The sequence below is a fragment of the Oreochromis aureus genome, linkage group 7 (genome assembly GCF_013358895.1).
Source record: "Oreochromis aureus strain Israel breed Guangdong linkage group 7, ZZ_aureus, whole genome shotgun sequence".
NCBI classification, from domain to species: domain Eukaryota; kingdom Metazoa; phylum Chordata; class Actinopteri; order Cichliformes; family Cichlidae; genus Oreochromis; species Oreochromis aureus.
The window spans coordinates 58,403,829-58,475,917 of record NC_052948.1 but is presented as its reverse complement, the minus strand read 5'-3'; the positions used below and the strand labels follow the sequence as shown (position 1 = coordinate 58,475,917).

Here is a 72,089-nt window from a genome sequence, read left to right as displayed (position 1 = left end):
CTTAGCAGAAATATTAAGCAACCTAACTAATAGGGTTGCAAACTCCCAGCAAAAAAAAATAGGAACCACCCCCACCCTCCACGTCATGATGCTTAATCGATGTAATCAACTTTAATTTGATGCAGGGTGAAAAAAATGCACAGAATTAAATTATTTTTCAAGAATAATTAAATAGATTCAACATCTTTCTTCAACAGAATTGCAGACTGCACAGATGGTATCTTCCCAAAGGAAAAAGTACTATAGCTTACTAGGGTATATTAGACTTAACAGTTACTAAATACAGTAATGGACTTCTATACATTTTACATCAGATTAAAACTTTGGGTGTAAGATTCAGATAATTATTTATTAAAAGCTAGACATTTTAAATGAGAATAAGAAAGAAAAGTATGTCTTTGTGCCCCTTTTCCCTGTTAATGCCCTATCGGCCCCTGGCTACACTTTGCTAGATCCGCCCCTGCACAGTTACCAGCCGTCAGCTACGTAGAAAAGGATCCTGGTGTAGAAAGTAATATTAAATAAATTCTAACAACAGCTTATCAAGGTTAAAGGTGCTGCTGTTGTTCAGCCGCTGGTTTCCTCTTTCTGGTGCAAAGTGGGCCAAAAACAAAGAAGAGAGAGGACTCGCGATCAGCTGATCATTAAGCAGTTTCAAGATTGAAGTAGCCGCAGGAAGGTGAGGGAGAGAGAGGCGAGCGAGGCAGTCGCTCCATATATCGGTTGTTAAGCTTAACATGGGAACGCTTTACAAACATTCAGAGATGAACTTACACACTTGCTTTACTTCTCTCTGGGATAACTTCCTCGGAGATGAAATGCTGGTTTGGTAGCGAGGCTACAAATACACACAGCCGCTCTATCAGGTGATGCACACTGCTCCGACGTGCTACGGTTATGAGCCGAGTTACGCCGTGTCGCAAGTTTTGTGAGGTGTTTTTTTTTTTATATTTAATGTATCGGATTACATTTTTAATTTCTCACCGATATCCGATCCAGTAATTTACGTCAGTATCGGACTGATACCGATACGTAATATCGGATCGGTCCATCTCTAATATGTAGTAGGTGTCATGTGGCAGATTAAGGCTCTATTACAGTCTATCATGTAGTTTACAGTTTACAGAGATCCTTTGTTCCCCTATTTGAGTTCTGTGTGTATAAGTCAGGTGAGGGGCAGCCAATCCAAAGAAAGTGGGCTTTTACAACTAACAGGCTCAACAGCAGAGAAACTAAAGTGCTTTGTTTGGCACAGATAGTGAACTAGTGAGCTACACAATGGTCCAATATGACTTAAATATATTTTTAAAACTGTGAATGATTTATAGCTCTTCTAGTGGAGTTCCAGAATAAAATAAATAAATAAAATAAAACAAAGATTGAGCTGGTAATGAGTGTAACAAGTCCCTTTTTAATCTATAATGACAAATTAATGTAGATGAGTAAAAAGTACAGTATATCAAGATAATCGTACATAATTTAATTGAATTTGTGTGTCATATTCCCCACCCAAGCCACTATTACATCACCGCTTTCTGTCAAACATAAATTTCCTATTAAACTCTTAATTTTCTAAGAAGAGGTTGTATTCTATTTTCCTTTGGTAGAGGGATGATGAATGATTGTTATTCAGTCTTTTTTTTTTTTTATTGAGAATCTTTTTAAATGAAAAACAGCCTCAGGCCACAAAAGCAGAAATACAGGAGGGTACAGGATGTTTACTTGGATTTATTTTACCACAACTTGAGGCACAACAAAACTAACTTCAGCAACTGAACGTTTGAGTAAGTTTGCACATTCAACAGACTGTGTATGTTCATATGTAAATGTGTCTAACCTCCATAGGCAAAGACAGGATTTCCTCCCCAACGCCGTCAACATCTACTACTAGCACCGGCCTGTGTGTTCAAACAGTGTTGGAGCACAGCGTCACCTGTACATACATGATGATGATGATGATGATGAAGCCATTTATTTGTCATTTGCAGGTGCCCCCAGCAAAACTGGACCTCTTCCGACCATACATACAATACACAAACATCACATCGGGTAGGCGGGTCAGAACAGGTAGTGTAAAGAAAAACGCTGAAATGTACAACACAATAGGGAGATGGAGGAGAGAAAAAGAGAACTCTTCTCAGACTGAGCTCCTAGTAGGAGATCAGTATGACAACAGAAAACAAAAAAACCCCTCCACAGCACAAAAAGCACATGAATCTTCACACCATAACACCATGAAAACACATCACAAGCAACAGGGTGGGTATGGGGTGAGAGTTTTCCGGTGTAAACAGCAGCATCTGGCATGCATCATGCATACATAAAATGAGACCAGGAAGACCAGGACAGGGAAATACAGGAAAACCAGTGTGTAAAGTTAAAAGGAAAAAAGTTTACAAAATTTCACCCTTAGTGTTACTCATTATTAACAAAGCATGTTGATAATGATGCTGATGGAACTAACTAGGTCAGCTTTCTTGTGTTAGCATAGCGAGTCTTGCCCAGAGAAGACGCCTGCTTCTGTCTGACTGGTAAAAATGCCTTTCCCTGTGGTTTCTCAATACAAAATCTAGAGATGTATACTTTGTTCATGATGCACTATGAAAATGTTTATAATCTTGGCAATCCATGAGCTAATGTTGGCTACACTGTTGCACTATACCATTATACTAAAACTGGTATGCTAGCTCTAATCTCTGATTAATTGTTGATTCATTGTACCTTAATGGATTTAGATGACACAGTACAGACTGAGCCTGCTGCCGGGCAGATCGTGAATTCCAGAGGCCTCCAGCAGTATGACCTTTGCCATTTTTTCATGACTCATCAGAAACCTGTCTAAATAAGCTAATACTAGGCGAGACCCGACTATTTCCCCAGACATGCAGGATGAAGTTCACGGGCATAAAGGAAGGGTTGAAAAGGATGGAAACAAGTGTTCCTGGGAAACCTATGTAGAGAGAGAGCCAATATGAGAAAATATGAAGATATTAGTGTATGTTATCATGCACTCAAGGATAAAATTCAAGGAAAAATGTAACATACTAAAGGCTACATCCCCAAAGTCGAGCTCTAAAACATCAAAGTGGATTGTAGGACAGATTACACAGACAAAGAAACCTTGACAAGAACAAGATGAAAAATTTGAAAATAAGTACAGAGAGGGTAAAGGATCCATGAGTCAGTTTTTACACGTGCTTTGTTACATGTAAATGTTCTGTCAGAGCAATGGCTCCATTCCTCGCCAGCTTTACCTAAAGGTGAAGGTAAGTGGTTGAGGCTGTCCTGTCACAGCTAGCAGCAAGTCCTCAGAAAATGAACCCAAAATCCAACTGCGAAGGTGACTTCCACAGTCTGGCACTCCCCAGAGGAAACAACACAGCGGAGAGACGGCGGCCAAAATCAGCCCTTTCTTCGACAACTGCAACTGGAGAAGAAAGATTTCCTGCATAAGCCAAACTCAGTCAATAAGAGTTTGCAATATATTATCATAAAACTCAAAATGGAAGTGTGTGTATTAATGTTGAAACAGAAGAGTAAATATCCAACAATGATCATGTAAATGCCAGATGTGTTTTATGGAGTATATCAAAAGATAAAAGATGGTATATGCCCATATGGAAAAGAAATAGTAAAAACTTATAAAAGACTTGCATAAGATGTGGCCTACTTCATATAGTGAATCATATAAGGCTTATATGATTTACTCATGAAAGTGGCCACTTTCTCATTACTTTCATATATTGTTTTAGTAAGTATCCAAAACATACAAGTTTCATTTATATAATTTTTCAAGGGATCTTATATCTGTTTTCACTCTTGTATGCTTTTCATACAAGTTTCACACAAGACAGATACAAACTTTATAAGATTTATATATATCTTTTCCATATGGGTGGTATCAGCTGTGTGCATAAAAAGTGGCAAAAGAAAACCTGCAGATGATTTTATTACACGTTGTTGCTGACTGGCAGAAAAACTGCCTTGCAGTATAATAAACTATAACCACAGAGGCTCTGTCAGCTAACATAACATTGCATCTCCAGCGTTATACATACATACTAGCAATTTTATAAAGGAACATAAGTGTATGCAGCTTATATGTCTTACAAATGCTTATGGTATGATCCATACACGTAAACATAAATGATTTACAAATGCGGGCAGTGATTTGTGTGTAACTTTTGAGGACTCACAAACACGTGCTACAATCCACGCACAAAAACGATGCAGTCTGACCACTAGGGCTGCTCGATTATGGCAAAAATGATAATCACGATTATTTTCACTGAAATTGAGATCTTGATTATTTGACGATATTTATTTAACAATAACAATGTATTGAATAATGGCTTTAAAGATGTCAAAAAATAATATAAAATAGTGTGCAAATACTGATTACAGTGCAAATGTTTGCAATATAAAAAATAAATGAAAAATGTAGTGAACTTCAAAATACTGCACAATATTTGATCCACGTCTGACTCCGCAAACCCATAATGTTTCCACACCACTGAAGTCGTTTTACCTCTCTTTTCAACCAACGGCATTCTTTCTTCAGCAGCCATTATCCTCTCCTCTCCAAATAACTTCTGCTTAGCTTTCCGAGCTTCCCTCGGGTCCTCTTAATTGTTGTGACGCGTGTTCGAAGGAGGTGCTAATAATCGGCTCAGTCATTTTTAATGATCGTTGAAAACCCAGATCGTAATCGAGATTAAAATTCGATTAATTGAGCAGCCCTACTGACCACACATCAAACTATTATACAAATCTGTATACCTAAACCTGAATGAATATTGATAATTTACAGACATTTTATCCCATTCAGCTTTACAAATTGGATCATTTTCTCTTTCAAAACGCTTTCTGTGCATACAAATGCCTAACAATATATTTGACATTACTCTCACTCACTTACAAAACCTTAAATACGTGTGAAGAAATCTCCTGATACACACAGATCACGTTGCATGCCCAAGTGGGGTTTTGAGACAAATTTCATGCTGCCAGCTTCGCACTGATCCACAAATGTAAGCTGTGTTCATGTGCTAGTGTAAAACTGGGACATCTGTGCTTCCTCTGTAGTCCTGCAGGGTTTTTTTTTCCCCAGTTAAACTGGGCTTTTCTTCTTCTAAATAAACAGAACACCCTTCTACTAGAAAACATAGATTTACCAATTACAGACACTACACGGTGGCCTATAAAGGTTAACATATGGCTAAGCTGCTGCTACTTGCTGCTTGAAAGCTGAGTCAGACCTTAGCTGCAGATGGTTGAACACGTTGTACATCACTGTGGATCATACTCTGAAGTGACTAAATGCTAACTAATCTCTGCATAATTTGAATATAGATATAATCCAGGTAATGTGAAATAACACTTTGATGTTAATCTTAGCATTCTCCAATAACAGCAGGCTAACATTAATGTTAGCTTAATGACTAATCCTGAACATCTCAGGATGTAGCAGCAGCTTATTTAAACCATATGTTAACCTTTACAGACTACTATGTGGTGTCTGTAATTGGAAAATCTATGTTTTCTGGGTCCCTATTGCCAGTCTTGGCAGCCGGGGATCGGTCTGCCAGGGCCTCCGCTCCTGGCCGCCGCCCGACACACAATGCACCCGACCCCTATGGCACCTCCTGCGGGTGGTGGGCCTGCGGGAGGATGGGCCCATGTCTCCTCTTCGGGCTGTGCCCGGCCGGGCCCCATGGACTAAGGCCCGCCACCAGACGCCGCTCGGGCACCCTCCCGGGCCTGGCTCCAGGGCGGGCCCCGTAACCCTATCCCGGCAGGGTAAACTGTTCCCTCGATGTTCTTTTCATACGGGTCTTCTGAATCGCTCTTTGTCTGGTCCCTCACCCAGGACCAATTTGCCATGGGAGACCCTACCAGGGGGCAAAAGCCCCCAGACAACATAGCCCCTGGGATCCCTGTGACACACAAACCCCTCCACCATGATAAGGTAGCGATTCACGGAGAGCTGTGGGTAGTGACCGAAAGAACGAGATCGCGGATACAAGCGGCAGAAATGAGCTTCCTCCGAAGGGTGGCTGGCCTCTCCCTTAGAGATAGGGTGAGAAGTTCGGCCATCCGGGAGGGGCTCAGAGTAGAGCCGCTGCTCCTCCACATCGAAAGGAGCCAGTTGAGGTGGTTCGGGCATCTGACAAGGATGCCCCCTGGGCGCCTCCTGGGTGAGGTGTTCCGGGCATGTCCCACCGGGAGGAGGCCCCGGGGCAGACCCAGGACGCGCTGGAGAGATTATATCTCTCGGCTGGCCTGGGAACGCCTTGGTGTTCCCCCGGATGAGCTGGAGGAGGTGGCTGGGGAGAGGGAGGTCTGGGCTTCTCTGCTTAGGCTGCTGCCCCCGCGACCCGATCTCGGATAAAGCGGATGAGGATGGATGGATGGATGGATGTTTTCTGGGTGACGAGTTCCTCTTTTTTGTTTAGAAGGAGAAATGCTCACATTATTTGAAAAACCCACAGGACTAGAAGCAGGACGTTTGTTAGTCCTTAAAAGTTAGCCACAAATCATGGCACACGTTTGCAAATCATAGTCTACACTTATGAAGCATATTGTGTGCATTTGTAACCCTTGAGAAACATATTTCTCCCATTACAAGTGTTCACTTTGGCTTGTTATATATTTTTCTCCTATGAAACATTTTTCTAAGTCAACCCTGTTATAGTTGAGCACAAGTTCAGGTCCCATACCTTTACCCTTGACTGTGAGGGGTAACCGTGATTCACGTCCTAAGGCAGAAAACAGACAACTATGATGAAAGAGTGATAACAAAGCTAGAAAAGACAAAGCAAAAAACATGTTGTAGGGCCAAGAAAAAGGGAAAAGACAACATATCTCATGTAGAGTTTGGTATTATGGTTGGTGTTACATTACGTTAAAGTACTAAATCTAATCAATGCAAAGGCCACAAGAGATCTAGTCTTCTGTTTTGCTTCGTATGTTTCTTAGGCTTTTTGCAAAGTGAGGAAATAAGGCACAGGAGTCTCCTGTCTGTCTGTCCTTGTCCCAGGCTCGTCAGGTCATCACCCACCGCAGAAAACATGAAAATTAATGTAAATCTGACCTCCGGCTCAAACGACACACATGAAGGCCGTATGCAAAACTGTCAACAATCTTTTACTAGCACTTAGATGAGATGACTAAATTTGGGTACAGTGAGTTCATCATCACGAAGGTGGATTTATGAAGAACAATTGTGCTGTTTCCTTTGATTGAGAATATCACACAGTTGAGGAAAAGGGAACATAAAACAGACACACGGGAGAAGAGCTGTCATTCCCTGAAAAAACAAACAAACAGACGACATGGTTTGCTACCCAGACTTGTCTATCTGTAAGTTGTCTGCACTAACCCACAGAGGGAAGGAGATTCTTTTATGAGAAAGCTAAAGCTTTCAGTTTACAGCAGGGTATAGGGTGTGCTTGTAGTTGTCAAAGTAATCAATTGCAAGGTTGAAAGAACACATAAAAGAAGAGTTATATCCAGGGGTGTACGAAGGGTTTGGGATCAGGAAAAAACTGTTGCTGTCAGTTTGCTGTAAATGCACCCAAAATACTTTTGGTTCATTATATTCTCACTTCAAATCCTGCTGTTGTTTATTTGGCTATGTGTGATTGGGTCTTTTGTTTTTATGACTAAACAAGTGGAAAAAAAAATTGGTTTGTACATCTCAAACTCGGCAGCCAAAGTAGAATAACGGAGGAAGTTACTGCATTTTGCACTTCATCACATCTTCATGTTCAGTACAGCAATATTGAGTATCTGGTTAAACTGACACCAAAGGAATATTATCTTTTACTTTTTCTTAAACAATAAGCTTTTACAGTACACTAGTTCAGATGTGCATGTTTCATCCAGAAGCTGTAGGATATCTCAGTCAGCACTGCAAGATACACATACATGCACTGCTGTATGTGTGTGCATGTGAAACCTGAATGATCATAATTTTCTTCTAACTGTGGACTGACCTGTGACATCGCAGTATATACAGGGAATGCAGAATTATTAGGCAAATGAGTATTTTGTCCACATCATCCTCTTCATGCATGTTGTCTTACTCCAAGCTGTATAGGCTCGAAAGCCTACTACCAATTAAGCATATTAGGTGATGTGCATCTCTGTAATGAGAAGGGTGTGGTCTAATGACATCAACACCCTATATCAGGTGTGCATAATTATTAGGCAACTTCCTTTCCTTTGGCAAAATGGGTCAAAAGAAGGACTTGACAAGCTCAGAAAAGTCAAAAATAGTGAGATATCTTGCAGAGGGATGCAGCAGTCTTAAAATTGCAAAGCTTCTGAAGCGTGATCATCGAACAATCAAGCGTTTCATTCAAAATAGTCAACAGGGTCGCAAGAAGCGTGTGGAAAACCAAGGCGCAAAATAACTGCCCATGAACTGAGAAAAGTCAAGCGTGCAGCTGCCAAGATGCCACTTGCCACCAGTTTGGCCATATTTCAGAGCTGCAACATCACTGGAGTGCCCAAAAGCACAAGGTGTGCAATACTCAGAGACATGGCCAAGGTAAGAAAGGCTGAAAGACGACCACCACTGAACAAGACACACAAGCTGAAACGTCAAGACTGGGCCAAGAAATATCTCAAGACTGATTTTTCTAAGGTTTTATGGACTGATGAAATGAGAGTGTCTTGATGGGCCAGATGGATGGGCCCGTGGCTGGATTGGTAAAGGGCAGAGAGCTCCAGTCCGACTCAGACGCCAGCAAGGTGGAGGTGGAGTACTGGTTTGGGCTGGTATCATCAAAGATGAGCTTGTGGGGCCTTTTCGGGTTGAGGATGGAGTCAACTCCCAGTCCTATTGCCAGTTTCTGGAAGACACCTTCTTCAAGCAGTGGTACAGGAAGAAGTCTGCATCCTTCAAGAAAAACATGATTTTCATGCAGGACAATGCTCCATCACACGCGTCCAAGTACTCCACAGCGTGGCTGGCAAGAAAGGGTATAAAAGAAGAAAAACTAATGACATGGCCTCCTTGTTCACCTGATCTGAACCCCATTGAGAACCTGTGGTCCATCATCAAATGTGAGATTTACAAGGAGGGAAAAGTACACCTCTCTGAACAGTGTCTGGGAGGCTGTGGTTGCTGCTGCACGCAATGTTGATGGTGAACAGATCAAAACACTGACAGAATCCATGGATGGCAGGCTTTTGAGTGTCCTTGCAAAGAAAGGTGGCTATATTGGTCGCTGATTTGTTTTTGTTTTGTTTTTGAATATCAGAAATGTATATTTGTGAATGTGGAGATGTTATATTGGTTTCACTGGTAAAAATAAATAATTGAAATGGGTATATATTTGTTTTTGTTAAGTTGCCTAATAATTATGCACAGTAATAGTCACCTGCACACACAGATATCCCCCTAAAATAGCTAAAACTAAAAACAAACTAAAAACTACTTCCAAAAACATTCAGCTTTGATATTAATGAGTTTTTTGGGTTCATTGAGAACATGGTTGTTGTTCAATAATGAAATTATTCCTCAAAAATACAACTTGCCTAATAATTCTGCACTCCCTGTAGTCTGGCCTCCTCAGGCTTGAAAATGATGGTGAAATTTGCTATGTTGTTGGACCATATTTCCCCCTTCTGAACCATGTGAAGACAAGAAGGATTATTTAGTGAAACAAATGCAAAAGTTAGAATAACAAATCCGAAGAAGAATACAATTGATTCATTTGTCAAGCTTAGCTATAAAAACACACACACCGGTGTCTGTCTGTGTGTGTGTGGGTAACTGGATAGGTGTATTCATACATAGACTGCTGACCATTTTTTCTCAAATGTCCTCTCAAACATTGTGTAGTAACTGGTCTACAGACTGTTTTCTCTCTCACCATGACACTTTCATCCTCTCTGCCTCTCCCTCTGTCCAGGGAACTGGGCAGAGTTGAGGAGAGACGACACTAGCAGAGGAAGGTGGGGGTGGTGGTGTCAGAATGGGTCATTCTATCTGAAAGTCCCTGAACAGAAACAGTCCAGTCTGGGACCCTACTGTTACCGAGGAGTCACATTGGATTTACATGCAAAAACCAGGGTTTAATTTTAACTCTTTGTGACAGTTTTAACCTCAGATGTTATTAACCGATTCAACACTCTGTTCTCACAGCCACAATGCAGCTTTGATGCCACAATGCAATACATGTCCTACAGAAAGATCCACAAAGACAATGAAGTGGATATTAAGCAGGGAAATATTTGTGTGATGAAAACATATGATACACATTAAAAACTTTATAGGCTCCACAGTTATGCAGCTATCTGGGAAGGCCAAAAGCTGGTCCTCTGTATTCCTGTAGGTCTCTGGACTGCAGTGCGAGGTAATGGACCCCTGTCCGGTCAGACTCACATGGTAAAAGCAACTGCTCCCGCTCTCCTTCTGCCTCCTGCTCAAGCACTGAGCCCTCCCTAGAGAGAAACACGGAGGGTGAAAAGGTGAAAAGTATAACAAAGAGTGAATGAGGAGGGTCAGAGAGAAAAAGAAGAAAGGAGAAGAACAAGGAGCTGCTGACAGAAAAACGTGATGAGTACCTGAGCTATTTCTGGCAACACATACTGTGATAAAAAAGAAACATAATACTGAAGAGAATTCTACTTGCTACATAGAGACAGAACGATCAAACTTGTCTTGTGACAAACATATTCCTCTGTAGCCTCTCTTAAAACATTTTGCATGTGTCCATAAATACCTCAGTAAGTTTAGGTCCTCCTCTTGCTGGCTGAACCACACAGTCCAGCAGTACTGAAGAGGGATATTGTTCCTGTTGGTGAGGGACACTGTGCATGTACTGGACAGTGAGGTATAAGTCTTATCCAACCAAATATAATCAGGTTCAAGATGAATGTTCAGTTCCTCACAAAACCCATGCAGGCTAATGTACACATCTTCTCCTGAGCACAAGACACTGCAATGTTTATTATGAGACACAGAGTGTCACAGACGTGGTGGCATATAGGCCACAAGAAATTAACTTAACAACTGTGGTGCTCAGTTTGAGTGAATCTATTCACAATATTGCCTTATATATTGTCTTGACCTGAATACGGGTGGAGAATAGTGGAAAACCTTACGATGTCAAAAAACACCAAGTGGAAAATAAATATGAGTAAAATACCAGTACAGCACACATATGTGTGGGTATCGCAAACATGTTTTCAAGTTTTTCAAGAAGCCAGAAGAACCACAGTCTCTTCATTTTGCAGGACACACAGGGTCCCACCATATGTGCACACTGCCAACAGTGCAGCAAAGAGCAACAATAACCAGCAAAAAGTACAATGCAAAACTAGGTTTTGTATAAAGCCACCAAGAATAAGGCCATATGTAAATTGAACATGTGTTTGTTTACATTCAAAGCAGAAGGACGGGCATCTTAGTCTGTACAAACACTCTACTTATTCTTTTCTGTATTTGTATACCAAGGTTAAAGTTTTTTTTCTGAATTCTAATGACTGAACACTGATTTGTGTCTTTTTCTGATGTTTTAACCATACAGCAGTGAAATTAAGAGCGATTTCTTGAAATGAAATGAAAATGGGATTAAAGTGAACTGACAGCCATGGAAACTTGCCATTTATGATTTCTTTGAACTCTCAGTTTTGTACCTCATGCCTTTTGGATTAAACACAAAGAATGCACAATGTATTGCAAAAAAAGAACAAGTTCTCTTAAATTAGGTTTACACAAATAATTATTTGAATGGGATTAGGTTTCTCTGCTGGATGGTGAGCAATTTCTAAATTAGTTAAGGATTAGAAATGTGACTCCTGTCTGATACTGGAAAAACTTTATCTTGACGTTTGGAATGGCATAAGTATGCTCCTGCTAATATTTGAATCCAACAGTGTTTAAAGGAACAAGGATGTAGTTTTGCTAACAAACAGTACCCAAAGTTATGGGGCCATCAATTTAAAAGCTGTAGTTTCACACCGACAACAGATGTTGAGAAACAGTGTACACAGCATGCAGAAAAAATGTCAAATATCATTTACCCATCTGTAAGATCTGAATATTGTGAATCCATTTCTTTTATTTTGTATGCATCATCTTAATTCCAGCTAATATGAGACATAGGTGTTTTAAATTATATAGAAAATTACACAGAAACACCACCTGGGATATTTGTTTTTCTTTTCCTCGTTCAACCTTCAGTTTTTAAGGACAGTTTTATTGGTCAATAACATATGAGTAAATCTATGAACACTCTTTAAAAGAAACAGAACACAACAGATAAGCAAATGTGTTTCATAAGATGAGTGATCCTATTAGGTTTATGCTCACTGCAGACTGGATAGGACAGTTTTAATCCATCTCTGCCCTGGGGTTTAACACAAGTGAGAAGAACTGATTAACTGGCACCTGAAAAGCCTTATTTGTGAGTACCGCAAAAGCTTCACTTGTAGCACAATGCTTCCAATCTGACTTCTTTAGTTTTTAAACCAAGTGATCACAGCCTTTATGACCAGAAACAGAAAAACCAACCAAACCAGACTGTGACGAATGTATGCTGGTAAAATCTATACAATGACTGAGCGTTCCAGACAGTAAAGACACACATTAGAATTCAAGGAGTTCTTGCCTTTGCTTCCACTGGGCCAATTATCACAGAGATCTCCATCATCTACCTAGAGGCAGAGAGAAAGAATAGAAAAGTAGCCTGGCAGAGGTCCTAAGGGAGGCCCATTCTTTTCTTTTACTCTGCTAGAAAGTCTACAAAATGATGTGATATCATCGGACCGAGTAGAAACAAGAAAAGAAAAGAGAACACACAAGACGGAGGATGAGTGATAGAAGGAAATGAGGCAGCGAGAATGACGAACTAGGGGATCCAGAAAGAAAAAGCAATTATCTCCCAGCATCCGGATGCTATGACAGCGGCTGACAGGCAGGGAGAGCTGCAGCTTATTGCAAAGCTTTCATCATTGCGGTCCACCAGCCCTTCTCCCCCTCGTTTGCTTTCTCTTCACATAATTTCTCTATGTACACAGCAGTGGACCTCTCAGCTACCTTTGATTACGACACAAACAGCAGTGTGTGTGTGTGAGCATGCAGCCTTGAGCATGTGTGTGTTGTGCAGTTGCTTCCTGCTTATGTGTGTGTGTGTGCTGGGTTTTTTTTTGTTTGTTTTTTAAAAAAGCTGCTATGCTCAAGTCCCCCTCAGCACTAAAGCTCCGTCAAAGCAGATGCCTCAGTGCTCCCCAAGAGTTGTCCTTCTTTTCATTTAGACCAGCAAGAAGTGACACAGGAGAGGGAGTGCGATGGGTGGATGGGGGTGTACTGGAGCAGATGAGTCTCCACTGACTTTTAAGACAGAACAAGCACTGTCTAACTCACCATAATGAAAAACAACTCAGCTAAGCAAAATATTATCTTTTTAAAGCTGCAGCGGCTTTTAAATGACGGCAGGAACCATTCCAGCGTTAAGCGCTGTCGTGCAATGTACATGCAAATCAACACATACTAACATAAACAGCAACACACAGACTGTGTCAGCTAGCCTATGCTAAAGCTCCATCAGCAGAATAACGACTTCTGCAGCATGCTGATCTGAAACATACATGAGAGTGAGCGAGGCAGGGAAAGGTGCTAAATTAAAAATGATAGTCTCTTGATGGGCTGTAAGTGGTGTTCTGGATCAGGGCTGGCTCTCCAACTATAAAAGCTTAATGCTGCTGAATACTGTTGTCCCTCCTACAACAAACCTGCTGGTTTAAGTAGCCACACAGCACCCTTGCTCCTTTAAGGTCACACAAAAACGGAATATACAAAGATTTTAAAAAACATACAGAGAGCTATGCTATCTACCTAAATCAAGAGTTCCAGGGAACAGTAACACAGTCATAAAATGACAACCACAGTCAGAACAGCTTATCCAGTAATAAACAGACAGTTTTTCATAAGAAGAATACTGTGGACTTTAAGGATTATTACTGATAACTGAACGAGTGTTTACCCACCATGCAGCCAGATTCTCCCTCATATTCACTCAAGCTCAGACACACATAGAGTTAGTACACAAAAAAATATCCACCCAGGTGTTAAATAGCTAATAAGTTTGGAGTTTCTTGCATGCCACAAAGCTCTTCAACTGCATTTGTTAAACACCACTGAATTATTCTCCTCAGACAGCAGGATACTGACAAAATTAGCTTTAAATGAGCTTTTGATGTGGTCGTTTTGGGTCAGGAATAAGTCTGATTTGGTTGTGAGTGAAGCATCTCAGAAATTAATCCACTTAACTATCAGCTAGTCATTTTTTGCTATTGCTATTTTTAGTGTGCAATATTTATGTGGCAGACAAAGTGCTCGATCATCAGAATGAATTATAGTGCATAACTTTATGTGGCTTGCTGTGAGCTGAGCTTCTTATGAAACTACACTGAAACCTTTGTAGCTTACCATTAAATCCTGAGAACCCACCTAGGTTAAAATTGCACTACTATTCTCTAAATTGAAATGAGATATTTAAAATGAGGTGAGCTGAAGATTTTAAAACCACTAAATTCCACTTAAATGATCTCTTGCATTTTCTGCTGAACAGGATAAAAAGCCAGCAACTTTATGCGTTCAAGGTTAATTGATCCCCTTGTGCATGTACCAGAAGAGTCAAAGGCTTCATCTTTTTGCTTTTGATGTTAAAGAGTCTAGATAATTGTGGAGGAAACTAAGATTACCCTTAAATCATGTGACTGCTGTGCATCTAGCTGGAGTCTATAAGTGTGGCTAAAGCCTAGCAAATCAGCCACAAACACATTTAACAAGTTTATCACAAATGAGTAGATTTATCATAACACAAATTTAAAAAAGAATAAAATGATCACACTGTATCAAAACAACCATTTATCCAGCAACAACATTACGTAAACTAAGAAGGGATGAATGATTCATTAGTTTACTGCACTGGGATACAAATGGACTCGTTTATTAAAGGGGACCTATTAAGCTCATTTGGCATAATTTTATTCTAGGACTCAGCTTAGCTTAGCAAGAGTCAGAGTTCTCATTAAATGTAACCCTATACTGAGCCTTTCTGCTACAGCATGCTGCAGACAGATATTTAGCAATGCTACTCCTCTGATGTAACATGTAATAATATGTATTCATCTGTTACATCTTAAGTCAAAATGTCAGGAATCTTAAATGCAAAACCAGTTATTTTCATGTATACACATTTTTTAAACACGCATGTTTAGATCAAGAAGCAAAAAGAAGACAGAAAAAAGACAATGAACAAATACTTTGATTATCCCCAGTAATCTGTCTGCTAGAGACAGGTGTGGGAATAGAAAACATTGCTAAGACTGGAAATGTAACAGAAACACTAAAACACACAGATACACACAAAGAACAGCATAAAACAAGCTGTCTTCATATCTGCCTGCAGGGAATTCCTGCAGATGACATTCATGTGACCATAGTTTTGTGTGTTTGTTTTTGCCATCACTGGTCTCTGCTTCAGCATCACCACAGCTAGAGAAACAGATTCTTATTCAAGTGTTCACTATTGTGATTAAAGGGAAAAATGTATTCTGTTATTCTAACACTGCTGATTACTGACAATCTGTAGTTTGGAGAAATCTTCCATTCATGGCTCTGACAGTTACAAGAATAAACAAGGAGGTGCTTGTTTATATTTTGAAGTTTAACGGAAAGATAACAACAGAATATTATTATTATACTCCATTTACAGTCAACTTTCAATTAGGCTAAACTGAATATATTTTGGGTAACGCACAGTCTTGGAAACAAGTGAAACAAAATCTCAAAAAAAGCAACTTCTATTTAAGCAATTTCCCTCACAGTTTTGTTCTCACCGGTGTCGTAGTGCAGTTGTAGATCCTGCCTATGGTCTCCTCTATTCATTGGGTGGAAAACCACAGTCACCTGCATGCCCTTGCCTACATCAAGAGTCCCAGACTCAGGTGTCACTGAAAAAGGTCTGGAATTATACGTGACTGTTTTAAAAACTGAAATGTTGAAGAGAACTTTTAATTAGCTAACAATAATTACTGCAAAGTCTAATTAGAGGTATACCCAACACTCTGTTATGTAATTCTTGATAAGCTGGTAAGCCAAATGTTTTCTGTTCACTTATCAATTCTGTACAACCTTAAGGATCCATAAATCAGTTTTTCAGTTCAATTTTTACAAACTTAACTTTGAAAATCACCTAATATATAAAACCGACAGACAGCCCTTCTTGTGTTGGCTCCCTATGAAGCCTGAACTCGGCGTTGCTGTTTCCTGTGTTGAAAACAAAGTGAGTTTTCTCACTTGAAGCTTTCACGGGACAGACAGGCAAGTTAATCTTGTCCGGAAAGTCAAGAATGACATGTAGCCCAATGGCGTGGACTGGAATCTCAAACCTTTCCCTCTGTCACACAAATCAGTCTATGGTGGTAGTCCTGTAAAGACACAGTGAACAGATTGATGTAAACGCACAAAATCAATATGCATAATTGATGGAGTTGTTAAATAATTTTGAGATATAGATGACCCTGATTCCTCACAGGCATCTTAAACTAACTATTTTATATCAACCCTGTTGTGACACTGCATTTTGTTGGCTGATTCGATCCTTCTTAGCTTAACTATTGTATTCCCCAGTCAAATGTGAATGTCTCCTATACCTTGTTTTCACATGGACTGAAGAAGAATGTGAAAGTGACATTCCAATCCTGGTGCAGCCTTGACACGTCAATCATTTGGACTGACAACACAGAAATACTCTGAGTCCTGCTGCTCCAGCTTCACTTGCTGTGAAACCTTGGAAAAAAATTATCTAAACTTTAGAAAATTGCAAAACCCCAGCACAGAAGCAAACACAAAGCTTGTGATGATTTATTAATCATTCCTTGGTGGTGTCTTGTACAGATCTCCTGCAATCAAAAATGACCTTTTCCAGTCATTTTCCAATCTGTACACACAACCTGACACTCCTCACATCATTTAACATTTTCTTTTTTCAAATGGCGATGCAATTGTCGCACGAGAGCTGGAATGTACGCTTTTTTGTTTCACTTGTTCGGTTGTCATTAAAATATCAGCTCACCAGCCATGTAGTGTTAAAAATAAGTACTTTTTATCTATCGTATTAATTACTATACCTTGTCATTGTTGAGGAAGCATAGTGGAAACTTGTAGGTCTGTCCAGGAGTGAAATTCTGGATGACCAGTTTAGATGGGTAGGGCTGAAAAATTGGCAGGTCCACATCTACAGAAGAAAACTAGCAGCACACACAGATACAGGTAGGATCCCTCGGATTTTCTGGGTGACGGTACTTTGGGTGCTACCACAGAATTTATCACCAATTTGTTTCTTCACTAGTTTGGAAGCAACTGATGGACAAGATGTTGCACTAGTTAAGAAAATCCCCGCAGACTTTGTAAATACCTACAATGTGCTAGATTCATACTCATTTAATGAATATGAGAGAAAACATAAGCAAACATAATCATTAAGAGGAAATATGGTGTAGCGATTGTTCTATCCCAGGTCAACAGAGTGGCCTGGGGTGGAGTCTAACTCCTGGCCTGACTTATGATTTCAATCCAACTGTGTCCACTGTTCTTCAACCTTAAATGTCAAAGTTGTTTTTGCAGCATAAGGTGGATCTGCACATTGTGCACAGTTAGTTTAGACAAGTCTAAATTGCTTGCCTTTGTCCTCTATCATTGCATCACTGCTGACTGAAAGTAATACTTTCTCGGTTTATTGCTGTCAGGATAATTTAAAAATGACCTGCTGTGTTTTGCTCCCACTTATCACCTGCAGTGGCCTGGACAGGAGGTTAGTCACATTTGCATTTGCATATTTGATGAGTCATCAAAAAATGCATAAAAGGTGAGATGCACAATTGGTCCTCATAAATATGATGAGGGGACATTTATTAATTTCAAAGGCAATTCATGAACTTTTGATGGCATTTCTGCTCCAAGTCTTCTGTTAAATACTGCTTCTAAAAGTACAGCATTAAGTCACATTGGTTGTCCTCTGCCTGTCAATTAGTGCCTGCTGACTAAGGGGAAGCAGCTTTGGTATGGTGCAAATACCCTTATCAGACAGCACATGCTCTGTATTCAGGAGATTAATGATGACATAAGGAGAAATTCAGATGCCTTGTTTGTTTGTTTTTCAGGTCTCATACTACATCATTCTTTGTACTAGGAGGTTATTGAAATAGTGTGATATCAAAACACTAACTAGCATTTACTTTGTGATGTGTAGTGGTGTTCATGTCGAGGCATTCCGGGATGCGAGGTTGGTACGTGTCACCTGAGTTACTCATGCATTCATCTGTGGACTGCAACCTCTCCTTGGTCGAAAACTGATGGAGTCATCAGTGACCACACATTCACACAGACCTATTTACCGTCTCCTAATCAGCACTAATGAGGCACTAACAACTAATGGGTAACAAGTTCAAGAGCTCTAGGCTTTCATTGTAAAGCTTGACAGCCTTTAACTAAGACACCAGGATTGTGAGCATATAGGTGAACACAAAGAATGTTAACAACCCTCCTGCTTGACTGAGGGCCATCAGCAGCATTTTGACATTAGCATGTGGCATCAGCCCACATGAAGCAAAGACACATCAAACTGCACTTAACCTCTTACAAAGTTAGGTCAGTAAATGATTTTTGCTTAAAATCTAAATTAATAATGTAGCAGCAGGACTTATTGTATATGCAATATTAAAGAGCTGCCAGTTAGGTGTGTTTTCAAAATACATTACAATCTTTTATTAAAAGACAACAAAGTTGCCTGAGTAAACAGTATTGTTCAAGAAGGGAAGCTTCTTCCATTCTTGAAATGGTGAAATGGTGACTTTTACACTGTCATCATTTGGTGTAGCCCAAATGATGGACTGTAAGCACGGTGCTAAATATAAAAGCTGTGCTGCTTTATTTAAAAATTTATTTAAATCATTTCTGTAAATCTGGGATATCATTGGAGAGCCAAAAATATCTAAACTTAGGTTTAATATGTTTAGATAATTAGTGCATTTACTTTTTATTTCTTAATCCAGATTAGCAAACGTTTTGTTGTGTAATTAAATATGAGATATGAACAAACAAATGTTGAAACCAGTACAATCTGTCAGGCCTGACAAGGCAGACGTGAGGCATGGAGCGGTTAAGGACCCAAGTGCAGGCACGGGCAAAGGACTTATTGAGAGTTAACTTTATTTACAGAGGGGCAAAAACAAAATACAAACAGGAGCTGAACATAGCAGCGACTACACTGAAAAAACCCAAACTGGGAAAATTAAACTTCACATAGAACTGAGAACAAGAAACTAGAAATCCTGGACCATGGAGAAAACGGGACAACAAGCAGAGTGAAAAGCAGACGGAGCAGCAAAAAGCAGAAAAAACACCTGGCTTAAATACACATGCAGTAACGAGGGAGTGAGAAACAGGAGGGAAACACAGCTGGGACAAATTAGACATAACGAGACCAAGGAGGCAAAGCAGAACACACCGACATGGGACACAGACTGTCAAAGTAAAACAGGAAGCATAACACAGAAACGCCAACATTTACTACAAACAGAAAACCATAATTCACAGAAAAAAGCTTAAACCAAAACACAAAACACTGGGTCGCAGACCCAGGACGGTGACACAATCAGCTATGATTGGAATTCCTGGAGCAGCTGCAGTGGATTTGTTGTTACTGTTCACTACTTCTGCTTAAAAGTTGCAGCTAAAAAAGATGACTAAAAAAGACAAAGGGTGATGGATGACTTAAGATTGTAAAATTGACTAGCTGCAGCAATAAACACCTAAAAGCATTTTGGTTCATGTAGCTTAATGTGGCCTTTTCCTTTCAATATCTGTTATATTTTTGAGGATGCCTATTATGTTCACTAATTAATGACAGGCTTTTATTGTGGAAAACTAACTGGCCTAAAGCATTTTGTTACTTCCAATAGGTATCTGGGAGCTTTCATTTTGAAAACCAGACATTTTAAGACAGTAGCTTCCTATTAAGGCCTTTTATTTTGAAAATGTCACAGAGTTAAATGATGTTTATAAAGTAAAATAACTAAATGGGGAGCTTTATTTCTCAAACGTTACAAGTTCTGAAGCATGCTGGGATGATATATTATGGCTATGGAATAAAAACAGTGGCCTCTGCTGCACAGTAAAGAGAATAAAGGTAAAGAGGAATAGCTTTTCTGCTTGTCTTACTCTGACAGTTAATAACTCCGCTCTGTCTCTGAAAATTCTGGACAATTTTTGTCATAAATTGTGAAATATTTCAGAAAAAATACATGCAAGAAAAGTAATGTTCTAATGTTTTGGTGCTTTAACTACATATATTTCCATGGTGAATGGAGATGGGGTGCTATGTGTGGAAATTCTCAAGAAAAATATGAAATTTTACTTTTTTGATGCAATTTTTTAAAAATCTCAACAAGTAAGCAGATAAGTCCTAAATTTCATGTGGCATTGAAAAACATTGTAAGTAATGCTGGATGGGAAAAAAAAGCAGAGGCACTAAAATTGCTGAGTTGAGGTAAATACAAAAAAACCTCATTGCAGTCAGGTATTGATTTTTCTTCCATAAAAGACGAGAAAGTAATTATTCAGACAATTTGTTATTTGAAACACGATCTTTAAAAGAATGGGACAATGTTCAAAATATAGCTCAGAGGAAAGTGGGCCCCTGTTAATTCATGAGAAAAATCTGTCTCACCAAGTTGCTGTAGTGCCTTCAATTCTATGTCACTTGCACGCGGTGATAGTACCATAACTTTCATAATAGAACTGGTAGACCATATTAGTTCACAGGGGAAAAAAAGCCAAAAAGAACATATTACTCTCACCTTTCTTCATTTGCTCTCCTTCAAATGTTTATCAGGGCAAAGCAAGGACGCCTTTTTCTTTATCTGAATAGCACTCATTTTGAAAAAGTTGTAGTAAACCTGCTAGAAAGGAAAGAGCAGTGAAGTCATGGACAGATAAACTGGACACCCACTTTATGCAGTTTATACTAATGGCTACACTGGAAACAAAGAAAAATCATGATTCAGTTCAAACAGCATCACTCTGTGTTCCCAAAAGGCTAAAACAGTGTAAACATCGCATTCACTTGTGTTTCCTTTTATACTTCCTTATGGTGCAGTGATGTGAAGTTTTATATTCAATTTCAGACTTGGTTCAGAACACAAAAATGCAATGCTTTCTCAGCATGATGATGTTTTCTCATCTCTTGACTGTTTAATGAGATTTTAGCTGGATCATCAAAAAATGGACAAAAACACAGGTGTATTAAAAAAAGTTTGCTCTCTATTATCTGAGGTGCAATATTACTGTGACACCATTAGGATCCAGTTACTACATTTAAAAGAACTCAAAACAGATTCTGTTAAAACCAAAATTATTTAATTACAGTCATGTTTAGAAGTGGGTTGAGAAGTGTCTATACACTCATCATGGACATGAATGTCACTGTAGTTTTGAGCTTTTAAGGATTTCTTTAAACTGATCTTTTTCTGGGGTGGAATGACTGTATAGCACACTATAAAATCTTTTTTTTTTTTTAACAAAACTTAGGTGCACAAGTTTGAATGTACTTTCCTCTAACTTTTCCTTATTTTGATTTTCTCTAATCCACACAGGGTCAAAAGTATACAAATATACATACAGTCCGGCTAATATTTCGTTAAATGTCCCTTACCAATGTGGCACCTTAAACCAGACACTTTTAATACTCATCAGCAAACCTCTGGATATTTGATCAATCTTCTTGGCAGAAGGGTTGATTTAAACTGGTTGTTTCCTGGCACAAACACAGATTTTCAGTGTAATCTGCAAATATTCAATAGAGTTGAAATCAGGACTTCAGCAATTATTGACCAGTTGAAAGACTCAGCTGTGTCCAGGTTTCAAAGGTCTAAGTGGTGATTTAAGGTGAAGCTGAAGAATTAATTCTCTTAGACCCAGCTGTGTTCCATATGTGTTTCTACTTCCCTTGTCACACTCATCTGTATAATAATGTATGAGTTTCCCTTTATGCCTGGTCAGGTTGAACGTATCAGAGAACTTTTACTGTACACAAAGCTTTCCCTCCATCGGGCACAAGCAGGATGGTTGTCTGGTTCATTGCCTGGCAACGTACTCGACAGCGTCCCAATATACTCTTTGCTGATTGGCTCAAAGCTCTAACAGCAGAAAAAGTTGATATAATGCTGAATGGTCTGTTTCAAAATGTTTTTAAAAACGTAAATTTTGATTGTTGATGTGTTTTTGAATAACATCATTTTAATATTTCTTCAAATAAAGACAACTAAAACGTTTTTGCACACGGCCTCGATTTTTTTTACTTCCCTCTTTCATCCAGAAAGAAGAAAAAACAACAACAAATATCACTAAGAAAAATGTGCACAGAAATCACCAAACACTCGTGTTGTGCAAGTACTATACCAAACAGCTATACAGGCCATTCATATATGTAAAAATACAGAACTTTGAGATTTACTATTTAAACTTTAACATGCCATCTGAACTTAAGTTATTTGAAGACTTAAGAAGTGTGTTGAATTTGATCTTGAGTTTAATTAAAGAAGCCTACTTTGCCCTGTTTCACGGAGTATGGCTTGGTTCACTGCGTCTGAAAATTCCCAAGTTTTCAAAGGGGAAAGAAATTATGTATCTTTATAACCCACAGATACAATCAAATAATTCTGATTATATGTCTTATACTGTATATTAAATACATAATCCTGCTCTCTTACACACAGACACACAAGCAGTCACCACCACATCCATTAAAACCAAACATCAGCTGAGCACTGTGTGTTCAAGAGGGTCATTGTACAGGCGTGTGAGACACAAAAGGAATTTGAAAGCCCAGTGAGCACGATTAAAGAGCAGGAAGCTCCAATTAAATCTACAGGTCCACTTTATCCCCTCTGACTGATTACTCATGACGTACAGTACATATCTGAACTGATTTGGTACATGAGACACTTTGATCATCTTCTTGTTTTGTCATGGTAGCAACATTTCTGTTTTTTAGGCTTTTTCTGGCATTGTTTAAGTTTCCAGTTTAAACATTTGCATTTCTAATTTTCTTAGTTATAATCTGCTCAGGTTATAATTATAGTTCTAGTCTTTAGGTTTTTGTTACTGTTCCTCCCCTGTATTCCTCATTTCATGTGTCCTTTGTCTGTCTCCCCAGTCGCAGTGTGAAGCCCACGTCTTAGTGTGTGTGCCTCATGTTTCCTGTTTTATTTTGATAGTCCCGTGTCCTGTGTTTATTGTATTCAGTTTTGCTTCCTCCCTGTCACGTCTGTTTGTATTTAGTCCACTGTCTTCCTCTGCCTGTTGTTGTGTTGTCTCACATTGCTGCGTATTCCCCTGCGGTCCTTGTGTCCCTCTCTTCTCTTAGCTTTCTCCCCAGTTCCTGATCCTGGTTTCTAGTTTTCAGTTCTCAGTTCTCAGTTTCCAATCAATGTTAGGTTTTGTTTACATGTATGGCTTAGGATTTTGGCTGTTCCTTGACTCGGACTAAGGAGGCACTCCAAGCCCGAGAGCTGGCCCAAGTCATTGCGTCCTCCTCTTCCACGCGCTGCAGCTTAATTCCTCCATTACCACATCACCACGGCAAGGAATGGAGTCTTCTACATCGCCGCAGCTGCAGCAGCAGAAGAAATTTTCCATGTCTCTCCTCCTCCAGGTCTCAAGTTTTTTTGAAAAGGCTGATCTGTCCTGAGTCAGTGTTTAGATTCTAAGACTGTTTTTTCTGAGTCCGTTTCCTCCATTTAAAAAATAGTTTTCATCATGCTCCTTCTAAGCCTGGAAGTATTACTACGGAGACTGGTAACTCCAGCTCAGAGAATTTAGAAGACTGTTTTCTTCACACTCCTCCCAAACCTGGAAACTTTATAGCCCCTTTTCTGTTAGTATCTGCGCGCATTGACTTGGCACGTTTAACCACGGTTTTCCATGAGGTCATACTACCTGGTACCAGGTACTTTTTCAGTACCTGCTCAGCCACACCACGCCACGCTAATACCTACGCTGGCCATTGACTTCTCCTTGCTTTCTCATCAGTTCCTAGTTTTTCATTCCTAGTTTCTAGTTTTCAGTTCTGAGTTTCCAATGTTAGGGTTTTTTTCATGTATTTGGTTTAGAGTGTTTTGTTGCAGCAAATAAAAGCTGCCTCTTTCAGTTATCTCTTTTGTGTTCGAGTCTTACGTTTGGGTCCAACTCCAGCCTGCTACACAGCACCACCATGACATGTTTTTGTTTTTCAGTTGTCACATGTGAATAAATGAAAAAGCAGTCAAAGTTGCATTAAATGGGAACTATTCATATTTAAGTTGAAATGTTATACCGAAGTGACCGAAAGAACGAGATCGCGGGTACAAGCGGCAGAAATGAGCTTCCTCCGAAGGGTGGCTGGCCTCTCCCTTAGAGATAGGGTGAGAAGTTCGGCCATCCGGGAGGGGCTCAGAGTAGAGCCGCTGCTCCTCCACATCGAAAGGAGCCAGTTGAGGTGGTTCGGGCATCTGACAAGGATGCCCCTGGGCGCCTCCTGGGTGAGGTGTTCGGGCATGTCCCACCGGGAGGAGGCCCAGGGCAGACCCAGGACGCGCTGGAGAGATTATATCTCGGCTGGCCTGGGAACGCCTTTGTGTTCCCCGGATGAGCTGGAGGAGGTGGCTGGGGAGAGGGAGGTCTGGGCTTCTCTGCTTAGGCTGCTGCCCCCGCGACCCGACTTCGGATAAAGCGGATGAGGATGGATGGATGGATGGATGTTATACTAAACTATTTTTCACTTTATCGGGAATGTTTATGGTTTATGGGTTGTTGGCATTAACCCATAACTAGACCTGTTAATTGTAAACTCGTGACATTCAAGGTAAAATATTAAACAAATAAGCTCCTCTAGCTTTGTATTTACCTTACTTTATCCTGTCTGTGTCATTACATAAAGTACATTGCTCCCCTTTTCTTCTGCCTTGTGTTACTGCTTTGTATTAGGTTTTTGTGTGTTTTCACGTTCATTCTTTTCGACTAATGCCTGAGTCAGCTCTTTGAATTGTTAGTCAGAGCGAGTGACGGGTAGAGAGATTATTTGTACAGCGTGCTTCAGACAAATGCGGAGTTTCCCCGAACTGGTGTTTGATGGAACTCGGTAATCTGAAATGTTTGTTTATATTTGTGGGGTAAAAAACAATAACAAAAAAAATATCCACAACAGTAATGTTGATATTTTATCTTATTGTTATTATTATCATATCCTTCTCTTTCCCTTCTTCTCTGTCGCCCTCTCACTGTTTCTCCCTCTGTTCCCGGTCTTGTCTCGTCCATTGAACGGTTCAGTAAATTGGCCAGTCGGCTAGAAAATTGGATTTTGTATTCTTCAAAGCGACCGGCACTCTGTGTAAGCCCCGCCCCTATCCCCTACGAAATACCGTGACGTCAACGCGCAACACCCCCTCCGCACTCCGTCCACCCAGGCAGAAGAGTCTCAATCGGCGGGTTTAACTGGCGTAGCATCCACGGGAAGCACCTGTGAAAATAAACACTAAACGGGACCTTATCGTCGCCATCGTCGGAAATGGAAGCGGCAAACCCCTCCAGCAGTCAGTGCAGGTAGGAATGACAGGGCTGGATGTTAGTGAAAAGAGCCTAATGATTGTCAAGGCTACTCTTCTGTCTAATTAGAATCTGGATGGGGTTAAAGGGGATGTAAAGAATACATCCTAAGATTTACATAAAGCATCTTGTGCGTTTTGAGAACCGTTTAATGAAGGCAAAAGTGACAAGACGCTTATTTCTGAGGATTAGACCAGCCAATGAGGGTTTTCCTCCCTATGACGTGAGCTTGTGGTAATGTGACAGGTGGAAGCCTTTAGCTACGGCGTAACTAAGTGTAGAATATCCTGCATTGTTAATATTAAAACAAATGCAAATATCATTGCTATCTATTGTGATGATCTAGTCAGACTGGTTGCATGTTTGCCTAACAGGCCTGTCTTGTGTGTCTAATTCAAAGCCTGGGGCTTAGCAACTATCGCGACTAGTCAAGCTGCCTTTTGTGTTTTCGGGACTTTGTGTTCGGAATGCCAGAAATATGTGGCAGGCAGCCTGGACGCTTCAGAGCCTGAATACAAATTCCCCGCAGTACCACGGACAGCTCCACACGAGACTAACCAGCCCACCAGTTCAAGGGAAGGAGAGCCCTTACAAACTCACTTCCTGTTTGCTGTTATATCTTAGAATTCCCTGTTATGTAATTGTAATTGAAGTGAGCTCAAAGACAAACGTAACCTAAATAAACATTGAGCTTAACTTAAAGGCAGGTGGGAGAAAAATCAAAATAAAATTTACTGGCTTTACTTTTTACCCATATATTACTCTGTATGTTGCTAGGTGTAGGTGTAGCTGTGAAAAACTACTTCCACAGGAGTAAAGAGAGTAAGTAACATCCAGGTGTTATTAGCTCTATAAAAGTAGAGGCCTTTATAAAGGTTCTGCTTTTAAGCTTCTGGCCTGTAAAATCAGAAGCTAGTGTAGAGGATCACACAGAAAACAGCTACTTTAACTTATTGCAACTAAATTTGGAGCTACTGAAACATGGGTTGTACTTAGTTTTTCACAGTTTTTTACAAGCTGTCATTTTCACATGACTTTAATATGCCAACACATAGTAGAAGCGGTCAGGTTACTAAGTAATTAAAAAAACATGACAATCTAACAGATTAACACCATCATACAAAAGATGGCTAAACATTAAAGTTCTTATAATTGTTATTTGGTAAGTCTAGTTGGCCACTCGAAAGTAAATTCATCTTGTTTATGGGGAAAGTTTACTTCCCCTTAAATAAAAGGTTACAGCAGAATTACAGGAATGAGAGCTGTCATCATGTTCTTGCTGAATAAGAGATGTTTTTATGGCTGTGCTACATATTATACACCCCTGCTGATGTCTCCATGTTTCCATTGCTTGGGTTTATAAATCACTGATTAAAAAAAACAAAACACGCAATGGTTAAATAACCTGACATGCTGTCATTTATTCTCCACCTTCTAATCCAGCAGACGTTTGTACTGTTATGTGTTAATTTTCCTGACGGGTGTTCTTGTACAAAGCTGCCATTACCACCCGAAGGATTAGTTACAGAGCCACGACTGCAACTGACAGACTGGATAATGATTCAGTTACTTTCAGTTTCTTTCTCATGGATAAAATTTTTGATGCATAGGCCCCTGATATATTTGGCAGCTGGCCCACTTTCTTACTTCATGGAAACTTTGACTTTGACTGAAGTCTCCATCCCAGATGCCAAAAGTTTTACTGTTGCTAAAATAATTCCATGCTAGATTTAAGCAAAGAAACAGGTGGAATATGGAAAAGATAAGCCAGAACATCTAATCCTAGTCAGATATAGCATATATCTTAGATGGGATTTCTGGAGTCTTTAGGCTTTCTCCTGCTTCAGCTTGATTCAGGTAAAGGCCACAGCCTGAAGTGTCATTGTATTTTAATAACAAGGCTTGGCTTGATTCATTGAGGGAACATTAACAAGGTTATAGCTTTACTACCACATTTATAACCAGAATTACAGACTGGTTCAGACTTTATATAATGTAGTACCTTGGGGCATTCCCAATCAAATCAGCACCCCTGAATTATAATTTGGCTGGTGCACTCAAAATGGCAAAGTAAAAGCCCTTCAGTGTGTTGCACCCTGCATCATTATTTAATCATATTTATACAGTGTTCATTTCCGTGTGTTTTTTCTCCCACATTTCCCCTCCAGATGATCTTTTCACTTGTTTTTAACATTGCTGTTGCTGAATAGTGGGTAACTCTACCAGTTCTACCAGTGAGACAAAGAGCATTAACTTTACGTGAGTTGTGGAAACTTTGTCATCACAAAAGGACACAATTTAGCTGGATAGACAGGTCAGGCTAGTTGATCCACACAGAAAAGCCATAACCGAACAAAACTCATTAATCTTTCTATCTTTTTAGAGTTCTGACTTTTAATGATTGCCTATAGAAGTTAAAACAGCTTTCTGTTGAAGCTGTTCTGCTGGTTCTTCTGTTTTCAACAATGTCTTCTTTTTGTATTCTCAGTTAAAACTGCACATGTTGACTTGATATTGTTTATGTTCCTTAACACTTTCATATACAGTTATGAAAACTATAAGAAGACAGCGGACTGGCTGCTCAACCGTACGGAGCAGCGTCCTAAAGTGGCCATCATCTGTGGTTCAGGCTTGGGCGGTCTAGCTGATCTGCTGGAGGAGAAGACAGTGTTCAAATATAAGGATATTCCGGGTTTTCCCACCAGCACCGGTAAGTGGTTTCCTAAAACTCATTATTACTGTCTGGACAGTGTGCATATGCAAGCCAGCAATGGCTAATACTACACATGTGCTGTGCAGTGCAGGGCCATGCAGGGCAGCTGGTGTTTGGCAAGCTGAAGGGCTGCGAGTGTGTCTGTATGCAGGGGAGATTCCATTTCTACGAGGGTTACAACATACAAACGGTAAGCAGCAGTATGTAGAGATAATCTACTGCTTGTAGTACTTTTCATTACCCAGATTAGACCATCTTTTTCTTTTCTGATGTCACATTGGCTACAGCCATCATTTATATAGAGTGCATAGTTATTCCACAATAAAAATAAGTAATAAATTACCAATATTTAAATTGGCATTGTGGGATCACAATTATAAACAGCTGCAGTTCTAAAAAAAATGCTGGTTCCACACAAAGCAAAAGTTAAACTATTTCAGTCTGCAGTAAATACGGAGACATGACTGTTTTTATCCATCTAAATAGCAGTGATGCTAGTATGGCTAAAAACAGTCATATCTCTGATCTGATCTGAGTTTTACATTTGTTACAGCCCTAGCAAGTGTGTGTGTTGTGTGGGTGTGTTTTTCTCATCCAGTAGCTCAGCTTCCACCCATCTCTCCTGAGGAGCCAGTGGACAACTGGCTTTATTCAGCAATCAGCCACCTAGCAGCATATAAGCAAGTGAAGAGCTGGTCAGTCAGTGTGTGGATCAGTCTTGGGTGGGGAACTTTAGTAGCGTATTCCGCTTATGTTAACAAAGCTTGGTGTTTTCTTTGAGCTACTGTGAGTAGCTGATACCTGGTGTTTACTCTTTGGGATGTATCCCATTATTTGTCCACTTCCATGCTCTGCTCTGCTGGGATTATATTTGATCTAATTGCATTTTGAATGGCCTCCATGTGAACATGTGCAAAGATAGAGGGACATTTATTTGTTATTACTTTCCCTCATAAGTAGCTTTCTGTCACAATTTCTATCCCAAATTGCAGAAGAAATCCAGTAACGAAAGAACAAGACAAATAAAAAGCAGTCATCATTCAGAGTTTTCATTAAAAAGGTTATTATATGCATATGGGACTGAGACTCTGGCTCGGCACACAGGCGAAGTTTAGTGTAGTCATTTCAAATTCATATGGTGTAGTCGTTCCCTCAGCAGAACATTCAGGGGCTTCAAGACTGTATCAATCATGTTTCATAGAATAGTTTCATAACTCATGAATCAGCATTATTGTGCTGTGAAAAAACAAGCAACTCTGGAACAAATACAACATTTCCATTACACAACCCAACTCGCTTCTGTGTCTTGAGACCTTGCTGATGCAAACGATGCACTGTACTGTAGAATTCAGCCAGCAGTTTAAATTCTGACATAGTCAATCACACTGAGAAAAACATGCAGTTCAAAGTGCCTTTAAAATGGATTGTTGTTCTTTAAATCGATGAGTCAAAATCAGACTTTCTTTCATAAAGCTCCTAACCTATGAGAGAAAGCTGTTCTCTGAGACAATTAAGACTTTCTCCCAAATAGCCTAGTGGTGACTTTTAATAAACACTTGCATAGGTACAACTTGAGGTAAGAATTTACCAAGTTTGTAGAATGATCAGCTGAAGTGCTGAGGTGACAGTAAGAAAACCAACCAGTGTGTCACATTGGATTGCCCTTTGGCCTGTGGAGACTGTATCCTGGTTTGACTTTTATTACCCGCTTTCACATGCCATATCCACATAAAATTCTCCATATGATCCCCCTGAATCATAAAGTCAAGTTTTTTTTTACAGTAACAGAAGGTCAGATGCTTTATAGCCCTCTTATATCCAGTTAGAACTATAGACAAACAATATTTTAAATGTCTCTAGATGAATCATCTGCATATGCCAGCCCCCACCTATGCCAGCTCAAGTAAAATTTTCTACCACAAATTTGCTTTTCTGGCAGAATGTACTGGACTTTGTCCTGTGTTATGGTCCGTAAGCCCTACTTGGCAACCTGAAAAAAATAAAGCCAAGATCACATTAGATGGGATGTTTTTATTAACCATGTACAGGAACTGCATGGCTCAGTGAATGGCAGTGTCACTCTGTTGGTTGTCCACACATTTTAATTGTTCCAGTACATTGCTTTATGACAGAATAACTGCAAATTAAAGACACGCTTATCACAATCTACTGTCTTTTGGTTAGGACTAATCAGCCATTGTTACCATGGCAATACACTCATCTGAAACATTTAGTATAGTTAGAAATAACACCAGCTATAATAACTGCCTGTAATTGATTACTTTGTCTTATACAATGAATATGTTTTTTAGAAGAAGTATTCCACCAAACATTATATCATTCGTTTGCTTTTAGAGGTTCTGCAGTCCTGTTATTACACACGGCTCTGCTTAAACAAAGTTTGTTGTGGGCTTATAATATGCAAATCCTATATCAAACATACCAATGTTCCACAGTGACAGCACTGACCTTATCAAGATAGCAAGCTACTCAATAACATTTCTGCACTAACTAGCAGAGCACTTTCATAGGCAATTCAATCTCTAGGGGAATGTGAAATAGAAAAAAACAATTTCTAAATGTGACTGCAGTGAAGAGTAGCAACAGTCATTTATGGGCCATCAGTTGCCATATAAAGGTTAGCACAGAACCACGACTGTTCCACACATGCGCAAAAACCTACAGTAATAAAAATCTTACTGACATCAGTGCATAAAGAAGCTGGCACTTTTATAATGTTTGCTTCAGATGATGAATTGGTTCCTTTGCTATTATTCCCAGGTTACCTGTAACTCCCTGCTGTAATATTCTGACAAACACTGAGACCATAAAAGAGTGACAGCTGCTGTCTCTGAAGCATCCAGTTTTTATCTTTCCAGGTGACTTACCCAGTGCGAGTCTTCTATCTGCTGGGTGTGACCACTCTGATTGTGACAAATGCAGCAGGAGGACTCAATGACACCTACAGTGTGGGAGACATCATGCTCATTAAAGATCACATTAACATGCCCGGATTTGCAGGACAGAACCCTCTGTGTGGGCACAATGATGAGAGGTACAGAAACACCCAGGCAGGGCAGTGAAAGAATCTGTATCTTATACATTACTCCTGTGTCTCATTCATGCATTAATTATCCCTGCAGGTTTGGAGTGCGGTTCCCATGCATGTCAGATGCATATGACCGTGACCTGAGAGCCCTGACCAAAAGAACAGCAAAGGAACTGGGCTATGACAGCTTCCTGCAGGAAGGGGTATACTGCATGTTGGCTGGACCAACATATGAAACCATTGCTGAGTGCAAACTCTTGCAGAGGCTGGGGGCTGATGCTGTGGGTTAGTACAGCTCCTTCATCCTCAGTTCAGATAGTGCCCTTTAAAAAGATACCATAAAGGGTTAAAACTTCATAACAGTACATCTACAAGAGCCACCGTACAGACATTAAAAAAAATATGGATAAGGAGAGATGATTTACTTTGAAGATGTACTTACAGCAGTTACATTTCTGCAGTAATATCACCCCAACAGTTGGAACTAGTGGAAGCTAAAAAAGCATCAGTTTTCACCTGATTCACTGGACAGTGCAAAAACAAGCTTATGTGATACTACAGAGTTTTCCTGTCTGGTTCACTTGTCCTTTATGATACAATATTGAACCCCAGACTTAAAGGTACACAAGATATGATGGCTTAACTAAATGAGAGACCTAAAAATGACTTCAAAATCTATGCATGCAAAATGTTGTTTTGTTTAAAGGATACTATTTTTCATTTGGTCCTCCCAGTGATCATGAGTCTGTATTTGTTACTTATTTGTTCAGATCATTGACAGACCAACTTGGCACCTGGCTCTCCTGTTATTATTACATAACCTCCAGTTTTTACAAAGTCATACAGTATGAATGACTTTGCAGTTCTTCACTCTTGAAAACGCTTCTTCTAATTCCCCCCTTTTTCCCCCCACACTTTTTGTTTTGCACATTATGTGGTAGTATACACACAACTATACTACACAATACTTTTGTGTTTTTGAAGGTGACGTTGGTTTGAATACAAGCTCTGTTTTCTTATTTAAATAATTCAGCTGCATGGTTAAAATATTAATTTATACATGCAGAGTCTACAAATCAACAGTAAACGGTCTGGATTCAGGCTATGGCTGGAGCAAATCAGAAAAACTATCTGAGTACTGTTATTTGTCATGTGTTTTTAATGACAATACGGAAAGAGGTTACATGATTGGACTTGCTTATTGTTTGCCTTCATTACAGTTTTATTCACTTGTGCTCTTTAGATCCATCCATGAATAAATTCTAATTCTAAATAATTTGGTGGAGATCAAACTGGGAGCCATAACACTGCCTCCCAGTTTGCTGTGCTACTTCCTCCCAGTTTGTTCCCTCACGACAAGAGATATTACTGAACCGAGAACATAGAATAGAGCTCGTATGATTCATTTCCACCTCTGCACATGGATCGAGTACCCTGACTTTTTTGAGTTACACAGATATTAATGCCATTAAATTTTACTTTCAAATTCAAACTAATAACTCCTTTCCAGCTCTTACTGCTGCGCTTAAGGGGCACAACACAAGATACCTCATCACTAAATCAGTTTCACGTGCACCTTTTTCAGTACCAACTTGAAAAATCAGCTATCATCAGAGATCATTTTTTCATACATAATCTACGTCTTTCATAAACAGACACTACGGACATGCTTGTAACCACTGGTTCACATCATATACATCACATCACACACCCTCTTACTCTTTTCTCACTGTGTAGCAATTGATGTTTTGTTTTTGTGTTATTATGTATCATAATGTGATTTAGACTTTCATGTCCTACAGAACAAGAACCTGATATAAACCAGTTTTAACTAGATCAGATCAGTTACAGTAAATGTGACATGTTTAATGTTAAATATTTTCTGTGTAGTAAAATTGGCAGAAAAAGATGATCAATTTTGAAAGTTGTTATATGGGTTTATTAACTTAATTTGAAATTTTACTATAGATTACGTTTATATAGCTCAGCTTACAGCCAGAGTAGGTGCTAAATTACAGGAAAATATGCCATTTCTGACAGAATAGTCATTATTGTATAGCTAATGAAAACAAATGTCTAAGTTCATGCACTTTCACTGCCATAATCCTTTAAAAAAAAATTCAACAGGACTTCTAATGACTATATTTAAAACTGAAAGATGACTATCACTCGACTCTGCAGTTAACTGTAGTTCACCAAAGCTTTATAGGTTTGTCTGTCTGTCCCATAACTTTACTATTTTGTCTAACAGTAAAACAGGCAGCTAAAAAGCCCCTTCATGCTACAGACCCAGCAACAAATGGCAGACAAGTGAATAAGGATCTTAAATACATCATATAACGATTAAAAAATGACTCCAAATGAATTCTTAATAGGCAACTGTTTGCTAAAACATTGGATATACCGATTTAAACTTTAATAATATTGTCATATTGGCTTCAAACCTTGTTTTGCTGCTCCCAGGAGGGCCACTATCACAATTTTTTTTAGACTGTCTTAGTACTACTTTTACCCTTAAGTTTAAGCCTACTTGTTATTGCATGTTCGTCATGTTCTGTGAGGTGTTAGCCTTATTTGGCTTGGTAACTACACATTTATAAGTGAAAGCCAAGACACGGAGATTAATTAAGCAGGGATGATCTAATAGAAATTGCTGTAAAGTTGCATTTTCTGAAATGAAGGATCCTGTGTGTTTGGAGACTGACCTACACCACAGTGCTGAAGTCAAACCACCTTTTATTTTTAACGTGTCTCTTTCAAGGTTCAGTACTAACTGAGATTTAAAGGAATGTTTTTATGTACTCGATTAAATGTCAACCTCTACCCTCTGTCTAGGTATGAGCACAGTCCCGGAGGTGGTGGTGGCTCGTCACTGTGGCTTGCGTGTCTTGGGCCTGTCCCTCATCACCAACAAGGTTGTGGCAGATTATGAGAGCAATGAAAGAGCAAATCACGCAGAAGTGCTGAAGACTACTGAGCACAGGACTCGGGACCTCCAGAATCTTGTGAGCCACCTCATAGCCAAGCTCCAGTAACATCATCTACAATGGAACATTTTAGCCTTTACAGTCAAATCACTGGTGACAGAATAATCATAGCTTTGAACAAAAGGTAAAAATGGTGCTTTGGGGGATAGATTATTATTTGCTATTGGGTAAAGTGGACATTTAGGAGAAGTTATAAGGTTTAAGATTTTAAGGGATTTAGCACTACCTCAGCAAGAGCTGCACTAATCAACAAATGTGATCTAGGAAACGTAAGCCTGAATCCATGTATCCATTCCAATGTTTCAACTTTCCACAGTCTCAGATATCACAGATATTCCATATCACAGATAAATAACTGTAATAGTAATACTTTTACAACCACTGGTGTGCATTTCTGTCCTAATGTAAGTGCTGCAGGGAGGTTGGGGTTTTCCCTGTACTCCCTATTACGATCACAGTGGCAGCAAATTTAAATCTGGGTCCTTGTTGAAAACCGGACTTGAGTATCTGAGTGAATCCAAACCTTTAAGATTTGATGGTTAGTTTATGCCTTCCTCCCTTTCTCCCACTCTTATTTTTGTTGCATGCATGCATGCTGCAGTTTGTTTTTAGCGAGAGCAATGCAAACATCTATTACCTGTGAATCCATCATTTATCTGTTTCAGGTGCACGTGGAAAACTCTGTTAGCTTATGGACTGGACTTATCAACTGGCATTATTTACTGGTTTCTTGTTGTTAAGGATGCACTTTTAATAATTATTTTACCTGTAAATCAATGCAGGCGTATTTATTATCGACTTTAATCAAGAGTTTTATATTTCTAAGCAGGCAGATTACTTATCTATCCAATGTATTTATCTTATAATACTGGCCTACAAATAAATAGGCCGATCTCTGATATCATTCCTAATATTTAAAAAAGAAATCAATGAGTTTCTTAAAAGTTTGTCAAAAGTGAAGAGCACTTGGTTTTAGTAATCTCTTACTGTAGATCAACAGCTTTTCATATATATATATATATATATATATATATATATATATATATATATATATATATATATATATATATATATATATATATATATGTATATCATACATAGAGAGAAATCTAACTAATCACACAAAAGGACACGGTATAGTCTGAAAGAGATATCAGCAGTCTTATTAAATGGTTGTGATCTATGAGGGTTTTTTTCTTTAGTGGACTGCTTTATTTGCACACTATGAGGCCTTAACACTGTAACATCAGAGAGGGCTGGAATACCTGCAGTTTTCAATCTTTTCTGTGCTCATTTAGAACAAGTTTGCCTGCCAGCTTGTCTTGACCATCTCATTCATTAGAGCTGGAAAGGCCAGAGAAATACAAGATCAGCAATCCAAATTTGGCAGTTTGTTTTAGTCTCCTGTTTTCTGGTCTTTCTTGTGGTTGTACTGTATTGGATGAATTAACCCTTGTGTGTTGTTTGTTAATCTTATTTAAAGTATTGAGGTCTCAGGTTAGAATTGTATTCAGTTATATAACAATGCACTCTAGCAAAGCAATTATTTGCCACGCCAGGTTTTGCTGCTATTAAATAAAAATTTACAGATGACATCTGGGTAATTGCATCTTTTCTTTGCCATGGGTGACTGCACACATTGGTCATTGTTTGTGTGTGTGTGTGTGTGTGTGTGTGTGTGTAAGTAGGCTACCACAGGGGTACAGCCCAAAATCAATCAATATGGAAGTCAGTTTCAAGGAGAAAAGGACTTTCTTCCTCTTTCAACGATAATGAGGTTCAGTGAACAGCGAGATAAAGGCAAACATAGCCCCAAACAAAGCACACACCTCATCAACACATCTACACACTCTCTGTCTGCAGCGCCACACTCTTTCAATCCTTCACTTTAAACACACTTCAAACAGATGAGGTCAGAGTCAGATTGAAATAAAGCGAAAATGGCTGTTCCGTCCACCCCACCCCTCCGCTCTCTTATATAATTCATCTACATACAGCGCGCAGCCGTCTGTGGAGCTGAAATATTAATACAAATGAGCCCAAGAGCCAAACAACACACCACTGAGCTTGATTGTATTTGCACATACTCGTAAGAACGAGTCGCAACTTAACTGCACAGCAAAACACAAGACATCTTCAAAGATATGTAAGATTCAAATAACTCTCTCTCTGCTTTGGGATGAGAGGAAGTGGAAACGGGACACAGAAAAGCATAGATGATGGGAGCGACTAAAAGAGAATAAGAGAGGAGAACAAAGTGCGTTTGACTCTTCAGTCCCTACAGCTGCTGACAGGCTTCATCTGTAATGTAATGTTGATCTATCTATTGTTGCTGTGCCAACTGAGGCTGGGGCCCGTTATTGATTATTATAGGGTGAAAAGAGAAGCTGAGGAAATAGAGCGGGACAGCTCTGCTGAGTTGACACTCTTAAACACTGTCACACATTGTCACACACTCAGTCTTTGTCTCACTCACACACCCTGTGCCCTTATAGACTGTCATGTACCTGTGCTCATATCGGGGCAGCAGTGCCCCTCCTGTCCTGTTACTGAATGTGACTCTTACAAGCCCGAGGAACAGCGTCAGTGAGGGAATGTCTCTGCTGACTTTCACACGCTGCCTCCAAATCGTGTCAGCTGCCAGCAGTGTGTCAGCACTGTACCAGTGTGCAGGGTGGAGCTGGAAAATTACTGCTCCAACTCTGTGGGGATGTGACAGGTCAAACTCAGCGCTGCAGCTAATGGCGTGGTTTATCTCAGTTTATCTGGATTATCTTAATTATTTGCCTGCAGCTTCAACTTGTATACTGGTCTTGATTTATTGCAACAAAATTCAAACAAACAGCACAGACTGCACTGTAATGTGCAAATCGTCCCACAAGGGCAAAACCTTGCAGAGCTCTACTAACAAAGCTGTCGATCAGAGAGTGAGAGAGAGAGTGAGAGAGAGACTATGGGTCTGGAATATGGTTTGAAGCATTTGTGTAAAAGTGAACATGGATCCTTATTCACTGAATTTAATTTTCATAGAAAATAGGTCTACCCAGCCTGTGGACAAAAACACTTCAAAAGTAGCACAAATAATTGCAAACTGAATAACCCTGAAAACAAAACCCTCTAACTTTGCATGGAATCATGTAAATACTTTTAAAAAGGTGAACCTACTAGCTATATATTCAACTACGAACACCTCTAATATTGCCCTTTTACTACAGCGTGGGGTTCATTATATTATATGAAGCTGCTAGGCACCTAAAACCAAATAATAAACAAACATATGCGCTTTCCTTTGCCTACTTATGCCATAAATAATTAAATTAATTAAAAAATGTTATTTAGTGCATTTTAAAGTTATGATTAGGGATTATGTTCATGCTGCTGGATGAAATGACTTTAGACTTTAAAGAAAGACCAGCCATGCACTACGCAGACAAAGTTGTTAGGCTCCAGCACTTCATCTTTGAATTCAGGCGTTTTCTGGCCCATTGCCACAACTGTATCAAAAACCAAGTGCAGTCTGCCTGCACAAACACTTGTGAAAGAACTGAGTGTTGTAAAGAGCTCACTGAAATTCAAGTTTAGGACTGTAATACTATGCCCTTGTTGTAACAAATCAGTATGTGACATTTAATCCCTCTTAGATATGCCATATAAAGAAGGGTCTCCTACTTCCAAACCTGCTCTGACATTAACATCAGCACAAAAACTGTGTGCTCAGTGCTTCATGACATCAGATTCTGTAGCAGAGATGAGGTATGTGATGTAATGCTTTTGTCCATTTATTATAATTCCAGTCTTTTTACTACACTCGACTAATTATTTCAATCACCAGCTCCCTGTCTGAAGCTCATAGCTACAGGACAGCTTCAAGCTTCTCAGCTGACTCTTAAAACAGAGGATTAATAAACTATAATATATCAGTAGCCAGCAAACCTAATGCAGCATTTATGTGCTATGGAGACAAAACTTTCCTTCAGGAATCAGTGGAGACCAATAACTGTAGAAAACAGGGTTTTATCAATGTAAGGGGCATTTACCTTACATTATAAGGCATCGTCAGGTAACTGTTGTTGTGAATTGGCACTATAACAATAACACTGACATGAATTGAACCAAAAAAGAGCAAACAGAAGAGTGAATATGTAACAAAGTATCCAAAGGTTGCACAAAATGGGATGTTAGATGAATACTATTATTGTAATAAGTCTGCTATCTGTTTAAATACTTCAGATACTGATCTTTATAAAATGTTTATATATCAGTTTCCTGTTTGAAAAAGTCCTTAAGTGACCAAAAAAATAAATAATGAAGTTATTTTTTAACTGATATGAAAAAGATCCTCATTGAATCAGTTCTAGTGTTTAAAGAAGTTTTAGCAGGAAAAAGGAAAAGTTCAGTTAATCACTTAACTTGACTGCAGTCTTTTAAATTATTTCTGCCCCATAAGCTTTATTTTGTGCTTGCGTACTGGCATGGCTCACTTGGCAACAAAATGAAAAAGAGACATTGTTGATGCTGTAGTTACATCTATTGACTACTTTACAGTTTAAAAATAATAGCTGTTAAAGTATTGACTGTCATCCGCCAGGAAGGCTCGAAGGACCCATGTCTTACAGGATTTCAAGCACAACTGAGTATGAAAGGGAAATAATCTTTACTTCATGTGTATAAGCTTTCTTCTTACACATTTCATCCAGCAGCATGAAGATGCTTCTGGGGATGCTTGCCCTCCTGCTCATTATGGTCTTATGAGTTCATTTTGAATATTATCACCTTTTGCAGCAAATAGTTAAAGAAATATATAAGAGTGCATTTTTCCCTCCAAGCCTCATTCCTCTAATAGGATCTGTGGTCTTGCTTTGCACACAAGACTGGCCATTAATGAAAATCCCCCGTTTTTTTTTCAGAATTTACATTTGTTATGGGGGCTAATCACCGCTGGCTGGAGGCAGTGTGGGAAATGTGATTAGTGTGTGAGTTCTAATTAAGTCTGTGAAGCCTCACGCGCTGACAGACAGGCTCGGGGAGCTGCACGCTGGGAAGGAGAACACACACACACACACACACACACACACACACACACACACACACACACACGTATGCCTTTCCCCTGCATGCAGAAATGCGTGAACTCGCATGTATGCATTGCAACAGATTAAACACACGGGATCTGAGATGAATGATGATACAATAGCGAAAAAGTCAATCTGCTCACTATCTGCATCTCTCTCCCGCTCTCTCACACACATACACAGACACTCATCAGCCTACTGCAGTGCCCAAGACGTCCTATCACACAGCTACATCAAGCTTGGAAGCACATACGCTGGGACGCTGAGTCAGACGTACACTGTCGGTGGCAGTGCGCCCCCAGTGGCCGTGCGGCGGTGCTACCGCTCCTGCGCCGAGGTTAAAAAGCGGCGGGCGGCGCGCTGGGGCCACAGTGTGGGGTGTGTTTGAAGAAGACACAGAAAAGTTAGTAGCGGATTTTTGTCGCGTCTGACTTGCAGCAGCATCGGTCGAGAGCATCATGGCAAACAAAGCTCAGCAGCCTCCTCACCTGCACCTGGCCGAGGTCACCGCGTCCCAGTTCCTCGACATTTGGAAACATTTCGACAGTGATGGTAGGATTTTATTTCCCCTCCTTAGAAATTAAAAGTTTATTTTAACTCTAAATTCTTGAATTATTAAATGACAGGCTGATTAGATACAACTGATTTGTGAAGTCATCGATTTAACGACTGAGGGAAAATGCAAAGAAAAGGTTGGAAATGCTTTTTATCCTAAAACCGTTAAGCTTAGGAAAAAAAGATATTCGCGCAAAAGTTAGATTGTGCAGGCAGAACGACGCTTAAGAGATTTGAAAGATTAAAAAATCAAAAGAAGAAGAAGAAGAAATTGAAATTCTTATGAGCCATCTTTGCAGCTCACAAAATGAGATTTTAAGAAGAAGACTGTTTTTTCATTAGGTCCCGAAGCTGTGGTCTGTTCTCTGTCTTCGTCGGTTGGCTGTTTGATGGATAAAGCAGCTCAAAGGAGAAGTTTTCTGCTTAGATAATGTTTAAGAACTTCAGAACACATTTTTTTAAATCAAGAAATACATTTTGGTTGCATGCATTTACAATTACTCTATTTATAGTCACAGTTATAGTCACGCACGGTTTTACGTTTTTGTTTCTCTGATGAATCTATTAATCTAAATGGTGGGTGAACTAAAACCATGTGAATGTAATTAAAGCGCAATTCTGGTGCATGCTCCACAGAGAAGTGTGCCGCTTTTCAGAAATGAAAGCATTTCATTTAAACGCCTATGTTAAGTGAAATTTTGCAGTCAGCAACTTCTGCTTCCATTGGTCCTTAAACTACATTCATCTGTGAGCGATGCTGCTTGGATTGAGCTGCTTCAGATCACAGCTGATGGACTGATGAACGTGCGATTCCTGAAAACTTCAAAATTGTTACTGACATTGTATTTGCCCATTAATATCCAACATACGCCCATACGCGTTTTTTGTCATCAAATGCCTCAGTGTTGTCTTACCTTCTTGTCTCAGTGCTCTTTTATCACTCTTTGTCTGTGTGTGGATGTCTCTATGACAAATTCATCAGCATGTCACTACAGCAGTGAAAGTTTTATAAGCCTGATTAGAGATGCTTTCATTCCATTTGAAGGTCTGCAGACTCCTCAGTGGATTGAAGGCTTTCTGCAAACTGATGGATATACTATACAGCAGTCTGATGAGAAAACCATCAGTTGCTGCCTTTAAAACCTATAAATTATTTCAAGAGTCTTTTTTATATTTTAAAATAGAGTCACTGTGTGCTTTAATGTGCCACATAACTGGGATCTAATATCAAACAGACAATATGATGAACCCTCTTGAAAATAGTAGTCAAGCACTGTCATCTCATTCACTTTTTAATGAACCTCTGGCTGTGATGTATACATGATGAGGCTACAACTGGCCATTATTTTCAAAATATACAGTCTACTTCTCCAATATGTCCAAATCACACCTGCAGATGAGGCAAGTGTGCCACACCTAAACACATCCTCCCGGGAGTTTATTGTCAGCATGATGTGTTTTGATGCTGGCACACTTGCTGAACTGCTTTCCATAGGGAAATCAAGGTGGAGGGACATTTCGGGTGGGGACGAGAGGTTACACAGCTGAGCTCCTCCATATGAGCTGCTGCGCAGAGAAAGTTGTTATGGCTCTTATTGCTCATCATGGTTACATCAATGGATATTAGTCCAACCACCCAGGTGCTTAAGTTCTTAAGCTGTGGTATTTTACATATTTTGCTCTGCAGCGAGCCACTTTGCAAATCAAATTTAACCAATACGCTTCCACAGATTTGGCTACTGAGTCTGATTTCTGCACTCATTAATGGGAGTGTCTTCTGGCTCAGCAGAAAGAAACGAGAGCTAATTTGTTTGTTCAGGTTGAGTAAATATCTCTGAGTTGGAGATAAAAATACACGAGAGGCGATGCACCTAGAGATGATGAAACCACATATTCCCCTGGTTGGCCCGGGATCAAATCTCATCTGGATTGCATCTCTTGCAGCTCCTCTGCTCTGCATCCCTCTCATCTTTCCCTGCTGTCTCCTTCGAGCCTTTTTAATTCAGTCACTTCAAAGCTGAAAAAGGAAACAACTACAGTTTCGTTTGCTAATTATAGCACATTTGCTGTCAATTATTTCTTATTGACCTGGATAAAAACATTTGGAACACTAAGCAGAATCTACTTCCTGAATTGACCCAGCTGTAAGCTCAACACAAAATATTTGAATAGACAGGGCTCCACTTTCCTTTGAAAGGCAAATGCACTTTATATAAGCTTTAAATATGCACTTAGTTGGCACAACTGCCCCCTTTGAGAGTTTTTTCCCAGTCGGGGTTGGATTTTAGAATAAATAACCAGAAGTAAAATCACTTTACCAGCTTGTCCCAATGGTCTAGTGACGCATTAAATGTTTACTAGTGATGAAAAAGTGTTTATTTGGGCCTAAAGTGGTTTTTGTGAACCTTTTACAGTATCTGGGTGCTCAGTACAAACTTTAAGTGCTTGTGCAGAAAGACAAAAGTACAAGTTGGCAGGAATGTTCTCATTGCGCTGTGCAAAGTATATATTTGACATTTAAACAAAATTATCTGAGAGTAAAGTGAAATCAGCCATAAAATGTAGCTGCTGGTAATGATGCACATTCACATACTGCTTTTGATATTTGGTCTAAATGTCTACACTGAAATTGGGACACTTCAGTGCAATCTGTATATACTGATGTTATTCAGCAGCATACACAGCATTTCGTACCTTAAACATACTGTTGTTATTTCAAGGCTGCTTGAAACAGAACTTGCTTATCCTGCTTTTGAATAAACAGAGTGCTCAAGCATCAACAGATGGTGGTTTGCACAAATGAATGGGTCTATTGCTGCATCTATTGAGCATATGAGCACATCCCCAAACAATCTTTTCATATATCTGTTTTTATTGCCATTTTTATGCCATTCATTATGTAGTTAATCACATCATACTTACTCTGTTTAATTACCAGGCGCGCCATTTCTCTCTATAGTGCTAAATGTCAAATAAGAGGCACAGGAGGGAGGCTCGACAGCAACAGAGCATTTCACTGTCCCACATTTTCATTAAAACAGCAGAGTTTGTATTCATGAGTTTTGATAACATCACTGAGGAATGCACACACACACAATTTCCTTGGATAAAAGATGTTGTGAGTTTAGTTGAATAGAGAGAAGGAGTTTGATTGAAAATGACAGAGGGAGAAAAAGAGAGACAGAAAGTTAGAGAGAGGGGGAAGGAAGTGGATGGCATAATAATCTTTGTTAGTGTTTAATGAGGCAGCACTGCCTTCCAGGGTTTTATTGAAGCAGCTAGTCACATCGTTTGGAGCCATCTGTCCGGCCATTCAGCAGGAGTGTTGAAAGAATATTGGCACTGGTTCACATACTACCTGGGTGAAGCGGGCACACTCATTTGTCCTCCGAATAGGAACTGTCAGGGCAACAGAACAACAGGAACAAGAATAAAATAGGATGAGGGAAAAATGAAAATCAACTCTGTGGCCCCTGCAAGATAAATTTGTCATTAAAGAATCAAAAAAGTGTGATTGACACGATCACAGATTAAGCGCCGCCTGACAAAAATGACACTCGTGCCATCAGTCATTATGACAGCTTGTCAAAATGACTGGTGGCACACAGCAAACCAAGGTTAAGATATTTTCTAAAGGATTGTAGAAAGCCACACTGTTCTTGGCAAAATATCACTTTCGGAGTTTAAGTAATCTCAAATAAAAAAAGCATGTATAGGCTACAACTATATCTAAATTATCCATTTATTTTCGTCTGCTTAATATCTGCCAGATTACCACTGAATGCAGTATTGATCACTGCTGAATAACCGAAGCGGCCCATGAATCATCACGTGGAATATCAAAGAAAAGTTATTTCCCATATATAGCCTCTCCTGGCATGCAATCATGTGAACACAAAGTCTTTTGAAGAGTGATCACTGTGGCAGTCAATAATGAAATCTTTTAGAAGGGGAGGAAGAGAGTTACTGTTGAAAGGCTCGTGTTTGAATCAATACCAGGGCAAACCCAGGCCACGATGGGATCTGTTTGACACTGTGACCGTGTCTCTGTTTGGGAACTTTTTGCACATCAGCACTACTAGTAAAAAATTAAAAAACAGAAAAACAGTGCCATTTGTGATCTTGTATTAACACGCACTTATGGTCTCTCTGTTCCAAGGTAATGGATACATCGAGGGGAAGGAGCTGGAGAACTTCTTCAAGGAGTTGGAGATGGCTCGGAGAGGAGCAGGGGTGGTGAGTTCAGGGGCCAGAAATTAATCACATATCTACACACTGACAACTCAGGGTTCACTTATGTTGAGTAAAATTGTTTCCCAGGACCCTTCAAATCCTACATTCAGAGAAAAGATGAAGGAGTTCATGCAGAAGTTCGACAAGAACAAAGATGGACGAATTGAGATGTCAGAGGTAAGGCCTCAGAGGACCTCTTTATTTTATAGATTTTATTTAACAGAATAGCTTGACTGCCTGGGAAATATGCATCTTTGCTTTCTTTCCCTGTTTTGGATGAAAAGATTGATACAAAACGTTTATATGCAGCCACACACCTTAGCTTGGCAGAAAGATTAGAAACAGCTAGGCTCCACCAAAGATTGGTTTGACTTTTTGAGAAATATACCATCACAACCTGGACTCAGATATGCAGCAGAAAATGGATGGATGGGTTTTTTCACATTCTTTACAATGATTAAGACAGAAGATCATTGCTCCCACATAAAACAAAAAGAAGTCGTTTATCTTAGCCTAGCTTAAAGATATAACTGCCAGTAATGCAAAGAGGGTGGGTACCCACTTACAAGAAGAAGACAATGAGAACCTAGAATGTCCAATAATGACTGACTGTCAGCTCAGACGACAGGATGATTTCACATTCTGTTTTTTGACAAGTTTACTGTAAATAGCCAAACACTAACTACGCTGACAGTTAGCTTAGCTTAGCATGGAGTGCATGAGTAATTACTGGTCACGTAAATAAGATACACTAATCAGCCGCAACATTTAAACCACCTGCACAATATTATGCAGGTTTCTGGTTTCTAGCACTGAATCATTTTGGTATTGTGGCCCAGCTAGGTGGGGCTTCTTGTGAATTCTCGATCACATTGGGCTTTGGGAATTTTGGAGCCAAGAAACTTTGGTGCCAAGTTAACGGCTCAAGGAGCTGTTCCTTGAACCATTCCTGAATAGTTTCTGTGGTGTGGTGGAGCACATTGTTCTGCTGGCAGTGGCTGCTGCTGACTGGGAGCGCCATATGGAGCGTTGCTTGGGCTGCAACAATGTTTAGTTGACTACTACTTGGCAAAGTAACATACGCATGCAGCACTTCTTAGACCCAGGGCCCAAAGTTTCCCGGCAGAACATTGCATTGTAATGACATAATTAATGTTTCTTGCTTCACTTGTCAGTGGTTATGAAGTTGTGGCTGATTGAAATGAAATGCGTATTTCATTTTTTTTCAGTATGTAAAAATTCCGCAAACAACAATTTGTGGCGTTACATTTACATTGCATGTTTATTGTGATCACTTTTAGGCCATTTCATGTAATTTTTTGAATTCTTAACTGACCTGGGAAACCTTGAGTTCAGATAGCACTGCCACAGTCAAATGAGGATTGTTATTTACAGTCATTTACATTTGGGAGGATGACTTTCTTGTGGAAGCTCACTGCCCTTACATGTGCAAACATGGAAAGCTGGGGGCAGGAAGCTCACATGACACACTATATATGAGAATTGTGCATTGGATATCAGACCATAAACAGACTGCAAAATAAAGGTGAAGGTTTTCTGCTCATTGTGAGTGATGAGAAAAGGTTCAAAAAGAGAGCTCAGATAACTCAGAGAGCCAAAAATAAAGACCCCAGAAGTCTGGTCAATATTTAACTGCTTGCATAAATGCGGTCTTCATGATCTTCTCTATAGACCATCAGTTTGGGATATTGGTTTTCCTCGATTTGACCACTTTCACAGTGATTTGACAAAGCTGCGAGAAACAGGGCTTCTGCAATATCAATAATCCACTGCTGCCAGAGAAGTAAATGAGTGTGCAGTCCACTTGGTTGTGTGAACATGCAGTTTAGAGTCTTTGTCTGAACAGCTAAAAATATGTATTTTAATAAATATTTCTAACTTAGGCATAGTTGTGCTTCTGAGGTTGTGGCTCTCTATTATTTATGCTGAGTTGCCCATTTGAGGCCTTGCAGACAAAAAGCTCCCCCAGTCTCTCCCAGAATATCAACTGTACCATCTTGTGTTCTCACCACTCCCATTTCCCTGTCACTTTTCCTAGCTGGCCCAGATTCTTCCAACTGAAGAGAACTTCTTGCTCTGCTTCAGACAGTTTGTCAGCTCCAGCGCTGAGTTTATGGCGGTAAGAGTGTGTTCCTGAGAATATCTGTCACATATTTTTTTCATAAGAACCTGCCGCTCCTCTTGACCAACTTAATTATTTGATCTCTTCTTTAAGGCACTTTTAAACTTTTTGCACAGGAGGTTCTTGTTCACCGTTAACATTAGCCAGGGCGTACTTACTTCACTCAACCATAAAGTTATAGGCCAGAGTCAGTCAGCCTCGGAGGGCTGGCCACCTGCATTTTCTCTGCCTAACAGTTAATTTCATGAATCAGTTCTTTATGAATGGTTGAAGGTGTATAAATTGAAGGTGTGTTCGACAGGAGTAATCTGGAATATAACCTGCTGGTCTAAATGAGAAATGGCTGCATGTGTGTGCTAAAGGCTTATATATAACAAAAAGATGGCTTAGAGAAAAGGAGGAGTGAATGGTAATAATAATAATATGCCCACTGCATATTAAACATCACCCAAATTCATGTGGGGCATGAAAACAGTCAGCACTTTATTCGTTTATGTGAACTGTTACCTTTGCCATCTCAGTAACCGGTTGATGTAAATAACTAAGAGTCCTCATACAGAGCAGTTATGGGTTGTTTGTGTAAGTAGAAGTGAAAGAGGTTTGCAGAGGAGCTGACACTCTCAGTTGTGATTCATAATAGAACAGGAAAAAACACATTAAAAGCAAAGTATCTTTATCTATAGTTAAAAGAAACCGTTCTGATCGACTCACTTGCTGCCTGGAGAAGTATGCTGTACTCTAAATCACCGATGGTGGAGTGAGAACATTTTCTGCCGGTTCCTCAGCGGCTCTGCTGGAAAAATGGGAAAAGCTTTAGTAACTTCATGGCGAAAACCACGCCCAACAGGAAGGACAACAATCACCTCCGCAGTATACAACTGAAATGCTAACAAAATTGAGCTGGAAAAGGCTAATATTGGCTGTGGATTATTTTCTGGAGACACTTGCAAATAATAAACATACAACTTTTGCTTATCTTACAGAAACATATGAAGACATTGGATATTTGTCTTATCAGTGATGATGCTTGCGGCATTTAAAGTCTCACAACTTCCCCATTCCTTCTGCTAATAGCATCTATTAAATTCAATTCAATTCAATTTTATTTATATAGCGCCAAATCACAACAAAAGTCGCCTCAAGGAACTTTACATTGTAAGGCAGACCCAACAATAATACATACAGAGAAAAACCCAACAATTATATGACCCCCTGTCAGCAAGTACTGTGGCGACAGTGGGAAGGAAAAACTCAATTTTAACAGGAAGCAACCTCCAGCAGAACCATCCTTGGGGGGGTTGGGGAAACCATCTATCGCACCTGGCAAGGATGAGGAACTCTTGAGGAACCCAAGGGTCTAACTTCTGGCAGAACCATCTCATGTCTTTTAGGCTACGTTCACACTGCAGGCGAAAGCGCATCAAATCCGATTTTTTTGACCCTATGCGACCCATATCCGATCATGGTATGACAGTGTGAACGGCACAAATCCGATATTTTCAAATCCGATCTGGGTCACTTTCGTATGTGGTACTGAATCCGATACATATCCGATGTTTTAGAAAGCGACTGCTGTTTGAACGGTCATGTCGCATTAAATCCATCTTTTACGTCACTGACACAAGACAGACGCCAATTATCAGCCCCGGAGAAGCACCCAAGAAGACATCACGAACGCTTCCTGGCCATCCAGTGTAGATGTCAGTGAAACTGTTGGGAAGACAACGTGAACATTTTATTTGTACTGTATAATCTGCAGATTCTGACAGAAATCTGCAACTATCCTTTGAAGCACCGCTCCTCTAAAACAGCAATAAGGATAATTATTAGGTTATTTACATTATTATGTAAATAACAAAATAACTTAAAGCAAAAATTTGGAAACGTAAAGTCCGAAGTCAAACAATATTGTTTGCTCTGGGTCTAAACAGAACGCGTTGTGTGTGATGTCTTCTTTTGCGCATGCGGCCCGATTTGAGCGTTCACACTAGAGCGCATTTGCTGTCGCATTTTATTTGTAGTGTGAACAAGCAGACAAAAAAATCGGATTTGATCAAAAAATCGGAATTGAGCATTAAGACCTGCAGTGTGAACGTAGCCATAGTCACTATCGATGTGTTTCTCCTGAAAAACTACATTTTTATTAAAAAAATACTTCTTACTTCCTCAGTCTGTCAGAAATAGAAGCCTTTAGTCATTTTACAGTTTTTTGCTAGTAGATAGAATTAGCAGGAGGCACTTTCACACAGTCAAAATTCAATAGAGACCAGAAACAGAAATCAACATTTACCCAAATTTGTGGGAAACTTTTGTCTCAGAATATTATTAAATGGTTAAGTGGAAAGTGGAGAAACTCTACCAACTTTACCCTGTGAATACTTACTGCTACCATTTATACTAAACATTTTCTGAAAAGTGCTGCTTTGAATTTTGGATAATGGGTGAAGAAGAAGTAGCAAAAAGCCCTGGAGACCGATATAGATCTATATCCTGAAAGGTAGCAGAAACAGAAAATAATCTATTCTACCAAATATCTCAAGAAGATGAGACAAAATGGCAGATTTCGTGTTAGATCTGCTAAATGGAAAAAATGAAGCCAATTAGAAACCAATTACATATGAGGAAGAGGCTGTCCTTGTCTCCTGTGTCATATTGAGGAGGAATAATGAAATGAGAGAAGGGAAACGAATGAAAGAGAAGGTGTGCGAAGAGAGAAGGATACAAAGGGCAAACGAGCGAAAGCAGGAACAGAGGAGACGTAAATGAAATGTCGATGGGAAGTTGAGAGCCAGAGTTTGAGAGCATAAAACAAGAGAGGGGAGATTAATCAGTCTTTGCTGAAGGGTGCAGGGAGGAGGAAGGGGGCAGAGAGGTTTTTAAAGGGTTAGAATGAGGAAGCGGAGCCTTCTATTTTCAGAGTCATATATAATGGATAACACCACTGTAGCTCCTCTCTGCAGAACCCAGAGGAGGCGAGGAGGAGCAGAGAGAGGGGAGGAGAAGGAGGAGAACAAGAAGGGGGAAGGCCATCCATCTTTGATAAGGAGCCCTTCTCTGGACAGGGACAGCTGCTAGATTAAAACATTCATTAAAATGACTTTCTCTCCCTTCTTTCCTCTCTTTGTCCACCGTTGCCCTCTGCTCTGTATGTGGGCAAATAGGATTGTATTGAAAACTGTATGATTACAGTGATGGTCCAGGCTTTTGTGGTCGGCTGCTCTGGAACGATTTCTGCTGTGCACCAGAGAAAAAAGGCAAACCCTTGGCATAGTCAAAGAGTAAGCTGGGAGTCGATCAGAGAGGATTTATTCAAGGGGAAAGAATGTAAATCACTCTGGAGACGAGCTTCTCTGTGCTTTTGAGCTGAGAAAATGCTTTCAATCGATTGCTTCAGTTTGTTTCGTTGATTTCTTTTTAGGCATGGAGGCGATATGATACAGATCGCAGTGGCTACATTGAAGCAAATGAACTGAAGGTAAATTCTCAACAGCATTAAATCAAATATTAAGAAGCACTGACACGTGTTTATTAATTTGACCATATGTGATCAGTAACATGCAGTGTCTCATTTATTACATACATTGTTTTAACCTGTTGTCATACTTATTTTATGCATTTTTTTCTCTTTTCTCCCCCTACACACATTCATTTGCACATCAACACACACAATAACAGAGCACACCCCCTAAAATGTAATTATCAAATAGTATGAACTAAGAAGCTGCACATGTCCCAAAAATCTTAAATCTCTGTATTTTCTTACACCTTTCATTCCAACATTTTTTGGACATTTTAAATATATACAATATATCTTTATTTGTATGCATACTTGTATGTATATTTAAATTTTGCTTCACACCTGCATGCTTTGTTTTTGGTATCAAATAAATCAAAGGGAAAAAAAGTTTTGTGTCATTATCATAGACTGTATAGCAAAGATGGACCTACCTAGCGTAACCCATTGTTTATGGAGTCTGGTTTTAGGCTTTGATTTTGGTTTTTAAACAGTCTATTAATGCTTTTTTGTTTTTTGTTTTTGGAGCTCATAGCAACCAAATTTGGCTAACAAACCCCAAATACAAAGTTTTGAGCTGATGCTAGCTTCATTATCAAGGTGCTTTTAGAGTATCACTCTTCAAAATTGCATCACAATCCAATTTAAATAAACAATATAAATACATATAAAACTGTTTCAAAAAGCAGCAGCACCATGGGCACAGTTTAAAATAATGAGAAATCCTGTTCAGTGACCTGAATTAGCTTGAGTAAATAGCTAACAGCTACAGCCTGTCAGTATAAACATCTCTAACAAGGTGAACTTTGATTTAACTGCATACATTTTGACAAAATTCATCTTTGTGTAGTTTTGATCAAGGGGAAATAAGCTAAGAGACCAAAACAGTTTTTGATCAAACTGACTCACTTTTGGAGCCAGCCTCAAGTGGCCACAAGAGGAACTACAGCTTTTGGCTTAATTTTTTTTTTTTAAAGAGAAGGATACAGCCCTCATGCTTGCACACTCACTATGTGTCAAAGCCAGATGGCCGGTGCGTTGTGTGGACCCAAACGCAGACAAAACGAGGCGTGAAATGTGAATAACCAAAAGGGGAGCTGTTTCATATAGGCTGAACAGAGTAACGAAAAGGCTGAAGTGAGCTAAACTATAACTAAACCTGACAAAGAACGAATGACAATTCACACCATAAATACAGAACAGGGTAAAAAGGGAAGAGGAAACACAAGGGGAACACAGCTGGAGCGAATAAACATAATGACACAGGATGAAGCAAAACCGTACACACTGAACACAGGATGCGACACTGTCAAAGTAAAACAGGAAACACTTCGACACAGACTAAAGTGTACGGCTTCACATGGGACCAGGAGGAAAGAACAGACAGGGGAACAAGACAGACAGGGGAAGGCAAAAGAAGGAGACACAAAAAGGGAAACACGGAAACAATTAAGGAAGACGAGACACAGAGGGAGAGAGAGATAGACGAGGCAGGCTGGGGAAAACATACATGACTGCACATTACAGACAGGGGAGAATGGAATGAAACACCAGGAGGGCACATGTAAACAGAAAGGGGAGACGAAACACAAAGACGTGACTGGGACCTGGGGAACGAGGAAACAAGAGACACAGAGAGGGGAGAGACGTAGATGACACGACAGACATAGAGGACACAGAGGAGAGACCAAGACACAAGGGGAACCTAACAGACAAGAAACAGGGAATACAAAGAACTCAGAACATAGAATAAACTCAAGACTAACCAATGAACCTTAAATCACCATAAAGCATATTCACCAAAACACAGGAAACTCAAAACGCTGGGTCAAATGACCCAGAAGCTCGAACCATCAATTATTAATAATCAGTTTAGCATAGATTTATGAAGTAGATACTGTTTGCCCAGCACTTAACTTTAAATACCGATAGAAGTAGAAATGCCTTGGATTTATTTATGTTTTTCTTATAGCTGAATGTGGCATTCTTTTGAAAAATATAAATTGTTTGCCACTGAATATTTTCAGTGTGTCATCTTTTTCTTTTTTTTTAAATTTATGTGAGCATATGGATGAGCCAAACCGGGAAGTACTTTTGACTCAGGAGAGATAAATGTCTGCTTCACAGGAAATTCCCTACTGACCTCAAGCGTTTCCTTTTTCTTTTTTATGTAGCGAGGATTCAGATACAAAAAAAAAAAAGCTTTACTGATTACACAAAGGTTAGTCATTCAAACACCTCTAGGAAATGTTTTGTCAAATTATATAAAGGAAAGTGCACCACGGTGGCAAGCTGCGGATTAATTGGGGTCAGTGATTACTCATTGTGTACAGATTTGGCTGCTCGGGTAGTTGTGGGAATAAGATCTCTTCCAGCTGACCAGGTGCAGATGAGTTACTCAGGTGTGGCTTTTTGAAAGCTTTAGAAAAAGTGCAGATGAGATCTCAGGAAGCAGACATGTGTCTCACCACATAATTGTGAGCAGACGCGGAAAATATTGACTCAAGTAGCGCATAACTGATACCTTTGGTCTAATGCTACTGGAGTACTTTATTTATAGAAGATGTTATACTGTGCTAATTTCAGAAGGAATTGTAGTTTTTGCTGTTCTACATGTACTCTTCAATTCTGATTTCAAAAACAAAACACCAGATAAACCAATAAATCAAAATATAATTTAATAATTCAGTGTCTCAGTTTTTTCTTCTTTTTTTGTCCTGTTTTCTTCATTTCTTTCTCTGCATTTCTCTCCCATACCTAATTTTCCCCATTTTCTCTTTTTCAAATATGGTAAAGAAAAAAACCCCAGCCAGCCCAAACTTCAACTCTCATTAATATAACTTTATTTTGCATGTTTAGGTTTTTTTGATACATTAGGGTTATATTCTCCAGGGCTTATTGCAGATGTTTTGAGTGTTTTAAGTTTTTCAGATTGTTAGCATATGTTACGTAAATGTAAATGCATCTTCATCTAAGATCTCTGTATTTGTTTTCTGGACATTTTGCCTCAGCTTAATGGAAGGCCAGGCCCAGCCGCTGGCTCTTTTTACTAATCCATGGGTGCTTTTCATTATGCCTCTTCGCTTCACTCTCTCGTGTCTTGTTCTCGGTTCTCAGCTCCTCCTGGATATAAGAGAGAGATGAAAGGAAGAGATATAAAGGCGGAGGAGCTAAAGCTGCTGAATGCTTAGTTTTAGTAGTGTAATTGCATGTCATGCCATTTGATAAAATTCTTCCATATAGGATGTGCATATGTTTAATTGCAAAAGCTCTTCCAAAAGCCTTCTTTCCAGTTGCTCCTCATCACCCAGACTTGCATTTTAGGGCACTGCAAGATCCTCCATGATGGGGAATGATTTTTGGTTCATGGGAGGAGAGAGAACACAAGGAAGCACAAGTTAGCATAATGAAAAGCACCCTGTGTGTCTCTGTCCTCAGGGCTTTCTGTCAGACCTGCTGGAGAAAGCTAACAGACACTACGATGAGCAGAAGCTGCAGGAGTACACACAGACCATAGTAAGACTTGCACATTCAAACACTCAATCACACAAGCTCAGTTTAACTGGACAAACTTTACACTTAGCGTTGGAAACAAAAAGCTGACAATTTTACGAAAAATGCAATTTTTCAAAGAGAGTAAGACAGTTTCAAGTTTTGCGATTCCACCCATCTATTGTGCTTTGTGGTGCAAAGGAAGACTCTTATCTTGTAAACAACATCTTAGGAAATGCTTTCAGTCGTATAAAATAAGGAGAAAAATAGTAAGAAAACAGTAATGAAATTCTGATTGTGAATGCAATCTTTAGAAGTTGCTTCACTAGAAGAAAACTAAACTGTATACATTTGTGATGAAAGACATGTGTCTAGCAATTTGTGGAGGTACTCAGTGGCCTGTTATAGTGGTGGCTGCAGCCTCGTGCGGCTCACTGGTTGTGACCCATCATGTCCTGCAGGTTGTGAGACTGCAGCCCAGATGTGCTAACATCTGCTTCTTTCTGCAAGCCCCAGAGCTGAGCTGACCTAATTTTCTGAAGCAGTTTCTTCATAGATAAACTTATTGTTACTTCATCTAGTGCAGAGGGAAATATTAGAGATAAAGCAAAAAACAGAGGCTGAGATTAATGTAAAAAGAATGGGTAATTTTAATCAGCATGCTGCTATGATGCAGGCAGTTTTGCTAATTGATGAAAAATGTATAAGGTGTAAACTGATGACTAAAATTAGCCTAGCTTACACTCACCAAACATCACTGTCCTAATGAAGAGGAAATAATACAGTACTGCCAGCAACAACGGGCATAACACCCATGCATGATCTCTACTTATGCAATCGCTGTTCACATCTGTGTCACCTTCAGTCTCCAAAGAATCAAGCTGACCAAATGTGCTTAGATTTTATGCACACAGTTATTACATTTAGTTATGACATATGTACAGTCCAAATTTTGTCTTCCAAAAGGGTCCAGGAAAAACACCAAACCTTCAGTGATGACATATTTTCCTGCTGTCTTGTTCCTCAGAACAAATTAGACCACAGATATGTTGTCAGATGCATCCCACGCTACCTCTGGAAGTAGTTTGAGTGATCCGTCAGTTATTTTCTGGGTTAATTGTTCAGCCAATAAAAATGCTCATCACTATTTTCATAGACCACAATGACATCAAGATGCCTTATTGCATCTGACAACAGCGCAAAACTCCTAGGTATTTTTTACTGTGTGTCAGGTTTTCATTTAATAAATAATTTAACACTCTTCGAGTTAAAAGAGTGGGTCAGTCTCCATTTTATTATTCTTTTCCTCCAATGTAACTCTCTTCTAAACCTTCTGGCTTATTGTGTAAGGAAAATCTGCCACACTGGCTGAAAAACTGAAGCAAGGTTTATAGACCGCTGCTTTTAGTGTTCCTCTGTTAGACATGTAGAGTTAAGGAAGAAAAAAAGAAGTGGTGAATATATCATAAATTTATGGCTACTCCTTCGGCGTCTCAGCCAATGAAATGCACGGGACCACATTTACCTTTACTTTGACAGAGTATACCTATAAAAAGCTTCCTTTCACTTTCTCCTCTGTTCTACTTCTGCTTTGTAGCTTAAGATGTTTGATCTGAATGGAGATGGGAAGCTGGGCCTGTCAGAGATGGCAAGGTAATATGTAATTTTGCTTGTTTCTGTTCATTGTGTAAATGTTGAAGCACATTGCCCGCTGATGCTCATTCACTGTCAAAGAATGTGAATAATTTAACAACTATTGTGTCCGCTAATGAAGTCCCTCTCTGCCGCAGGCTTCTTCCTGTACAGGAGAATTTCCTGCTGAAATTCCAGGTAGGGGACAAACATGGGGCTGAAATAAAAGCAAAACAGAAATGATATATTATACTTGGAGAACGCCACTGAATTACATAATACACTGTAACCATTTTATAAATTTATGATTCACAGGCCTGTTTTTGATCATGGTTAAAGAAGATATTCATTGACTCTTCAAAAGTAGCTTTGTATAATTCACAGTTTAAAATAATCCTGATATATATATATTATAGTGGGTCTTACTGCTTCATATCAATTCATCCACTGTCCGAAACAAGCTGTTGTAGCATCTTTCACTTGAAGCCCACTTTCATCTGATTGGCTGTCCCTCATAACCGACAGGGTGGAACAGGCTGTGGGCGGGGCTTCTCTGCTTAGAGACAGAGCTGTGTGCTGGACCATATTAGAGATATCCATCCTCAGCTGACATATAGAGTCAGGAGTAAAGAAGACTTGAAATCAAGCCTGAGGTTTTGGCTAACAATAATTAGTTGACTATAAACTGCCCTCCTTATTTGAAAAATTCACGATGTTTCATATGAGCATACACCACAGTTGGAGTTCATATGTGACAGAAAACAAAGCAAAGTATATTGGGTCTAAGTTAGCTGCACAGAACCATGTTTTTTTATGTTATTTTTTATAGTCTTGTAATTAAAGTGAAACCTTCTGGTTGCAGGGTGTCAAGCTGACGTCTGAGCAGTTCAATGCCATCTTCACATACTATGACAAGGTAGGTGACATGTTATCAAAAGTGGGAAAGTTATGAGCTGAAATTCAATAAATGTGATTTTTTTTTTAAATAAAAATAAAAAAAGGAAAAGAACCAAGACTATGATGAAGCTATAAGGCTGTCTTTTATTTAATTAAAAACCAGGTTTGATTTTTTCTTTTTATCATTAATGACTGATAAAAATTGTGGTGTGTGGGGTATGTTTTCCAGTCTCAGAAGGATATGTCAGAAAAAGTTTTAGAACAACTGCTTTAGTGTACTTTGGCAAGAATGGATTCTTTGATCTGTCTTTCTGCAACGTTGGGAGCTCTCCCGGGGATTTCCTCCATGTGTTCTGAGCTAGATTGGCGTCTGCAACAACACCACACACGAGAACCTCATCAAATCTAGTTATTTTCTTAGCGACAACTCCGTCTCCCATGAGTCTTACCTATGGGGAAACGTTTAAGGCTTCAGGCTGTTGTTACATGCTTGTGAAATCATTGTGAAAATAATTAATGGTTAGTGCACAGAAAGCCTAGCAGAATGGAAGTGTGTCTGAATAAGGGTGGGACTCTTTACAGTGTAAAAACACGCCAGCTTGAGTCAAGCTGTCTGGGTGACTCAGTGCTGTTTGTTTAGGAGATCCCTTTTTGTTAAAATCATGAATATGTAAATTCTGTCTTTTACCTTGGGCACTCTTCATTTACCTAGGGAAATGAGTCAGGCTTGGCACACCTGTCCTTTTGTAAACAGCCCAGGGTGGCTGAGCAGTGGTTTGGTTAATGGGCATATTTTCCACATTAGCAGTAGAACAGTGGGGAGGGACTATGATACAAGACGAGAGAGGGAGAGAGCAGCGCTCTGTGCATCTGTTATATCATTTTTCTTGTTTATGGTATCGTGTGTGTTTTGCACAGCTGAGGGACCAGCCATAATCTAAGTAGCTATAAGAAGGCTGACTCAGTTTTTTTGAGGAAATAAACAATTCAGCTTGATGTGACACAGCGCTGGCGCTTGTTAGCCCAGTTTTTAGCATTATCTTAATGTTCAAAATGCTTTTCATGTTTCCCCGATTTATATCAGTGATGAAAAACAGTAGTGAAAAGTAAATTAATTAAAGTAAATTAAAGTATTCGCCTTACTGCTTTTTCAAAAAAAGTGATTCAGTTGCTGCTTGAATTTCATCCCCTGTGTAACCAAAAGATGGGTAATATCCTAATGTGAACTACATGAAACTACAAAATGCTAAACTTTGAAATGTAGAAGTATATTATAATTGCTTCATGTCTTTTTATGACAGAACAGCTACACTGCTCACGTGCAGCTCTGCACAAACGAGAAGACAGGATGCAGACACTTATAAAAAAAATAAAATAAAATAAAAATTAGAAATAGTTTTCTGTGCCCTGCTGTAGCAACAAGTAGAAGGGCTGCAAAATGACCGTTTATCTAATAAGTTCACTTTGAAGCACAAGGCCAGTCCATGTAAATCCATGACCTTAAGTCATGTCAGTGCACTGACATTGTGATTAGAGAAAGACTAAAAACAAACAGCTATTTCCATATTCATGTTTTCACGCTCTGTGTTTTTGTGCTCTCTTTTTGTCCCATACTAAAGTAGTATGGTTGGCAAATTTGTATAGAGCCGTCTACAGCAGCGATGGAAGGGGGGTTTGGAGGTTGCGTGCGTATTCATGTCTTGAGTCAGACTGAAGGCTTGGACTCTCTTCACTCTCTCTAGTTCACTAGTAGAGGACAGGGTGGAATGTTTAATTATAGATTAGCCACTGCGGTCCATTCATGTAGTCCCCCTCTGCGTATGGAGCACTTGCATTTATGTGTGTAATTAGTTTCATCATTTTGTTATGAGCTCAGGCCCCTGCAGCAGAAACACGGGCAGCTGCCGAGTGGTCGAGGGCCGGGCAAAGTGTGGCCGGTCAGCTGAACACTAACGTGGCTCACAGTGCCACGGCCCCACGCTGTGCAAGACTTGAAAATGTCTGAAAAGCAAGATGGCGTGGAGCAGAACTGAGACAGACTGGCTGATACCTGATGTTGCTCTGCTTTCCCATAGCACTGCAGAGTGCAGTCTTTTATCCTTAAAGGAAAAATAAATAGAATTTACACTTTATTCCCAAGATCTAGGACACTTCAGTCTGGCTTTGTGAACATCAAAGAGCATCTCCCAGAGTTAAAAAAAAAAAAAAGACTGGCAAGACACTCAGCTCTGAAGTCATCTTGAGACCGAGCCTAGATGAACAGAACATGTTTTGTGCCACTTGCCAAGGGAAACTGTCCAATAATTTGGGCTTACTTTCTGGCCCTAAACTCTATAAACATGGCTGTGAGACATAGCTCATTAATTAGCAAAGGGGCTCCGTATTAACTTCGCAACTAACCCCGTGCACAGAGTTTTGAATGGGAAGTCTTTTTTAAATCATTTGCCGATTGCTGCCACAAAATACTGAATGAATGAAGTCGAGCAGCAGCGAAAGGAAAAATCAAGTAGCTCTGAATCAAAACATTGTTGAAAAAAGACTGCCTTTACTTTAAAGAATGAATTAGAAGAAGGGAATGAAAATATATATGTGACATCTATATTTTCAAAAGCTGTGGTAAAATTGTTACGGTATCATTGTTATTAACAGTAATTAATTGTCTCCATTATGATTGTTTGTAAATGAAAATTACAATCATGATGTTTTTGGTGACTCCTTCCAGGATGGAAATGGCTACATTGATGAGCAGGAGCTGGACGCTTTGCTACGAGACCTTTACCAAACAAACAAGAAGGTAAGATGGGTGTTTACTCAAGGTGATCAGTCCTACAGCCTGTATATACTGTCTGCTAGTGCATAGTGACAAGAGTGCAAGGGAAGTGGGATCTGCTATGATGTATGGTTTGGAGACAGGGGCACTAATAAAAAGACAGGGGGCCTAGCTGGAGATGGCAGAGTTGAAGATGTTAAGAATTTTATTGGAGTGACTAAGATGTGCATGATACATGAGAAAGAGTTGGAAAGGCAAGGCTGATTTGGACATGTGCAGAGGAGGGATAGTGGATAAGCTGGAGAAAGGATGTTGAGTATAGAGCTGCCAGGAAGGAGGAAAAAAGTAAGACCTCAAAGGAGGTTCATGGATGTAGTAAAGGGGGATATGCAGAGGGTTGGTGTGACAGATGCTAAGGATTGGGGAAGCAGATGATTTGCTGTGGTGACCCCTAAAGGTAGGAAGATTGGCGCATACTAACACCTGTACTGTATGATATGTGTATGCACCACATGTGGCTTGCATTTGAACTCCTTAGTTTTTATTCTGGGTTCTTCAATCCAATGTGTTTGTGGTCTAAAAATGTATTTTAAACAGAGCATTCTGCTAGTCCATGGTATGCCTGGTGTTGATTTAAGGGTAATAATAGTTTATCACCTCTCTCAACGATGTATTTATTAGGCTAATTAGAAGTGAGCGTATATTACTTTTTGGCTGACATCACAGTAAGGCATACATTAAATCAAACTAAATGTGGGTGGCACAGTGGTGCAGTGGTTAGTATTAATGCCTTAGAATGAAAAAATACCTGCCTAAGCTGAACCTCTTGGTTGGCTTAAGCCTTCTTGTGCGGAGTTTGAACTTCCTCCCTGTGCCTGCATGGATGACTTCTATCAAAACTGAGCACAGACTAAGGATGAGAATGTGGTAGTCCCATGGAATACACCAAGTACTAGCAACCTGTCCAGGGTGAGAGAGAAAAGTTTCAAGATCTCATTTAGTGCATTTAGTATTCTAGCAAAACGAACTGCACATCACTACATTGTACTTTTATTTATAGTCTACACAGTGTCTCAACTCTTTTTGGCAAAAGGGCTGTATATCCATACAAAGCCTAGTAGGTCTTTCCTTCAACATTAGCTACCAAAGCTGTTTAAAGCGCTCTTTGGAAAGATAAACACTTGAATTCAAGCCCAACAGAGCCCCATTTAAATTATCCTGAGATATGTACAGTAGATAGATTTTTTCTCCCCCTCACTAGCAGCACTACAGAGTGATGTTTTGATGAGTGAGTCGCCATATGTTGAGCTCCGGTAAGCAAACATGGATACTCTAAAAACTGGTCTTTGTAATATATTACAGAAATGCCCCATACACAAAACCTTTTGGTGAGGAAAAAAGATGATTGCAATCAGAAATTCTTATGCTTAAAATACGACTCGGACTACTTTTCACTATTTTGTTCCAAACCTTTTATCTTCAAAGAGATAGAACAGTCAAAACAAAAGAACTTGCCTTGGATTTACTTTTCTGTCATTCAGTTTTCTAGTCAGAAACATACTAACATTTTTTAGTTTCCTCAATATCTTGAAAATAATCAAAACCTAATGCTGGGAGGAGAGTAGGAGAATATTCATCAAAATGAGCTACAAGAGCATAACATGTTGCTTTTTGGCCTCCTCAGTGTATCATATCACCCTGTCTCTCATTCAGGAGGTGGACCCCACAAATCTGTCGGGCTACAAGCAGAGCATCATGAGCCTATCTGACGGAGGGAAGCTCTACCGTGGCGAGTTGGAAATTGTCCTCTGCAGGGAGCCAATTGTGTGACTCTTCCTTCTTTCTGTTCGCATATCATCATTTGCTCTGCCTGCCCCACCCTCTTCCCCTAGACCAGATCCACTTCCAGCTGAGTGACAACATATGTATATCAGGTGCATGTGCCGGACACCTCCCGCCCCAATCATTACCTAAGCCTGGTGATAAGTGCACTGTCAGCACCAACAGCTCTTCTTCTCTAAACCTTGTTTTTTTTGTTTTGTTTTTTGCTACCTTTCCTCTACTAATCATGACCCATCTGAATCCCTGTAGCTCTCTCTAGTAACCCTCCCACATCTTCCATTCCTGACCTCATCCCTGCCCATGCTGTGCGTGACTTGCAACTCCTGACCAAAAGTCTCCCTAATGCCACCAACATGCCCTGATGATAACTGCTATACCTTGACCCCAGCTTTACTGACCCCTTCGTTCCCTTGCTTTTTCAACTTTGCATTAGATACAATATAGTCAAAGAAAACTGCAGACAGATGTGTTTGAATTGACTGCATTTATAATCTGTGATGGAGCTGATATTAATTTTCCATCTCTGTTTCTCCTGAAACTATCTTGTTCCATTAAAACTCTTGTGTATCATTGCCATGAAAGGATTTTGGTTTTCAGTGTTTGTTTTTTGGCTGATACTGTCAATTGAAAATATTAATAAAATATCTTAAGATAAAATCATGTTTGACATGATTTTGTGTGAGTGACTGAGAGTGGTACATTACCATGCAGACCTCCCCTTGCCTATTTCGGGTATGCAGTGTTTCGCTATTCTGTCAGTTGCCTGATACAGCCTGTTGTGGTGACCTTTTGCGTACCAGCTTGGCCATTTTTTATCAAGGACTCCCAGCTTTTCCTGCTCCCCCACCTTCAATCTGCAAGCAAAAGTGTAAGAAGGATTAACGATGGTTGCAAATCCCAACAAGAGTGAGACGGTGTGCAATTTAAGGCTTTAGTGAAGTTACTTTGGAGACATTCAAAAACTGGAATCAGCTGATGTTAGCCATCAGTATTAGGCTAAAGGAAGCAGTGGGTCTAATGTTTTGGTTTTTTTGTAGCTTCAGTGGAATAAAGATGATGAAGGGCACAGTATAGGTCTTGCTGTAGCATTGACTTAGCTGCTGTTATTTACAGGATAACGTCTTTCCCCCATTTGCATAATGAAAATGACTGAAGAAATAGGTGGCAATAGGTAAAATAAAACAGCATTACAGAAATCCTCCGCTCCCTAGAGATGCAGAAGTAATTCTGGACCGCTGCACAAAACACAGCCTGACCTACAGTTCTCGCTGACATGAATTTAAAGTGAAAATGGAACTGGCTTTCAGCCTTATTCAGTTCTGTGGGAATTAAATGTCAACACCAAATAAAGGACTTATGAAGTTTACTCAAGTCCAAATATACTGATGAAATATGTTGAGGATGGAATAATAATTGTGGCTTGATTGAGGTTTATAAGTCACCGGCTAAATTATATCATCAAGGAGAGCTAATAGGATTTGACTTGACCAAAAAAGTACCTGAAAAGCTTTAAATGTCAGTAGAAACATGTATGCAGAGCCTGTTACGTAAGAGCTGCAATAAAATATAACTACAGAATTTAACCTTAACAATTATTTAAACTGACAGCCTCAAAATTTTGGCTGAATTCCAGCACAGGAAGCATTCAACTCCTCCAGTTGAATGCAGGATAGGAGGTTTTCCCTGCAGCTGAGCTGACATGTTACTCCTGAGGTAGTAGGACAGGACAAGATATTTCTACTAAAACTCCTGTAATCGGGTTGACATGCTTTTAAAGCAATGTGAATAATACAGCAGCCACACAAGCGCCCCATCATACCGAGGAACTGGTGCAAATCCACGTCAATTAAACAGGAGCATTTAAATCTTTATACACACATCTGTACAAGAAAAGTGTGTAGGTCACTGGAAAAAAATTTAGCAGATGAGAAGTCCTATTTAGTGAGGTTCAGTTATTATTGCAGGAGGCAATGGCCATACGTAGCAATCACAGGAAAATGTTAAATTGATCACAAAGTTAGCAAATCCTAAATAAAGTCACCTGTACAGAAGGTACACCCTACTAGTAGCAGGTTGGAAACCCTTTTGCCTTCAAAACTTCTTCAAATCTTCACAGTATATATTTGACCAGGTACTCTTAGATGATGGTCCATATTGGCATGAAAGGAACACACAGCTGCTGAAGATTTGTCAGCTGCATGTCCAGGATGCCTGTCTGGTTCCTGCAGAGTGCCACCACATCCCAAAGGTCCTCTGCTGGACTGAGAACTGTTGCCAGTGGAGACCATTTGAGTATAGTGAACTCACTGTCAAGTTCAAGAATACAGTTTTAAGTAATCTGAGCTTTGTAACATGGCACATAATCCTGCTGGAAGCAGCCATGAGAATATTGGTACACTGTTGTCATGAAGGGATGGGCATGAGCAACAATTTTCAGGTAAGCTGAAAGATTCATACAATGATTATTTGGTTCGAGGGGACCCAAAGCATACCATGTAAATATCACCGACACCAGTTCGCCACCCTCAGCAGCCTGAAACATTGACACACGACAGGATGGACTCATATGTTTATTTTGGTTATGCCACATTTTGACACTACCATCCAAATGTTTTTGTGGTTTTCTGCTTCTTTAGCACATCTGCTATAAGATCTGACCTGGTAACCATTCAGAGATGTTTTTCTGCATGCCATTGTTGTAATGAGTGATTATGTACAGTGTACATAATGTACAGTTAGGTCCATATATATTTGGACACTGACACAGTTTTTTTTACCTGTTTACTAAAAGATATTCCAGTTATAGTTATATAATGGTTATGGGTATACTGAGTAGACTCTCAGCTTTCATTCGAAGGTATCCACATTCAAATTGGATGAAGAGTTTACAAGTTTCAGCTCCTTAACATGTGCCAATCTCTTTTAAAGGGACCTAAAGTAATTGGACAATTGACTCAAAGGCAATTTATTGGGCAGGTGTGGGCGTTATTTCATTATCAATTAAGCAAATAAAAGGCCTGAAGTGGATTTGAGGTGTGGTGCTTGCATTTGGAAGATTTTGCTGTGAACAAACAACATGCAGTCAAAGGAGCTCTCCATGCAGTTGACCCAAGCTGTGAAAACAGAAAAAAACCCATCCGAGAAATTGATACAATATTAGGAATGGCAAAATCTACTGCTTGGTACATCTGAGTAAGAAAGAAACACCGGTGAACTCAGCAACACAAAAAGACCTTGACGTCCACGGAAGACAGCGGTGGCTAATGATCGCAGAATCCTTTCTATGGTGATGAGAAACTCCTCATTTTTGCATGTCAACCAAGTGAACAACACTCTCCAGGAGAAGGCATATCGATGTCCAAGTCTACCATAAACAGAAGACTAACAGCAACTGCATGAAAGTAAGTACAGAGGGTTCACTGCAAGGTGCAAGCAACTCATAAGCCTCAAGAACAGAATGATCACGATCTGTATCATGGAGCAGAGAAACGATCACTGAGTTGTCTGCAAACCTGACTATATATCTGTCCTGGTAGAGGCTTTGACACTCATTTGTATAAAGAACAAATCAAAGTGGGGAAAGGACACGCTTGAGGTTAACCGGTGGAAGATAAAAGTACATCTGATGAACTACAGGGTGGGCCATTTATATGGATACACCGTAATAACATGGGAATGGTTGGTGATATTAAAGTCCTGTTTGTGGCACATTAGTATATGTGAGGGGGCAAACTCCTCAAGATGGGTGGTGACCATGGTGGCCATTTAGAAGTCGGCCATCTTGGATACAACTTTGTTTTTCAATAGGAAGAGGGCCATGTGACACATCAAACTTATTGGTAATGTCACAAGAAAAACAATGGTGTGCTTGGTTTCAACGTAACTTTATTCTTTCATGAGTTATTTACAAGTTTCTCTTTGTTCACAGCCATTGACATGTCGAAGAGGTTAACACGTGAGGAGCGGATCGAAATTGTGTTGATATCTGGTGAACGCAGTAACCGGGTCATTGCAGCAGATTTCAATGCAAGACACCCTACGAGACCACCCATCTCCCATGCTACAGTTAGCAAACTGCTTGCTAAGTTTCGTGAAACTGGTTCAGTGTTGGATTTGCCAAAATGTGGACGCAAGAAAACTGTCACCAATGAAGAAACATCAGTGGCTGTCCTAGCTTCATTCAGCAAGAGCCCACAGCGTAACACTTGCCGCATGTCACTGGAGAGTGGCATTAGTCGAACATCCTTTCGGGGGATATTAGCTACTCACAAATGGCACCCTTACAAACTCCAGCTACTGCAGCATCTCAACAAGGATGACCCAGATCGGTAGCACAGAATTTGCAGAATGGGCAAAACAAAAATTGGAACAGGACCCTCAGTTCACGCAGAAGATTTTGTTCAGTGATGAGGCAAACTTTTATGTGAATGGTGAAGTTAACAAACAAAACCACCGCTATTGGTCTGACACTAACCCACATTGGATGGATCCCTCCAAGACTGTTGGAACAACAAAAGTGATGGTTTGGTGTGGTATATGGGGTACACCGATAGTGGGTCCATTCTTCATCAATGGAAACCTCAAGGCCACTGGATATTTGAAATTGCTATATGATGCTGTGTTTCCCTCTTTATGCACTGAAGCTGGAACGTTCCCTGAGTTTTTCCAGCAAGATGGTGCTCCACCACATTATGGGTGCCAGGTCTGAGCATTCCTAGATGAACAGTTTCCTGGAAAGTGGATTGGTCGTCGTGGGCCAGTTGAATGGCCCCCAAGGTCTCCCGATCTGACCCCCTTAGACTTTTATCTTTGAGGTCATCTGAGGGCAATTGTCTATGGTGTGAAGATACGAGATGTGCAGCACCTGAAACTACGGATACTGGATGCCTGTGTTGGCATTTCTCCTGTGGTGTTGCTATCAGTGTGTGAAGAGTGGGAGAAGAGGGTTGCACTGACAATCCAACACAATGGGCAGCACATTGAACATTTTATGAGTGGTCAGAAACTTGTAAATAACTCATGAAAGAATAAAGTTATGTTGAAACCAAGCACACCATTGTTTTTCTTGTGACATTACCAATAAGTTTGATGTGTCACATGGCCCTCTTCCTATTGAAAAAACAAAGGTTGTATCCAAGATGGCCGACTTCTAAATGGCCACCATGGTCACCACCCATCTTGAGGAGTTTGCCCCCTCACATATACTAATGTGCCACAAACAGGACTTTAATATCACCAACCATTCCCATTTTATTACGGTGTATCCATATAAATGTCCCACCCTGTATTGTTGACTCTCACTTTCGGAGGTCTATCCGTTAAAAAGTCAATAAGCCAAGAAATCAGACCAGAATCCAGATTAAATGTACTGGTGAGACATCTTACTTAAAACATGGGGCTGAATTCAATTAAAAGCAGAAGAAAATTCCACAAAGACCAAATGGGAAAAGTTTTGTACACCATCGAGGTGCTTCAGAACCGAGTGGAGCAAGGTGCACACAGCATCCTCTATCTCCCTACCTGTTCTATATGAGAATTGGAGGGGGTCTAATTTTGGCATACAAAACTTCAGTTTTTACAAGTTTCTCAAAAGTTTTCATCACAAGGGAAGTCAAAGCAACAGGCCGAAAATCATTTAAAGATTTAGGTGCCTTAACTTTGGGCACTGGTACAATAATGGAGTCCTTCCAGATTCGAGGAACTACAAAACTCAAGAGACTTTGAGAAAAGAAGAGAAAAAAAATCCCAGCCAACTGCTCCACACAATTTTTAAGAAGATGTCAATTTATTTTATCTAGGTCTTGACTTTTCTTCTCTTTCACCCCCCTAAATAATTTACAAATCAATAATTTCTTTATACTAATAACTGACTGTTATGGGGAAACATCCCTATACTCAGCAAATTCTTTAATAAAATCATGAATGTTAAAACGATTAGAAAACAAATAATTTGCAAGTTGAAGGTTGTACATTCCTCCAAAAGAAATGGGACACTTTTGTGATTGCAAACCAATAATGGACTTAAACCCCTCCCAGCAATGACTGCACTTTGTATTTGTATTTTGTTTTTGTTTTTTTTAGCAAACTTCAGCTCTCTTTTAACTCTGCTTTTGCAGCTCTCTGCTGTGAACAATATCACCACGGTTAAATGTTTCTCTGACTTATAATATTTTTCAAAGCTTTAGACACCCAAGGTTTGTTATTTGGAAATATATGAAATACTTTCCTTGGGATTAACAAGTCCTCAAAGAAATTAATATATGCTCTGACAGTCTATTATTTCATCTAAGTCACCCAATCAGTAAAAGAAAAATAGTCTTAAAGGGTCTGGATGGATCCTTTTGCCAGAGCATTAAAAAGGAGGAAACCAGCATCTGGTGATGTCCATGACTTCGAGACTTCAGGCAATCATTGCCAGCAAAGGGGTTTTAACCAAGTACTAGAAATGAACAATTTAATTTCAGTTATTTAATTTGTCCTATTACTTTTGAGCTCCTGAAATGAAGGCATTGTGTTAAAAATGCTTTAGAGTTCCTCACATTTTTATGCTGTCTTTTTGTTCAACCCACTGAATTGAAGCTGAAAGTCTGCAGTTCAAGTCTGCAATGCATTTGAGTTGTTTCATTTAAAATTCATTGTGGTAATGTACAGAATCAAAATTAGAAAAAAAAAGTTGTTTCTATATAAATATTTATGAACCTAACTGTATGTCTGAAGTTAGCTATACCAAATAAAAGTGGATAAGTTAGCTAACATCATAGGGTACTATAAATCTATTGCTTCTTGTAGCATTAAAACATCTGACTGCCCTGCATAATAATTGTATTGAAATTAAAGTGAGGGTTAAAGTGTCTCACTTGTAGCAAAATGTTGAAAGTTTTACTTTTTCCTCTTTTAACCTGTAGTTTCAAATACTGTTCAAAATCATATATAGTAGTTACTTAGTATTAATGAAGCTATTTAGCTTTGTGATTTACACATAGATCAATATTTACAACTAACAGCTAAGATATATATCACTGATATATATTACTGTGATGGCCTCAGCCACACATTGGTAAGATCAGTCCACACACTCACCTCATTAGTTTTGTTTTGCAGTTAAACATGTATTTCAGTAACGTAATTCATTAACTTCTCTACTTAGGCCTAACAGCAATATTACAAAACGCGCACATAAGAGTACTGTTTGGTTGCTAAGATGTATTCTGTTATATTAATTATGTTTCTCTTTCTTTCAAGTTACCTGGTTTGGGGAGTTGGCTATTTCCTGTCTGGACAAAAGGCGTGGCCAAGGCCTGAGGACTGAGAACCAACCATGGGTTTCTTTTATTGGATTTCTAGTGGTTGTAAATTAATAATTAATTATGTTATCACAAATGTCAAATGAAACATGTCAACATCATAGGTAAAAACCCAACAGCAAGATGGAAATGAAACCTGGCAGTGTCAAGTGCTTTCTTGCAAATGTAAGAATGCCAAAAACATGGAAAAACCAACAAGTCTTTTTCATTTTATCAAAGTTAATATTTATATTTATTTATATTTGTTTGGATGTATGCTGAAATGGGTAAATGCTGGCAGTTCCTGGGTAAAAACCAGGCCCCCGATGAATGAAATTAACGAGTCCCACGGGCCTGGCAAACACTGTCCATGGGATGTATTCTTTCTAGTGTTAATAAGCAGGGGTGTAGTCATGGTCGCATCAATCTATTAGGAAGGTCCTAATCTCCTCTTGTGTCCCTAAGTGTAATTTGATCAATTGCCACTTCATTCAGGGATACTCTAGGTCAGTGGTTCTTAACCTTGTTGGAGGTACCGAACCCCACCAGTTTCACTGAACCCCTCTTTAGTGAAAAATAAAATATGATTTTTTTCAAATCCAAGACATAGATATGTTTTTTACTGGTGCACAAAATGAGCCGTGCATGTCACGGCGGAGGCTCTGCCGAACCCCTGAGACCGACTCACCGAACCCCTAGGGTTTGATCAAACCCAGTTTAAGAACCACTGCTCTAGGTCCTACCTTTGATGACCAAATCCCAATAGATACTCAAGGTTCTTAGGACTTTTTCATGGTCAACAAAACTCTACGTTGATCACCTGGAATCCAATTCACTGTGTTTAATTTGACACTTAAGACCTTATTACAGAAAAAGCACATTACTCTTCCAAACATTTGTCTCAATCAAAGGGAGTCGCCTTTAAAGCATTCAGTCATGTACTCCCTAAACTGCCAGTTAGTAGCAAATTCAGTAGTATGCAGTCAGCTTAGATTTCTGACATTTACTCATAATCACACACAGCACACAGGTGTATCCCTGCAGTCCTCACAAAAGCTGAAAGCAGCACATAAATTCCTTTGCACTAGAGTCTTGGACGCCCTATCTAATTAAACTTACAACTTCAGGAAGATGAAAGGTTAAACAACATAAGTCCCTTGCCAGGATTGTGTAAATAATCCAAAACAAAGACATCATCTTTGCGTTTTTTGGTACCTTTTGCCTAAACAGTGGAATTTAGTTTAAACCTGCAGGAAGAGATTGAGCTGAAGACAACGCAGAAGGCAGGATGTATCTACAATCCCTGGGTACAGTCTCTAAGTACTTCCTTCTGCCACCATCTGGGAGTAGATTTTACATCTAAAATCAGACTGTTCTCAGGCACACGCAGAATGAACTTTACTCTTTAGCTAAAAAAGCAATGAAAAGGAAATTGCAAATTAAAAGGACACAACATTCTTATCTGACAACAAAAGGTAAATGTGAATATATGATGAGAATATGATTGCTGGCCGTTCAGCTCACTGTTCTATAAAGGTTTTACTTTACAGTGTGTTGCATTACAGTTTCTGCCATGACATCTTCTTACTTTTCCACTTGTTTTTAATCATACCAGTGCATCATCAGTCATTTGTAATTCCCAGAGAAGGAATCCAGGTGCAAGTTAAATCTGAGCTTAAATAGTAGATTTACAAGGATAACTACATGACATCACCATAAACTGCATATAACAGATGGTGGTAGCCACTGTGACATGACCTTTTATTTTGTTTACTCCTTTTACATAGTTTTTTTTTTTTTATTTGCCACAGCTTTAAATCCCATCTTCATCATGAGATGGGGTTGGTGTGCCTTGATGAGATTTACATTACACCTTTTCTCCTGAGGACCACGAGATAATGTTGACAGTTTTGGGAGAGCTATCTGCTAATTGGTCCATCTGTATCATATTTCAGTGAGAAAAATGAAATGATTTCTGTGCACAAATACCGTAACAGTGATAAATACTTTTCAGAGGTAGACCTGCTGGTGTGTTTCTGATTAATATAATGTTGAAATGGTTAGTATAATATAATGTCTGACTGTTGGTATGATGTGCTTTTTATGAAATGCTGTGTCAGGTTTATGTCAGATATAACATGGCCTAAACTTTCCAAAAAGAAAAACCTTTCTCTCCCCGGTCCACAGAATATTTTCCCCCCAAATCTTTGGGATTATCAAGATATTTTTTTGGCAAATGTGAGACAAGCATTTGTGTTCTTTTTGGTCAGGAGTCCCCGTGGATGTCATTTTCACCCTGTGTCTTTCTAATTGTTGAATCATGAACACTGACCTTAAATGAGACAAGTGAGGCCGGGAGTTCTTCAGATGTTGTTCTGGGTTCTTTTGTAACCTCCTGGATGAGTCACTGATGTGCTTCTGGAGTAATTTTAGAAGGCACTGTCATTTTCTCCATTAGAGTATAATGGCTCTCACTGTGGTTCACTGGAGTCCCAAAGTCTTAGAAATTGCCTTGTAATCCTCTCTAGACTGATAGATATAAATGACTTTGTTTCTCAGCTGTTTCTTTAGATTGTTGAATGATAAGTTGCATTTTTATATCTTTAGCTTACTTCACCTAGGCCTGGGTGTAGCTAGTGAAATTGAACTTTCCAAAAAATTAATCGCAGTTAATTCATGATTTAACCAGGGGGTGGAATTACTTAATTTCATGTAAGACCAGGTAGGTTTGGATGGCATTTTTCCCAATAATGAATAAAATCATAATTTAAAAAAGGCATTTTGTATTTATTTGTTGTACAATTGACTAATATAAAAAAATTCTAATGATATAAAAGATTTAAGTTTAACAAATATGCAAAACCTGAGAAATGAGGTAAGATAGTTTCACATTGATATCTAGTAACAATAGTAATATTAAAGTTGTGTGAAAGAGCCAATCATTGGAAAGCAACTTCCGTGCTTTGCCTTAGCCCATATGTTTAATTTCAGTCAGAGAGCACACTGGTGCTGTCAGTGTGAGATAAAACGTGGTACTCCATCTTAGATGGGAGACTTTATTGAGCCATACATTTTTAAATCAAATGGATAATTCCAAATTATAAATTCATCAGTTCATTTGTTAATGTTCTCATTTGGGAACATATAACAAGATTTCCTAAAATGCCGGGATTTCTTTTGTTTCAGAATGATGACATGTTGTTCGGTAACCTGCACTACTTTCTGCCTTGTTCTGGCAAAGTGCATTTCCCTCAGGATACTAAACACTGCTGAATCCTGTGTCATGTTTAGTCCTTTGAATGCGAGTGAGAATGCCATTTTTTCCGGCTACTGAACAAACTCAATAAGTGAACAGCTGAGTAGACTGAATAACAAAAGGATACTGCGGTGCATGTAAACACAGTCTTTCATACGTCTAGCCGACTGTGATAAACCATTGTAATGAAGACCAAGGCAGCCAACTATGTTTTACAGAAGAGTAAGTAATAGGAAAATATAAGAGGATAAAAGTCATGATTTATTCATTGATGAAAGAAACCCTGTTATTTTATTTATGATGTCTTTAAATATAGCTCATGTGAATTAAATAAGTGATTGAGAATGGATGTTCCAACCTAGTTTCTTGTGTTACACCCAGGCACAAGCATGATTAGAGTCATCTATTGTGTGCACATAAACACATCAATCGCACATTCACACATTCAAAAACAGACATAAGTTACTGATGGCAGATACACTCCTGAGCCATGCGTCATCTCTTTACTAGCTGACTCACAGCTCCAACTGGGAAACAAAACCTGCTACAAAATGTTATAATTATGTTACAATAAAGTTATAATTATGATAAGTGGTTACTGCTCTTTATGATTAAAAAGGTGATTTCTCATTGGGGGAAAAATGTGCAGGTCTTGGTCTGCAGGATTCAAATTATTATCAAAAGCAGACTGGCGAAATGACACGCAGCTACACGTCACTGGGAGAATTGTCCTTTCACATTCATTTCTCAGTTCATTAAACCCACTTTGTGCTGAGCCGACATGTTAGTCTTTGTATACATGAGTGTTTTCAAATAAATTATTCACAAAAGCCAGAGGTCTTATTGTTTTCTTTTGTTTATTTTAAATTTTATTTATCACTATTGTGTGTGGTTTTTTTACATTCTTAACATTATATTGTAGTTGTAAAACAGGCGGGGCGCACCCTGAACAGATTTCTTGTCTATACAGGGTTAACATATCAGT

At 39.4% G+C, this 72,089-nt stretch overlaps 2 protein-coding genes across 2 annotated transcripts; both read left to right on the top strand.

The window, feature by feature from the left end:
* Positions 1–25,529: 25,529 nt before the first annotated feature.
* pnp6 (purine nucleoside phosphorylase 6) lies at positions 25,530–36,008 on the top strand. Its single transcript, XM_031734260.2, has 6 exons — positions 25,530–25,663; positions 28,213–28,376; positions 28,466–28,569; positions 31,259–31,434; positions 31,523–31,713; positions 34,264–36,008. Exons 1-6 carry the CDS (start codon positions 25,629–25,631, stop codon positions 34,461–34,463), a joined length of 870 nt encoding a protein of 289 aa, XP_031590120.1. The 5' UTR covers positions 25,530–25,628; the 3' UTR covers positions 34,464–36,008.
* A 3,816-nt stretch (positions 36,009–39,824) lies between these two features.
* calb2a (calbindin 2a) lies at positions 39,825–61,202 on the top strand. The gene is made up of 11 exons (XM_031734274.2): positions 39,825–40,039; positions 44,202–44,278; positions 44,363–44,452; positions 46,335–46,415; positions 49,837–49,893; positions 53,371–53,448; positions 55,022–55,077; positions 55,215–55,254; positions 55,919–55,972; positions 58,676–58,747; positions 60,437–61,202. The coding sequence occupies exons 1-11, from the start codon at positions 39,946–39,948 to the stop codon at positions 60,551–60,553; spliced, it is 816 nt and encodes a 271-aa protein (XP_031590134.1). The 5' UTR covers positions 39,825–39,945; the 3' UTR covers positions 60,554–61,202.
* Positions 61,203–72,089: the final 10,887 nt, after the last annotated feature.

What these genes read in the sequence shown, in the direction of transcription:
- pnp6 (XM_031734260.2), top strand. Translation starts at nt 25,629, where the DNA reads ATGGAAGCGGCAAACCCCTCCAGCAGTCAGTGCAG. An exon ending in AGGGTTACAACATACAAACG is followed by an intron (nt 28,570 to 31,258) that starts GTAAGCAGCAGT and finishes TTATCTTTCCAG; the next exon opens with GTGACTTACCCAGTGCGAGT. An exon ending in GCTGGGGGCTGATGCTGTGG is followed by an intron (nt 31,714 to 34,263) that starts GTTAGTACAGCT and finishes CCCTCTGTCTAG; the next exon opens with GTATGAGCACAGTCCCGGAG.
- calb2a (XM_031734274.2), top strand. Translation starts at nt 39,946, where the DNA reads ATGGCAAACAAAGCTCAGCAGCCTCCTCACCTGCACCTGGCCGAGGTC. An exon ending in GACGAATTGAGATGTCAGAG is followed by an intron (nt 44,453 to 46,334) that starts GTAAGGCCTCAG and finishes CACTTTTCCTAG; the next exon opens with CTGGCCCAGATTCTTCCAAC. An exon ending in AGGAGTACACACAGACCATA is followed by an intron (nt 53,449 to 55,021) that starts GTAAGACTTGCA and finishes TCTGCTTTGTAG; the next exon opens with CTTAAGATGTTTGATCTGAA.